The sequence below is a fragment of the Saimiri boliviensis genome, chromosome 5, assembly GCF_048565385.1.
Source record: "Saimiri boliviensis isolate mSaiBol1 chromosome 5, mSaiBol1.pri, whole genome shotgun sequence".
In the NCBI taxonomy this organism is placed as follows: Eukaryota; Metazoa; Chordata; class Mammalia; order Primates; family Cebidae; genus Saimiri; species Saimiri boliviensis.
The window spans coordinates 16,857,696-16,929,784 of record NC_133453.1 but is presented as its reverse complement, the minus strand read 5'-3'; the positions used below and the strand labels follow the sequence as shown (position 1 = coordinate 16,929,784).

The window sequence follows — 72,089 nt, the reverse complement described above, 5'->3', positions numbered from 1 at the left end:
ATAGTAATATAAACACTGTTAATGCTTAAGAGAATTTGCCTATTTAATAATCTTCTCAGAAAATATGGATTACCAAAAGAGGCTGCAGAAAAGACAAGACTTCTAAACAAATTATGATAGAGAACATAGCGGAAATTGCAAGAGAAGAGAGAGAATGAGGAAGAAAAATAATTCCATCAACATTTTAAGGAAAAGATTCTAATGTTTTATAAATTGTTTCAGAGCACAGAGTAAGAAAAAAGCAGTCCTTTTTTAAAGTTGAAGTTACATATAATACCAAAACATGATATAGAGAGTCAATGCAAAGGGAAATTACAGTGCAATTTCAATTCTAAATATCAATGTCATGAAATATTAGTTGGACAATTCTGTCAGCACTTTAAAGCAATAACACATGATGCCCTGGTGGTATTCATATTAGGAATAGAAGTTTCACTGTTAGGAAATTTAATATAATTTACCGCTCTAATAAATTATAAAAAAATTAATATGATCATATGTATTATTTTTGAAAGGCACTTGGTAAAATTCAACATCTGTCCCTTAAAAACAGAATAGATACATATCTTTATGTTATGATTTTATGTACTTTATAAATATCTACAGGACACACACACATATATTTATATATAATTATGTTCAGTTCGTTATAAAAGTGGGTGTTAAATATGTGGGTTTTTTTCCCAATGCCATCATGAGGAGGAGAAAGCCTTTTTCTCAAGACAGGCCATTCCAAATATTTCATAGCCAAAAATACAGAGATTATTCCAGAAACGAGCACACAACACAAATAAAACCAAGTGAGTTCTCTCAGCTAGAATTGGGAGTTATGCTCGGAAAGTGGCTTTGTATGCTGTGGAGTGTCAATCTTTAGTATGACTTTGGATTTGTGATTGCAAAGCCTGACCGACCCATTAGAGGCATAGAGAATGGGTGAAATTTGCTTACAGAATTATTCAAGTTCTGGTCTTATCAAATAGGAGGGATATGAAAAGAATTCAGAATTAGAATTAACAAGTTAATTGTTGGTTGAATTGAACCCAACCAAGTGTTGAGATCAAATCTGATTTCAGAATCAGATAATGTGTAATTTTAAGAGGGCTTTAAGACTGCTCCATTTGAGAGGCATGGACTTGAAGCCCCTCTTGGCTTAGTGGCCATGAAAAACGATTCTATTGTCCCAGTGAATATACTGGTGTGAGAAATACTCTCCCATTATGTTACTCCTGATCTGATGTCCTAACCAAGACTTCTGATTGTATGCAGCCTCATTAAGCATAGAAATAAAAACAATCTGTGCACATTGAGTAGTATAAACACTGTTAATGCTTAAGATAATTTGCTTACTTAACAGATTAGACTAGTCATTCCAATGTAAAAGGGCACATAAGTAATTAATTTAGGCTTGAAACTAAGATGAAAGGAATAAGAGAAATTGACTATGGTCATAAAAAGTATAAAAACTTTTAAGAGAGTTAAGATTCCCCATATGTACAGCTTTAATGCATCTGATTTATCAGACTAAGATTTTAGAAGGTTTGTACATTAATCAGGCATTTAAAGTACTTCAAAGAAAATAAAATACATTACATTTATTAACACAGTTTAAATGTTTAAGGGAACTTTATTAAGTTATAAAAGCACCCTTAAAAGTGATTGTTGAAACTTGCTAGAGTTATAAATGCATGACAGGATTTATAACTTAGTTTTCAAAGCTTAAGGAAGAATTGGGTTTCCAAATTTATAATTTATTAAAGTTACAAATTTTAGTAAAGCCAAATTTTACTTTTGTATACACAGATTAGAACCTGAATAATCTCATTTAAGCACAAATTCCTCCCTCAATAACCCTAAAACACTCACTTTTACATGGAAATCACAAGCACCCAGAACCCCTTTGCAGGCGGAGCTCAGGACCATCTTTAGAGCTATAGAGAGAAGCCTGCCTAGTAGCATGACCAATGCAGAAAGCAAAACCACGAGATAAAGAGATGGCCTCTTTTAATCTCCGTAGCCCACCACACCTGGAATCTGACCTACCCTGAACTTTTGTGAGCCAATACAGTTCTCCCTATGTCTAAATACTCTGAGTTGTGATTTTCTCACTTGCAAATTAAAGCATTCTAATTGAACATCTTCCTCTTTGTGATCTTCTCCCCCAGCATTTAAATTATGGGTGATGTTAGGGCAACAGATTGCCTCAATTTACTTAGACATAAATTGTTCATAAGTCCATTTGTAAATGACTAGAAAGGAATCAGGTAAGTTATAGCACTTTTTGTCTATCAATGGAACTCCTGCAAATCAGAGAAGAAAAACAAGACACTCAATAGGAAAATGGACAAGGAATATTAAAATGCAATTCACAGAAGAAAACTGAGCCTTCTCTAGGGTCAGAGGAATGTAAGTTAAAACAATCCTGAGATTCTATTTTCACCCATCAGATTGCAAAAAACTTAGAATTTTGATAAAATTATTTCTTGACAAAGATGTGAAAAAAGCAAGAATTACCCACTGTTAGTGGGACCAGAGTTTATGTGTTCATTTGGAGAACAGACTGGCAAGATTTTGTGAAATTAAGCACACCAATATCCTCACATGCAGCTTTTTTTTTTTTTTTTTTTTTTTTAGATGAGTCTTGCTCTTTTGCCTAGGCTAGAGTGCAGCGGCATGATCTCAGTTCATTACAACCTCTGCTTCCCGGGTTCAAGCAATTCTCCCGCCTCAGCCTCCTAAGTAGCTGGGACCACAGACACCTGCCACCATGCCTAGCTAATTTTTGTATTTTTAGTAGAGACAGGGTTTCACCATCTTGGCCAGGCTGATCTCAAACTGCCGACCTCGTTATCCACCCGCCTCAACCTCCCAAAGTGCTGGGATTACAGGCATGAGCCACCGTGCCGGCCACATGCACCTTGTCTACTCCTGAGTCTACAGGTCGGAAAAGTTATCTCACAGATGCCCAAGGTACCAGGTTCTAGTGGAATAAATACAGCATTAGGGTTTCCAGGAGTCAGAGACAATAACAATGCCCATCAAAATAAAACAGTTAAGTGAAATGTTCACTGCATATGCCCTAGAACGCTGTACAGGAGGAAGGAGAGAGGAAGGAGAGAACTAGCTGCACATACAGCAACATGAATGGTCTCAAAACCGTATCACTGAAAAAACAAAAAATGCTCACACCTATAATCCCAGCACTTTGGGAGGCCAAGGTGGGTGGATTACCTGAGGCCAATTCAAGACCAGCCTGGCCAACATGGTAAAATCCCATCTCTACTAAAAATACAAAAATTAGTCGGGTGTGGTGGTGGGTGACTGTAATCCCAGATACTCAGGAGGCTGAGGCAGGAGAATTGCTGGAACCCAGGAGGTGAAGGTTACAGTGAGCCAAGATCATGCCACTGCACTCCAACCTGGGCGACAGAGCAAGACTCTGTCTCAAAAAAAAAAAAAAAAAAAAGTAACAGAATGGATCTAGGGCACAGTACCATTTCAGTACTTTTTTTTTTTTTTTTTTTAAGCAAAAGCAATACTGTATATTTTTCATTGGACACACATCTAAAGAAACTTGCTGAAAGTCGCTTGGAAGGGCACATAGTAAATATACAAGAGACGAGAAGGGGGATGAGACTGGGAACCAGGAGTGAAAAGGGAGGAAAATAAAATGAAAATAAAAGAGAGGCTGCAGCATAAAATGATGGTGATGAAGTGCCATGAAATTAGGAGCACAATCAGCTCAGTTCGATGCCGCTAAACAGTCTTCAGGATCATACCATGGAATAGAAAGAAAGAAAAAAAAACAAGAGAAATAACTTAAATTTCCCCCAGAGGAAATCCGGGCATATAAGCTCAATGAAACCGCCTGCAGCCACTGCAATTTACCATAGATGCTAACTGTGTAGTGAAGTGGAAGCTGATGAAATAACAGTCTATGGCCATAGCAGAGGGAAAGTAGAACACAGAATCACAAGGAAACCATGGTTGCAACTACATCACAGGGATAAAAACGCACAAGAACACAGGGAAACAGAAGCACATGTAAGGAAGGGGAATCACAAGCAAAATTTTCTTCAACAAAAAAATCAAGTCAGGCACAGTGCTTTATACTTATCCCAGCACTTTGGGAGGCCAAGATAAGAGGATTGCTTGAGCCAGGAGTTTCAGAACAGTTTGGACAACATAATCAGAACCCATCTGTACAAAAAATAAATACATAAAGACACCAGCCTCGACCTCAAGGACTCAAGCGAGCCTCTCGTCTCAGCATCCTCAGTAGCTGGGATGCTGAGCTACTTGGGATGCTACCTGAGAGCTACTTGGAATGCTATTGCAAGAGGCTCCCTTGAGTCCTAGAGGTCGAGACTGCAGTGAACCAGGGACAGAGCAAGACCCTGTCTCAGAAAATTAATAATCATAAAATACTTTTGAAAATAAGGAATTAACAGAATATATGAATTGATACAAGAATCACATCACGATTGCCATTCTTAGCAGCCAAATATTGGCTATGGATTCCTTGTTTGTTTTTAAAATTAGAGCAGCTGGGCTCTACCACATGCCCCCAAAGTAACCCCTTCAAAACCCAGATGCTGAAAAAGACCTCAGAAGAGATGTGAGGAAATTTGACAAAATGTTTATGTCTGTTCTAGGTAGGCGTCATTACGTGAGTCTGTGATATTATTTTTGTAGGCTTTTGCATATTTGAAATATTTCATCATTAAAAGGAAATCTAAATTAGTGAGATAAGATGCAAAATGGGGCTGGGAGCGGAGGATCACGCCTGTAATCCCAGCACTTTGAGAGGCCGAGGTAGGTGGATTACTTGAGGTCAGGAGTTTGAGACCAGCCCAGCCAACGTGGTGAAACCCTGTTTCTATCCAAAAAAAGTACAAAAATTCACCAGGTGTGGTGGCGTGTGCCTATAGTTCCAGCTACTTGGGAGGCTGAGATGGGGGGATCACTTGAGCCCACAAGGTGGAGGTTGCAGTGAGCAGAGATCACGCCACTGCACTCCAGCCTGGGTGACAGAGTAAGACTCGGTCTCAAAAAAAAAAAAAAAAAAAAGATGCAAAATGGCCACCTCAGAACTTGGCCTGGAGGAGGCCTATGGAACACTCTGGTCCTGTCCCATCTCCTCCAGAGCTCCCCCAAGGAGACCTCAGAGCAGGCACCATCCCTCACCTGCCACCAGCTCCGTGGTCATTGTTTCTTACCTGTTGCCAGACTTGCCCACTGTCATTGCTAAAATGCTCAAGCTTTTGTTGGGACCACTGGTCATTTTCATCCTTCTCAGTAGATGGTGGAGCAGATCGTCTCCTTCTGGAGATGAAACTCTGGACGTAGGAACAGAGGAGAAGGAGCAGCAGCAGCATCCACCCAGGATCTCAGGCCATGGCTGTCTCGGCTGGAACAGTGCCCGCTGGTGCTGCTATTTCTACTGCAATCACCACCGCCCTGATGCAGGGTCTCTCAGGCTTTCTTGGTCCCTGGGCTTCTTTATGTCAGAAGTTTAAGATGTACCTGATCACCATTCTGTGGGGATGTTGTTGTGAAATAAAAATGCCTAAATGTGCAAAAGGGGGAGATCTGGAACTCTGCTGTCATCAAGGGCCAGATATGCCTATTAGTGGCCTCTGACCGATTCTTCCAGGTGGACGCCCTGGGCTGACCGATGATTCCCCAGGGCTGTGAGAGTCCAGGGGGAGGGCAGGAGGGAGGTGCTGAGAAACTATTACCAGCTTCGGACCAATTGGCTTGACTTTTTTCCTAACCTAGGAACAAGCCTGCCTCACGTTTTGTTGTCTGCTGGTAGATAATCCAAGACCCCAAACCTAAGATGACAAGATCACAGTAGATGCAATCTTAGTAGTTTAGTATCCATGTGAAGTTTTCCCTATTAGTAATATTTTGTTTATTTTAATTTCCAGTGGTTGGAAATGTTCTCTGTGGATAAGGTCTACAAAATATGTAGCCTAACTTTTTAATGCATAATCCTCTCATTCATTAAAAAAAATATATATGAGCAAAGTCAAAATAGGAGATAGCACCAATCATCTTTGACAAACACAGGGAAATGTGTGATGATCACCTATGAAGGAATGCTTAAAGAGGTCAAGAGTTCCTAGGAATTAATCTAACAGATGTCCTGGTACTTTGGGTATTTGCCCCCAAATCTGCTAGATTCCCTCCATCTGAGAAGAAGCATAGCCTAGGGACACAGACAGCGATCCCTTCCTTGCTTTGAAAGGTTTGAGGGTGTTGTTCACCAACTTTAGGTTAGTGCAGATTTTTTTAAATTTAGTGCAAATTCTTGTAAATATATGTAAGGCAACAAAACAAGAAAACGAAAGAACAGATCAAAACCAAGTGGCAGAAACGAATCCATATTTAAATAAAGTATTGCATAATCAACTCTCTGAAGGAAAATACTTCCATTTCTCATCACAAGGTGGCGATAGTACCCCACTCATTTAATACAGACGCACCCAAGGCCCTGGGAATTTGTGAATAGTTATTAAAACAGTGAGAGTGTATATTGCAGATGTGTGACACCTTTTCCCTGTGCAGGTCTTTAATGAAATGGAATTAATTGGATAAATATTTACTGAATGCTACTCTACAGGAAGCCTGAGAATTCTTGATATTGATATAGACCTTGCAGGTTTATCTTGACACATACTTTAATCTTCTAGAACAAGATGGACTCTTGAGTGGGTCCCTGGCATGGTCTCAGACTATATTGGCTTGGATATAGCTCCAATAAGACATGGTCTTGGAATTTTACCAGATGCAGGTAGTCTAAAATTGGCTTCCTTATGACAAATTACAAGTAGTAGGGACTCTCTAAGTCCAGTTGCAGTGGCCTGGGTGCCAGCCTCATTCTTCCCATCTTCATTCCCATGATGACAGAATTGCAAGTGACCTGGTTTAAAGTAGACCTCCCACATCACCTGCACGCATCTGGTCCCTACTCTGACGCCTCAGAAGGGATATCCTCTCTGACTTGCAAGGGGCCGTGACACCTGGAGACTTTTGGCTGCCGAAACTGGCAAAACCCACCTACTGCAGAAACCAAGCCCCCTTCCATTTTTCTTCAAAAAACACATTTTTATTTAAAACAATTAATTTGAGTCCATTTGAACAAATGGAGAACAAACATCAGAAGGTAGTATCATTAAGAGTATACATTTTTTTAGCTCAATGAAATTTTGTGTGTACGTATTATTCATTCATTAAAAACCTACTCTTTGATTCTTCTCTCCATGCGAATGAATACATATTTCACTCTGCACACACCTTCTCACCAAGCTCGTCCTCTCTATGATGCTCTCTATGTTCTTTTAATGACACCATGTGACCTCCATTAAAAATCTGTTTCCTGGCCAGTCACACTGGCTCACAACTATAATCCCAGCACTTTGGGAGGCCAAGGTGAACAGACAGCCTGAGGTCAGGAGTTCGAGACCAGCCTGGCCAACATGGTGAAACCCTGTCTTTACTAAAATTATAAAACATCAGCCGGGTGTCGTGGCACACACCTGTAGTCTCAGCTACTCAGGAGACTGAGGCAGGAGAATTGATTGAACCTGGGAGGCAGAGGTTGCAGTGAGCCAAGATCACGCCATTGCACTTCAGCCTGGGTGACAGAGACAGACTCCATCTCAAAAAAAAAAAAAAAAAAAAAAAAAAAAAAAAAAAAAACTGTTTCCTTTTGGTTCTTGGGAGACAGACTGTTTAGGCTGGTACTCCTAATTTAGAAATTTACCAGCAGAATGCTGCTGGGCAAGTTAAAACAGCACAGCTCCAAAGGTCATGTAGGATGAACTGAGTTCACAGGTGCATAGTACGTGGCTCAAGGCCAGGCACAAACACGTGCTCTGGCATGTTAGCCATTTCTCTTCTGAGTGGCCTATACATCGGGCAGCAGTTTCCCCGCTCTTATAAAGTGTGTCTGTTTATTCTGATGCTTTGACATATGGGACCTTGCTGACTCTAGAGAGACTGTCTGAATCAGACTAGCCAATTTCTAGAGATAGCAAAGGACTCACCCGCAAATGCACCTTTCAGATGCAAAGCAGCCACCCCAGAGCCCACACCCAGCCACCCCCTTCAGCATCTCTCATAGAGCCCTAAGGCTCAGGTCACTACTTCCCTGCCCTAAGGACCCCAGGGCCAAGTACCAGACAACCAGGTACAGTCTTTCCACACCAGAGCTCACTGGAATTTTTCAAACTAGCCAATCCTAAGCCTGCTTAGCCGGCCTTGCCTGTTTCTTCCCAGGGAAACCAGGCTAAAGGCTTTCGCCCACCAGTCCCCTCCCTCCTTCTGCCTCCTAATTTGCCCTGGTGCTCCCCAATGTGGCCCTGAACGGTGTGGCACGCCCCTTTCTGCAGGAACTGTCAGCAACAACTATCTTTATTCCAAAAGCAGTCTGTCTGGTCGTTGTCTCCTGACCTGTTGGCCCCACCATAATTGAATAATGATAAAATCTACATTTTAACACATCATTTTAACAAGGCTAAGGACAATTTTGAAATATTGATATTTTCAAAATGAGTAGAATGAATTTATACCCATAGATATGATTGCCGACTATAATGCATAGAATTGTTATTTAACATCTATTATGAAGTAACACTCTACTGTGTAGTTTAGAGAATATAAGAATTTTAAAAATAATCTTTAGTCTTCGTCACCCCTCATCACTCCGTAATCAGGTACACATGCAATAAAACGTGGATTAGAGGAGAAATGGTGATCATTGCCGTTACAGAGATTCAAGGAAATATGAGAGGGCAGGAAAGGGAGGAATTAGGAAGAGATTTCCATTGTGGATAGACTCCAACATTTTTATTTCCTCTCATGTGTTCTACATTTCTTTATTCAGTGTTAATTTGGAGATTTATAAAGACTTAAAAATCACTTTTTTTTAAAACTAGTACATTCTTGATTAATTCAAGTAAATCATTGCCACCTGACAAGCTTTTCGCCTCCAAGAGAACAAATCATGAGTCTTTACTGCACACAATTTCTTCTAAGAGTGAAATGAAGCACCAGAACTTGTTATGGTTGGAGAGCTCAATTATATACGTGGGCAACTTACATTTTGTTGCCAACTTACTTGGCCTAGTGACAATCTAGTAGGTTGCATGTTTGCTTGGCATAAAGTTTAACTAGGAATGAAAATTAGCAGAAGTATTTAGAAAATTTTTTAGCCTTCTATTGCATAGTTTGACTGCTTCGGTGGATTATGATTTTTCCACTTAAAGATAATTTTTATGATCAATAAAGTATTACACAAACAAAAATTCACTTAACACTAACATCAGTTAGGCTTCAGCATGTCCCTGTGATGTACAGGACCCATCTTACATAAAAATGACTCCAGTGATTTTTAACAAAGGATTTCTAGGTAATCCCACTAAGACTGGGATTTGTATGGTTCATACGCAATGACAGTTGTCTCTTGCCTTTTCTCAGTTACTGTCTTCACCTCTTTCTGATAAAAATAGCCTTGATAAGGCCATTGCTTTCCGCCACTGACCCTTTCCCAGCACGTCTGTGCAAACGCTCTCGTGGCCTCTCGTTAGCCTAGATGGCATCCTTGTGGAAATTAGAAAAACAAAATCTTTCTTTGCAACGCTCAACTGCCCCCTCTGAAAAATTATCTTTACCAACGTGAATCCTAAAATGCTAACACAATGGAGGTATTTCGTCAAGTGTGCACACATCCAACGTGTACAACAATATGATAGGGCCCTAGCTGCGTGTGCAAAGGAGAAATGTACCTTCCTGTGTATCCCAGTGAACACTGGATGTCTGTATCCATGGCTCTTTGACAAAATGTTAGTATTTCAGAATGAATAATATAGGACAAAGTGTACAGTTTTCATTAATTGATATTCTAGGTTATTCCAATCATAACCCCACTTCCCATCACTTGCATTCTGATCCTCTTAGCTCTGAATTAGAGCTAACGGATACAGTTTATGCTGGCAGAATGGAAATATCCCTAGACCCCAGTCCCTGATGGTGACCTGGGATTGATGTACAGAATTGTGAATTTTATTTTATGTCCCTTTCCCTCATCCTTCTGACTGTGGATATATCTTTATTAAGAAAAGGACAAGGGGTCAGGTGTAGTGGTTCTCGCCTTTAATCCAGAACTTTTGGTAGCCAAGGTGGGTGGACTGCTTGAGTCCAGGAGTTTGAGACCAGCCTGGTCAACATGGCAAAACCGCATCTCTCCTAATACAAAAATTAGCCAGGTGTGGTGGTGCACACCTGTAGCCCGGCTACTTAGGGGATTTAGGTAGGAGGATCAGTTGAGCCCAGAGGCTGCACCATTTCACTTCATCTAGGTCATAAAGTGAGATTGTGCCTCAAAAATGAAAGGAGGGAAGGAAGGAAGGAAGAAAGGAAGGAAGGAAGGAAGGAGGGAAGGAAGGAGGGAAGGAAGGAAGGAGGGAAGGAAGGAAGGAAGGAAGGAGGGAAGGAAGGAGAGAGGGAAGGAAGGAAGGAAGGAGAGAGAGAGAAAGAGAGAAAAGCAAACAGAGAAAGAAAGGAGAGGAAGAGGAGGAGAAGGAGAAGAAGCAAAAGGAGGGGGAGGAGAAAAGTGGAGGATGAAGAGGAGGAGGAAGAGAAGGAGGAGGGAGGAAGGGAGGGAGGGAAGAAAGACATGGAAAGATAACAAAGTAAAGTAGACCATCTACATCTACATTTTTTGGAGTGAAAAACAATGCTTAGAACATTTCTGTGGGTGTCAGTGGAAGTTAATTATCACCAAATCAGTCTAATAAGGTAAACAGTAATGTATATTACTACAGAAAGTCAAACAAGGTTTACGCGGGATTATTCTTCAATACTACCTTGTCATAGTCCATTTTGTGTGGCTGTAACAGAATACCTGAGACTAGGTCATGTATAAAGAAAAGAGTTTATTAGCCGGACGCGGTGGCTCACGCTTGTAATCCCAGCACTTTGGGAGGCCGAGGCGGGTGGATCACGAGGACAAGAGATCAAGACAGTTCTGGTCAACATGGTGAAACCCCGTCTCTACTAAAAATACAAAAATTAGCTGGGGGTGGTGGCGCGTGCCTGTAATCCCAGCTACTCAGGAGGCTGAGGCAGGAGAATTGCCTGAGCCCAGGAGGCGGAGGTTGCGGTGATCCGAGATCGCGCCATTGCACTCCAGCCTGGGTAACAAGAGCGAAACTCCGTCTCAAAAAAAAAAAAAAAAGAAAAGAAAAAAGAAAAGAAAAGAGGTTTATTTAACTTGTGGTTCTGCAGCCTGGGAAGTTCAATAATGGAAGACAGCTCTTGGTGGCTTCTGGTGAGGGTCTCGTGCTATGTCACAAGAAGGTGGAGAAATGAAAGGGGACCTGGGTACATGCAAATAGGGAAAAACACGAGAAGCAAACTCGTTTTATGATAACTCACTCTTGAAGGAACTAATGTACTCCCTGGAGAACGAACCCAGTTTCACGAGAAAGACATTCATCCATCTTAATGACCCAACTCCCACTTAAAGTCACCACCTACCTTCAGATTGACACCAGGCCTTCACATGAGTTTTGCTGGGAACAAACCATATTCAAACGATGGCATTCGACATGGTAGGTGCAAATATGTATATTTGTTAATATCTTCTGAGGAGTCAAGATAATAAGGTTTGAAATGATGTATTAAATTAGTATTTGCATTCTCTTAAAAAGTGGATTTTCAGATCTTTTATACTAGTGAATGGCTTATTTACAACATGTGTTTATCATGCCACGCCCTCACCAAGTACACACACACACACACACACACACACAGGCTTCTCCACAAACACTATGCACTATTTAATTGGGTGGGAGTCCAGGGTGTCAACATGTGGGTATGCCCATGAACGGATGTTCACCCTGGGAACATCATCTCCATGTGTTTCTGAGAAAAGATTCAAGAATTATGTTGTATGAGTTTCCCACGGCTGCTATACAAATTTAGCAACTTAAAACAACAGCAATTTATCCTCTTACACTTCTGGAGGCCAGAATCCAACAAGGATCTGAAAGAGCTAAAATCAGGATGCTGGCCAGCCTAGCGCCTCCTAGAGGCTCTAGGGAAGAATGCGTTTCCTTGGCTTTTCTACCTTCTAGAAGCTGCCTGCGTTCCTCCGTTCATGCTACCATCCTCACATCCCAGCACCCTCTTCCTCTTCAGTAGTCAGATCTCCCTCTGCCTCCCTCTATAAACTCATTTACACTATAGGATAATCCGGAATAATCTCCCCATCTCCATATCTTTAACTTGATCACACGTGCACAATCCCTTCTGCCATGTAAAGTCACATTCACAGATCTGGGGATTAGGAACTACGTGGTCTGTGGTGCTCAGCTGGCCACACACGGCAACATCAGAAAGAGTCAGGAATCAATGAGTCAGACAGCCTGGGCTCCACTTACTAGTTGTGCATGATTGACACTCTTTTTGCTTCAGTTTCCTCATTTAACCAATGAGGAATATTATAATAATAGTATCTCCCTTGTAGGGTTGTAAGAATTAAATGAGTTAACAAGCATAAAAATCTGAATTGTACACTTTAAAAAAATCTTGGTTCCTCAGACATGCCGAATGTCCATCATGATTATTAATATTCTACCAAAGAATTGCACGCCCCAAAGACAGATGCAGACACACACAACCCAGACTTTGTCTTTGCCTTTTTCTTACCTTGATTCCAGGCCCACAGTCAATGGGCGCCAACTCTCCGTGTATTCCAAGCCCTGTGCTTAAGATGCCCAGAACCCTCCACTTCTCCCTGTGGCAACCCCTCGCTGAGTGCCAGGGACCTCGGTTCAGTTCCTGTCACACTAAACAAAAGATCCTACTGCCACAGCCATTGGTAGCTGAGAGTGAGATCTTGGACCAATTCCTTTCTCCCCGTCTCGCTCCTGTGATGTGATTTCTCTGCCATCAGGCTCAAGCCCTCCTTCTCCCCATCCCCTGTATGTCAAAACCAGCATCCACAGACACAGACTTCTTCTTTCCTTCAGAGTCTCTCATGGAACAAACTTGTGCCACACAGTCACTCCCAAGTCATCCATCCAACAGGAGATGACGTCACTGGATCTTTGTGCAAGTGGGACTCAGGAATACAAACAGAAACTGTAGCACTAATAGTTGAAGAGCAATGCCTTTGCCTTTGTGTGAAAACTGAGGCTCTAGCACTTCTTTCTGAATCCATTTAAAACATGATCATCCTCACCTCCTCCTGGGTACCCTCCTTTTCATGCCACTTGGGGCAAGAAGACTGGTCACAGCCTCATACGACAGCTGAGAGGATAGAGGATGTAAGTTTATTTCATCATATACCTTTCCATTTTCATCCACTTCTGTAGGCTTTCTGCAAAAGTAACCCTACAACACTTTACACAGGCACAAGAACTTAGAATCTTAATGTAAGCACGATTTAGAGATGGTCTGCAGCATAACTGAATAGTGCCCTACCATATTAAATTCAAGTGCTGATAAAGAGTGCGCTTTTTAGACTTAATCAAAACTGCCCAGGACACTGAATACTTTTGACTCTTTCTTAAATATTGCTCACAGCAAAAGGGGAATATTTGCCTTACGACGCTGACTTCGGCTGCCTCACTGGACTATCTCTTCTTTATACGCAAACTGTAAATATTCACAAAGTCAAATTATGCATTAAATTCAGACTCACCCAGACTTTCATGGGCGTGACTGAAAGCAAACTCTGGCCCACGTCGGTGTGGTCAAAACAGATGAGTAACTATCGAAGGAGGTGATATGCTCACTAATTATGTATCTCGTGGATCTGATCCCAATCTGGCTTTCGTTCGCTAGGTTTTCATTCCTGCGGCAGGCTTTTTTAGGGCAACATTTACAAAAAGAGGCTTATGTTTTTACACTTTTGCACTCGGGGAACATTTCTGTGGCGTCTACAGGGCCTTTTAAAGCTTGCTCATTTAGCATAGCAATGTGCGATGTAATTGAAACCCAGTACTCTGGAGTATGCCAACTACTTTCTTCAAACATGGGAGAACTGTTCTCTTAAAGAAAGCTCCAAGAATCCATTTAAATCCCTATGGTGGCAAACCATATTATGTCATATTAAGCCAATATGGCCTCAGTGCCCAGCACTGTGTGGCTGCTTGGTAGCACATACTCAAGATGGACCTGATGGGAGGCTGGTTCGAAACCCTCAACATACACGGGGTACACACACGCAAACCCTCAAAGCGGTGGGGTATCGGTGCTGTTGTTTAATTGTCTCTGTGGCTGTGAAGCATCTCACTAGAAATTACTCCATTAATACTTCTTCCCAGTAGGTGTTTCAGACTGATGAGAGAGCGGCTTAGGAGGTAGAACATGATAATTATGATTTTTTTAAAGACTAGATGGAAGGCAGTCAAAAACAAGTTTTAGTCTCTTACTTTTCAATCCCTTTACCATCTGTATGAAGGCATATTAGAATCACTTTACCATCCATATGAAGGCTTCTTTTCATGCCTCAATGGTTCTGGACCAATTTAAGAAAATTAAAAAATTGGCAAAGTGATTACTTGAAAAAGAAGAGTTAGAGTGAAAAACTACTTAAAGGCTCTGGCCACACATGGTTCAATGATTTGTAGCTTACCCTGTAATCTGATATAAGAAAAATACTGGGAGGAGTGGGGAAAAGATGAAATTATTTACAGTGGGAATTCAAATAAAGCCAAAGCTATGCAATGTGTGGGCTGTATTTCTACTTGTCTTTATCTATTATTAATAACCAAGTCAGCATGTAGCATAATGCTTGGCACATAATTTTATTGCTCTGAATGATGAGGCAGAAATGATTACCTAGAATTATGAAAAACAGGCCTCAGGGAGTGCATATTAAAACCAGGGATCTCTTCTCTCTCTCTCTCTCTCTCTCTCTCTCTCTCTCTCTCTATATATATATATATATATATATATATATATATATATATATATATACATACATGGGCCAGGCATGGTGGCTCACGCCTGTAATCCCAGCACTTTGGGAGGCCGAGGCAGGTGGATCGCAGGGTCAAGAGATGGAGACCATGGTGAAACCCTGTCTCTACTTAAAAAAAAAGTACAAAAATTAGCTGGGCGTGGTGGTGTGTACCTGTGGTCCCAGCTACTGGGGAGGCTGAGGCAGGAGAATTGCTTGAACCCAGGAGGTGGAGGTTGCAGTGAGCTGAGATTGCACCACTGCACTCCAGCCTGGCGCCTGGCAACAGAGCAAGACTCTGTCTCGAAGAAAAAAAAAAAAAGCAGCACTAAATTTATGGATAAAGTGCTAAGGGGCCACAGTTCAAAGAAATCCAGTCTTCCATTCTTCCTTTCACTGGTTCAGGCACTGTTTTATGGAGAAGACAGACTAATCCTAGCTCTGATGGAGTGAAAGGGAAGGGAGATGGGTGGGAAGAGAGAGAAAGGGAGCAAGCAATAGAGTGGGCAAAGAGAGGGTGACGTGTAAAACAAACAACTAAACCAGAAAAGATTATGTAAGTGCTCTGTTGTAAGTTGAGTGTGACCCCCACCAAAAAGTTATGTCCATGCCCTAACCCCCAGAACCTGTGAATGTGATCTTATTTGGAAAAGAGTTTTTGCAGAAGTTATCAAATTAAGGATCTTGAGATGAGCTCATTCAGGATTATCCGAGTGAGCCCTAAACCCAATGTCAAGTGTCCTTATAAGAAACACAGAGAAAACACAAAGAAGAAAAGGTGACGTGAAGGCAGGGGCAGAGATGAAAGCCAGGAAAGGCCTGGAACCTCCAGAAGGTGGACGAGATGGGGGAGTCTCTCCTTGGGTCCCCAGAAGGCAAGTGGGCCTGACAGCACTTTAATTTTGGACTTCTGGCTGTTTTAAGCCAGAAGGTTTATGGTCATTTGCTACAACAGCCCTAGAAAACTATACAGGCTGGAAAGGAAACAAAACAGACAGAGGGTCGCTGTAGGCTGGAGGATCTCACAAGGTCAAAAGGCATTGAAAGATGAGCAAAGCCCACATCCAAGAACCCTGATATGGATCGGCTGTGTCCCCACCCAAATCTCGTCTCAAATTGTAATCCCTACAATCTCCACGTGTGGAAGAAGGGACCCAGTGTGAGGTGATTGAATCATGAGCATGGGTTCCTCTATGCTGTTCTCCTGACAGCGACTGAGTTCTCACAAGAGCTGATGGTTTCAGAAGGGTCTAGCATTTCCCTGGCTTGCACTTCTCTCTCCTGCCACCGTATAAAAAGGGTCCTTGCTTCCCCCTTCACCTTCTGCCATGATTGTAAGTTTCCTGAGGCCTCCCCAGCCTCGTGGAACTGTGAGTCAATTAAACTTCCCTTGTTTATACATTACCTAGTCTCGCATATTTCTTTACTGTAGTGTGAAAATGGACTAATACACAGCCCCCCACGGGGGACATGCAAAGGGCATTCCTATCATATTGCCAGCTACAGTTGTGGCTTCTGTTGGCTCCTCTCAATTCTGCCCCTTTCCTGTGCGAGGTCCTTCCCTGTTGCTCCGTGGGGCTGGCTCTCTCCGTCCAGTCCCCCCATTCCTCATTCCAACAAATGGACCCAGAGCCATGGCCCCACCAATCAGAGAGCCCTGCTACACAAACCACTCAATTGGCCCAGGCACGAGCGTGTGACTCAGGCCAAGACAATCAGAGTTCTCCCTGGGGATTTTTCTCCTGAATCTCTGTGAAAAGACAATGTCTTCCCACTCCAGGGCAGAGCTGGTAGGGGTGTGGCTCTGGGGCTGTGATTCCCTGACAACAGTCTTTTCAGCTACATGACCAGTAACTTTCCTTCTCTCCCTTTTTGTTTAAGTAAATCCATTCTCAGTCACTCTTGCTTATAAATGAAAGGGCACTATACTCATTTGAAGCTCTGTCCTGGTGACCTAGGCTGGACCACATGTGGCCCACAGGATTTGTTTTTTGTAGCCTGGACAAAAGTTAACAGGAGGACCTACTTCTCCAAAGGGACCCTGCCTCCCTCTTTATGTCCCCTCCTGCTTCCTTCTTAGCCTGCCAAAGACAAACCCAAGCCCCTTACTGTCAAAGCCATGGGAGAGGAGAGAGAAGCAAACCAAATGGAAGAGTGAAAGAACCAAAGCCGACAGCACGTCCAAGAGACACGGAACCCCCAAACAAACAATTTTCAGATCCTTATCTCCCTGAAACTTTAATTTCTTAACATTGTGCCCCAATTTTGTACTTGGCCTGAAACCAATCCGTGTTGCACCTGGATCAGCCTCCATTATTTGCTGTAACAGCAGAACTGATTCTGGCTGACTCAGGCTGAAAATGCATCTATCAGAAGGCTGGTGAACTGGGCTCAGAAAACACCCGAGAACCGTGGCAGAAACACAAGCAAAATCAGGCCACAGAATCAGATGGGTCCAAAGGCTCCAGTGCCCCCACGCTCGAAGACTGGACATCGCTTCTCCCTTTGACCAGAGCAATGCTGACCACGTCCCCTCCCCGCCCAAAAGAAATCTGCCCCATTCCTGCATGTGAGCATCAAAACTCCAGGTGAGAACAGCTGACCGGCCAAGTCTAAGTTGTGAGCCCAAGTCAGGAGAGATGGGGATGGAACATCTTTCGGATGAGCTCTGCCTCCCACCAAGACTCCTATGAGGGAACTTTCTAAGCGTAAGTTAACTTTTAAATATCTAACTGTGTCTTCTCTTGGGGTGAAGGCGGGGGGGGGGGGGTGGGGGGGTGCTGGTGAGTCCACCACAGTAATGTAGATAGTGTTACAACAGTGCCCTCTAGTGACACACTTTTGATAGGGTGAAAAGCTAGGTAAATAGATACACATCCCATAAAAAATTCTGCTGAAATTCATTCCTGCTTAATTCTGTGAATTAAATCATTACACAAAGCAAGAGAAGATTCCCAAATGCAACTGCAATCCCATGAGAGGGCCATAAAAGGAACCATGACTTTTAATGGGTGTTAGCTTGAATCAACCAGTCAGTGCCTGCAGGAACTCAAACAGCCCTTATCATGAGAGTGACAACATCATTTCTGCTATGACCCTCGAGCGTCTCTTGACTGAATAAAAAAAAACTTGCTCCTTAGAAGCCCCCCACATCCCCAGCTCTCCTCACTTGAGCTGCACCCAGGGCTTCTGCAGTGAGCCTGGCTGGTGGAGGCCCGTGAAGCCTGAGCAAGCTCTGGGGTCTGGTTCACAGGACATGCCTGTGGGATGAACAGAGGAGGCCAAACCTTGGCAGTGAGCTTCAGCTAGAGCACAACAGCACAAACCATTAAAGAAACGTGCTATGATGCTTGTACTAATAAGAACACAATGAGGAAGAAGCCACTGCTGCCGTAATAGCTCTGCAGCCAACAGGCAAACTAGAAAAAATACACACCTGAGAAATGGAGGAAAAGCAGAGCGGGCTCTCTGGAGTGGGCGCAGAACTTGGGATACAAACATGAATGATACAGTTCATGTCTGCTGTGGTCTGAATGTTTTTATGCCACCCCCACTCCCCTTCGAATTCATATATTGAAGCCTAGCCCCAAATACGATGACATTTGGAGGTGGAACCTTTGAGAGGTGATTGAGTCATGAGTGTGGGGTCCTCATAATGGAAGTAGTGCCTTTAATAGAAGCGGCACCAGGAACCTGGCTCTCTGTCTCCCTCTACCACGTGAAGACACAGTGAGAAAGTGGCCATCTGCAGGCCAAGAAGAAAATCCCCACCAGAACTGGACCGTACTGGCAGCCTGATCGCAGATGTCCAGCCTCCAGAACCGTAAGAAATAAATTGCTTCCCAGTCTATGGTTTTTTGTGACAGCAGCCTGATATGGTTTGGCTATGTCCCCATGCAAATCTCACCTTGAATTGTAGCTGCTACAATTCCCATGTGTTGCGGGAGGGTCCTGGTGGAAAATAATTGAATCATGGGGGCGGATCGTCCCCCTGCTGTTCCTGTGATATTGAAAAAGTGTCATGAGATCTGGTGATTTTATAAAGGGCAGTTCCCCTACACGAGCTCTCTTGCCTGCCACCATGTAAGACGTGTTTTTGCTCCTCACTCACCTTCTGTTATGATTGTGAGGACTTCTCAGTCACGTGGAACTCTAAGTCCATTAAACATCTTTTCTTTATAAATTACTCAGTCTGGGATATGTCAAACTCACTAAGACTATCTCCTACTTTCTGGCTTCCAGGGAATGGAAGCCTCTTCCACATTCCTGTCCCTTGCTGTGCATTTGTTGAACAAACCATCTGTAAAAGCAGCTACTCGGGTCCTGGCACTGGGCTAGGGCTGGGGTGCCAGGGCTGCTTTAACAAGGTGTCATCTGGTCAAGACCCTGCAGGAGGGATTTTAACCTGAAACTCCATGACAACAAGGAGTCTACCAGGCAGGTCTGGGCAGGAAGCTCCAGGCAGATGGGACAAGTGGGGCATGCTTGGGGAGTAGAAAGGAAGCCAGGGTGGCACCAGTTGTGTGTGTGTACGATGTGAAGGCAGTGTGGACTGTGTGAAGTTCAGGTCAGCGTTCTTGCACCCCTCTTTTTAACAGATTGGAAGCCAGGCTGCTAGGCTGGTGGTCAGAGACACAGGCTCTAGCCTCACAGCCTGGCTTCCAATACGAACTGTGATCACTCCTTGTGCGGTCCAGGATTAGGCTCCAGACCTCTCTGTCCCAATTTTCTCAACTGCAAAGTCCAGATCATCATAGCACCTACCCACAGGATTTTTGTGAAGACCAAAATGTTCACGAGAGTGCCTCACATGTAGGAAGTGCCAGACAGCTCCGTCATCAATATCAACTCTAATTCAGTATTACTGTCTCTCCCTAGAATTACTGTCATCAACATAAGCAGATGCTTTTCAAAAGAAAACATACACGCAGCCAACGATCATATGCAAAAAAAAAAAAAAAAAAAAAAAAGTTCAGCATCTCTGATCATTAGGGAAATGCAGCTCAGAACCACAATGAGATACTATCCCACACCAGTTGGAATGGCTCTCATTAAAAAGTTAAAAAATAACAGATGCTAGTAAGGTGGTGGAGAAAAAAGAATGCTTATACACTGTTAGTGGGAGCGTAAATCAGTTCAACCACTGTGAAAGACAGTGTGGAAAGTCCTCAAAGACCTAAAGAAAGAAATACCATTTGACTCAGCAATCCCATTACCGTATATACACTCAAAAGAATATAAACTGTTCTGTTACAAAAACACACACGTAGGTTCATTGCAGCACTATTCACAATAGCAAAGACATGGACCCAACCTAAATGTCCATCAATGATAGACTGAATAAAGAAAATGTGATACGTATACACCATGGAATACTGCGCAGCCATAAAAAACAGATCCCGTCCTTTGTAATGACATGCATGGAGCCGAAGGTCATTATCCTTAGCAAATTTACACAGTAAGAGAAAACCAAATACTGCATGTTCTCACTTGTAAGTGAGATCTAAATGATGAGAACACATGGACACATAGAGGGAACAACACACACTGGGGCATTTCAGAGGGTGAAGTGTGGGAGGAGGGAGAGGATCAGAAAAAATAACTCATGGATACTAGGCTTAATACCTGGGTGACGACATAATTGTAAAACCAACCCCCATGACACAAGTTTACCTGTATAACAAACCTGCCCATGTACCCCTGAACTTAAAATAAAAGTTAAAAAAAAGAAAGGAACTCAGTTAAGAGCAGTTCTTTTGCTTGACGTAAGTGGCATTTTGGACATAAGGAAGAAATTTTACATACGACAAAATTATTTTGAGCTATGATCAATGAAACTATGATAATATTCAGAAGTGAATGTCTGAAAACAAATAAAAAATAATAGTGTTTAAAAAAGAAATAGACAATGACTATTTCTTTTATTAAAATTTGAATATGTAATCATATCAATTAAAGGTAAAAAAATAAGTAATAAAGCAGAAAAGGAAAAAAATAGAATTATTGTTCTCAAAAGCCTCACCTCAGACATTTCTCTGGCAGAACTGGGATTTGTGAAAACAATACATTCCTTCTTCCACTAAGAGTCTTGGGTCTCCAAAAGCCCAGCTAGGATCCCTGGAATAACAAGACTTTTTAAATAATTATATTAGAAAATAAATTTTGATGAAACGAAGTTTTCAGTAACATACATCCTAATTATGCGGCCTGGGGGCTATAAGTACATTTTTTTCCTCTCTTACTTGCTACAGTGGATTTTAAACATCGCAAATTGGGAGAAATGCTTAAGAAACATCTCAAACCTCAGGTAAGGGTTTAGTAGACGTGATAGAAGGGAGCTGTGGATGCAGAGACCGGTTTGTTTCTAAGTGATGTGGGTTTCATTGACCCAGAGCAGAATCCTGAAAATGAACCGGCAACTGGGGAGAATTTCCTCAGAGAGCTCGTCTTTCTCAGTCTCTGAGCTTAGCCAAGAAGGCCCATTTAGAAGTTTCTGCTGCATCTCAGCCCCTTGAGGGAATCCTGTGAGATGCAGCAATGAAAAAGAAGTAGTTTAAAACAGAGCAAAGAATAAAGAAAGGATCCAATTGATGCACAAAAAGAAGGGAGAAATAGAAGGAGGGAAGGGAAAAGAAATAAAATGGGAAGGGAAGGGAAGAGAAGGAACAGAGAGAAAGGAAAAGGAAAATGGCTTAGAGGAGATGCTGGCAAGTCACACAGCGGTAAGTTGCTATAGGAATTTCTGAATACATTTTGTCACATGGAAATGTAATCGAGGAGCTTTTAATCAACAGAAAACGTGGTGTGTGCTTGTAGCTCCTTTCTTCTGTTTCATGTTTCCTATCCTCTTTCTCCGTCTTTCTCTGGGAGGGAAGAAAGGAGCCTCTTCCACACATAACAGGAGTGCCAAGCAGGTTGTTGAAGGGGCCATGGAAAGACCAGGGCTGCCTCACAAACTTCCCATCAAGCATGGCGGCGGCTGAGGCTCCAGCTTCACCTGCCTTTGTAAACCAAGCTGTATCCATCTCTTCCTGTCTTCTCCCGCCCCACCCTCAAATCTCACAGCCCTTCCTCTACTTCCACTAACAAACTAATATGTTTGCAAGCTTCCAAATGTTACCGTCTCTGTTAATGTTCAGCAATGTACAAATAATACCTGTAAAAAATGTGAAATATTATTAAGGTTAAAAATAGCCAAACAACTGCAATGCAACTGATTTTTAATATGCTTGTACAGGCATACCTTGTTTTATAGTGCTTGCTTCATTGTTCTTTGCAGATATTGGGGTTTTTTTGTTTTACAAATTGAAGGTTTGTGGCAACCCTGCACTAAGGGAGTCTATCGGCACCATTTTTTCAACAGCATGGGCTCACTTCATGTCTCTGGATCACATTTCGGTAATTATCACAATAGTTCAAACTTTTTCATTAGTATCTGTTACAGTGATCTGTGATCAGTGATGTTTGATGTTACTATTGCAATTGTTTGGGGGCACCACAAATAGTGCCCATATCCATGGATGTCTTATGCGTTGTGACTGCTCCACTGAACAGCCATTCCTAGCTCTCTCCCTCTCCTCAGCCCTTCCTACTCCTTGAGACACAACAATGTTGAAATTAGGCCAATTAATAACCCTACAGTGGCTCCTAAGTGTTCAAGGGAAAGAAAGCATTGCACCTCTGTCACTTAAATTAAAAGCTAGAGGCTGGGTGCAGTGGTTCATGCCTGTAATCCCAGCACTTTGGGAGGCTGAGGTGGGCCGATCACCTGAGTTCAAGACCAGCCTGGCCAAATGGCAAAACCCTACTTCTACTTAAAAAAAAAAATACAAAACTTAGCCAGGCATGATGGTAAGCACCTATAATCCCAACTACTCAGAATGCTGAGGCAGGAGAAGTGCTTGAACCTGGGAGGTGGAGGCTGCAGTGAGCACTCCAGCCTGGGTGACAGAGCAAGAGACTCTGTCTCAAAAACAAATAAGTAAATAAATAAATAAATAAAAAGCTAGAAATGGTGCAGTTTAGTGAAGGTGGCAGGTCAAAAACTGAAATAAGCGAGGTTTCTTGCAACACACAGTTAGCCAAGTTGTTAATGCAAAAAAAAAAAAAAAAGTTCTTAAAATAAAAAATGTGACTCCAGTGAACACATGAATGATAAGAAAGCAAGAGAGCCATATTGCTATATGGAGAAAGTTTGAGTGGTCTGAGTAAAAGATCAAACCAGCCACAACATCACCTTAAGCCAAAGCCTAATCCAGAACAAGGCCATAACACTTCATTATGGCCTCCATAATTCTGTGAAAGCTGAGAGAGGTGAGGAAGCTGCAGAAGAAAAGTCTGAAACTAACAGTGGTGTTGGCTTGTGAGTTTGAAAAAAGGAAGCTGTGTCCATAACATAAAAGTACAAGGCAAAGCGGCAAGAGCTTATATAGAATTTGCAGCAAATTGTCAATAAGATTCAGCTAAGATCATTTATACAGGCAGCCACACTAAATAAAAGATTTTCAGTGTACATGAAGTAGCCTTTCATTGGAAGAAGATACCTTCCAGGACTTATGCAGAGGAAAAGTCAATGCCTGGCTTCAAAGCTTCAAAGGACAGGTTGACTCTCTCTCTTGTTAGGGTCTAATGCAGCTGGTGACTTTAAATTGAAACCAATGCCCATATACCATTCTGCAAATCCTAGGATCCCGAAAAAGTATGCTAAATCTACACAGCCTGTGCTCTATAAATGGAACAAGAAAGCCTGGACGACAGCACATCTGTTTACAGTGTGGCTTGCTGAATATTTTAAGCCCACTGTTGAGATCCACTGCTTGGGAAAAAAAATAAAAAGATTCCTTTCAAAATATTACTGTTAGGCCAGGCGCAGTGGCTCAAGCCTGTAATCCCAGCACTTTGGGAGGCCAAGGCGGGTGGATCATGAGGTCAAGAGATCAAGACCATCCTGGTCAACATGGTGAAATCCCGTCTCTACTAAAAATACAAAAAATTAGCTGGACATGGTGGCATGTGCCTGTAATCCGAGCTACTCAGGAGGCTGAGGCAGGAGAATTGCCTGAACCTGGGAGGCAGAGGTTGCAGTGGGCTGAGATCATGCCATTGCACTCCAGCCTGGGTAACAAGAGCAAAACTCCATCTCAAAAAAAAAAAATTACTGTTAATTGACAATGCACTTGGTCACCCAAGAGCTCTGATGGAGATGTACAAAGAGATAAATGTTGTTTTCATGCTTGCTAACACAACATCCATTCTAGCCCATGGATCAAGAAGTCATTTCTTCTTTCTAGTGTTAAGATTTAAAAAATATAATTTGCAAGGCGATAGCTGCCATAGATAGTGATTCCTCTGATAGATTTGAGTGAAGTAAATTGAAAAGCTTCTGGAAGGGATTGATTATGCTAGATGCTATTAAGAACATTTGTGATACATGAAAGGAGGTCAAAATAGTAACTTTAACAGGAGTTTAGAAGAAACTGATTCCAACCCTCATGAATGACTTTGAGGGGTTCAAGATTTCAGTGAAGGAAGTAATCGCAGACTTGAAAGTAGAAATGACTCCTTGACCTGTGGGCTAGAATGGACGTTATGTTAGCAAGCATGAAAACAACATTCATCTCCTTGTACATCTCCATCAGAGCTCTTGGGTGACCAAGAGCATTGTCAATTAGCAGGAAAATAGCAAGAGAACTAGAATTAGAAGTGGAGCCTGAAGATATGACTGAATTGCTACAATGTCATAATAAGACTTGAAAATCAGGAGTTGCTTTTTGTGGATGAGCAAAGAAAGTGGTTTCTTAAGATGGAAATTACTCTGGATGAAGATGCTGTGAACATTGTTGAAATGACAACAAAGGACTTAGAATAGTCTATAAACTTAGTTAATGAAGCAACAGCAGGGTTTAAGAGGATTGACTTCAATATTGAAAGAAGTTCTATTGTGGACAGAAGGCTACAGAACAGCATCACATGCTACAGAAAAATCTTTAATAAAGGAAGAGTCCTAATTGATGTGGCAAACTTCATTGTTGTGTTATTTTGAGAAATTGCCACAACCACCCCAGTCTTCAGCAGCCAGCACACTGATCAGTCAGAAGCCATCAACATCAAGGCAAGCCCCTCCACCAGCAAAAAGATTATGATTCACTGAGGGATCAGTTGATCATCAGCATTTTTTAGCAATAAAATATTTTTTAATTAAAGTAGGTACACTGGGTTTTTTTAAACATAATGTTACTGCACACTTAATAGGCTACAGTGTATTGTAAACATAACTTTTATATGCACTAGGAAACCAAAAAATTCATGGGACTTTATTACAATATCTGCTTTATTACAGTGGTCCAGGACTGGACTCACAATGGATGGGGTTTTGTTTATAGAAAAATAAAGTACTCTGATCATCAGGAGACTTTCAGGTTTAAAAAGTGACACATTATACATTTCAGATTTAAAAAGTGACACATTATACATTTTAGGGAATAGCACATAATTTAATTAAGTCTCATTAATTTGATAAATTGGATTGAGCTAGTTCATAGTTTATCCCGGTTGTATACAATCTCTGTTGAAATTTAGGATGTATTTGATCACTTGTGATAAATAACTTTCTTCTTACCTATAGAAACATAAAGCAAACGGCACATATAGTAAAACTCAGAAAGGTGGATTTGTTTTTTATTGCCTCATTGATTTTACTAAAACTTGTTTCAAAAAAAGCCCTTTGTTCTCATGATATTTTTAAACTGTGAGTCCAAAGGACCAAAGGTATTAATAATACACTATGTTATATAATATACAAAATAATACAATAATCATAAAACCTCACACATGTATAATGCTTCATGAAATCCAAATGTTTTCATATACATCATCTTGAGTCCCCTAACAATCTTTTGTTACAGTTGATAAAGCAACAGAGGACCAAGGAGCCTGACATTCTCAAGGTCACATCAATAGTAGATTTAGAAGAGAAAACCAAAATCTGGGCCTCCCCCATCCAGTCCACTAGTATTTCTATCCCATCATGCTGTACATTGAATTCCTATGTTGAGTAATGTGATGGTTAATATTGAGGGTCAACTTGATTAGATTGAAGGATGCAAAGTATCATTCCTGGGTGTGTCTGTGAAGGTGTTGCCAAAGGAAATTAACATTTGAGTCAGTGGACTGGGAGAGGCTGACCCACCCTCAGTCTGAGCGGGCACCATCTAATCAGCGGCCAGCATGGCTAAAACAGAGCAGGCAGAAGAACGTGGAAGGACTACACTAGCAGAGTCTTCTGGTCTTCATCATTCTCCTGTGCTGGATACTTTCCACCCTGGACTCCATCAGACTCCAACTTCTTCAGCTTTTGGACTCTCGGACTTACACCAGTGTTTGCCAGGGGCTCTAGGGCCTTCAGCCACAGACTGAAAGCTGCTGTCAGCTTCCCTACTTTTGAGGTTTTGGGGACTTAGACTGGCTTCCTTGCTCCTCAGCTTGCAGACAGCCTACTGTGGGACTTCACCTTGTGATCATGTGTCAATTCTCCTTAATAAACTACCTTTCATATATATATATGATATATATCATATATGTATACTATTAATTCTCTTCCCCTAGGGAACCCTGAATAATACAAACAAGATAGAATAGATGACATTTTAAGAGTATATTATTTTACAACTCAATTTCGTAAGGTGCCTGATTCACATTTCTCATATTCTTTATGATTTGTAGGTACTTGTATTCTTATCCATGTATTATACTAAGAAAATTTAGATAACACAAAAAAAAAAGTAGAAAGGAAATTTCAAAACTTCCTCCCGTTGCGTTTATTCAAAGTTTGGTAGTTGAACTTTCTTTTTTTGTTGTTTTTGTTTTTAACTCTTATTATAGAAAGCCATACCAAAGTTAAGTTCTTCATCCCATTTTCTAAAATCACATTTTAGTCTTGGGGAGAAAGAGAAAAAATGGGAATGAGAATATACTGATATTTTAAGGACAAGAAATATCAGTTGAAAGTCTTGTCTTTGTCCATTTGAACTCTCCTCCATTTCTATCCCTTTTACCAAGCAAAGCACCCAAAATCAGCCTAGACTCACTTGTGCAAGATTCGACTTTAGGCCTGAACTCATCTCTGCCTCCATGTGGGTGTAGTAAGTCTCCAAGTCTCCAAAAGATCCAGCTGAATCAGCATTTATACTCTTACGTAACATCTATTCTGAGAGTGAAGTTCATGGAGTCGAATAACCTTCTAAATGAACTGAAACACAGGCCTCAGGTTTTTAACAAATATGTGTACAAACTAACCAAAAGATTCAGCATATGGGCAACCGAGAATTTGTCCATTGCAATTATAATTGCAATTCATAATATGCCCAGTCTCCCTCCGCAGGTTGCAAATGCTTATTACACCATTATGCAGCAAGTGTGGGCCTCAACCGTGGAAAACGTTTTTGGAAGAATGTATTTGGAATTTAATATCTTTTTAAAAGTTGGTAGAATGGGCCAGGCATGGTGGCTCAGGCCTGTAATCCCAGCACTTTGGGAGCCCAAGGCAGGCGAATCACGAGGTCAGGAGATCGAGACTATCCTGGCCAACATGGTGAAACCCTGTCTCTACTAAACATACAAAAGTTAGCCTGGAGTGGTGGTGCGTCTGTAATCCCAGCTACTCAGGAGGCTGAGGCAAGATAATCACTTGAATCCAGGAGGTGGAGGTTTCAGTGAGCCGAGATTGTGCCACTGCACTCCAGCCAGGCAACGGAGCAAAACTCTATCTTAATAAAAAAAAGAAATGAAAAAAAGAGTTGGCAGAATGAATTTATCATAGTGGTGAAACCATAAACACTTTTTGGGTTTCATGGCCACAGATAGTATATGTACCATATACACAATGTCTTACTCAAATATTCAAAAAAATATTTATTGAATGAACACATATAAATGAATAAGTGAGTGAGTTTTGTAAAATAATCTGGGAGTGAAAATGTGGCCAGAGGAACCCAAGTGCTGCTCCAGGGACCAGATCAACCCATCCAATCTTCCCTTGTGCTTAGTGGAGATCAGGAATCATCCGACCATCCACGTTCCTCTTTGGTTTGTAACAAGAACCACAGTCCTCTTTGACGTAGTGCAGGAACAAATGAGAAGCAGATGAGGAGGAAAACCCTAGAGCCTAGCATTCATTTTTAACCTGATCTCCTGGCTTCCAGTATTTTGGCTCATTAAACAGGAAAACAAAATTAAGTGTTTATAATTTTCGAAATACTTTGCATTTTCACTCATTCCAGATACAAAGAACTTTAAAGGCAAAATCACAAGAGGGTATGTGGTAAACCAGGCCTAGTTACCAAAAGAGGTCACATAAAAATTAAAAAGCACTGAAGAATAAATAGCAGTCCATATTGTCCAGGGGGATGAGCTACGCAGCCTAAGTAAAAATTAAAACCAAATTACAGGCACTAATTAGTGTTGTATAACAAACCGATTCATTTGCATACAATGCAATTATCCCGATAGGTGCTGGATTCAACACATCCAGCTGGGTTAGTGCATCTCCAGGGAACAACCCATTCGGCTTTTTCCCTGTGTTGGCTGGGTTCGCTTATGACTATGATGGCAAATAAACAATCATTCCCAGCACCTTTAGACTGAACATTAGAAATAAAAGCAATATAGATTGTGCATGGGGCACATTCAGGCCCTCTCAGATGAAAACTAACAGGCTGATTCTGGGTCAGTACTCGATTTCTAGAACATTCTATCTGAGCTTATGTTTTTGAAAACCACATTCATTTTATGCTATATAAAGAATTCTTCTTTGTCTTCTTTTTCTTCACCCTGAACATGCAGATGAAGAAGACATTTTGAAACTGTCTTCCTGGTACCAAGGTCCCTTTGGCCAGCAAGCGGCAAAGGACAGACTCTTTCCTTAAGGACACTGCTGTTTTTGGAGGTGGACACTCCTAAGGAAGAGGCTGGCAAGCAGAATGGGGGCTGGCTGGTCTGCAAATCCCTTGGAAATCCACCAACATAAGTCTGCCTGGGTTCAGAATTTATGATAGTGAACCCCGTGTCAACATTCGTCTCTGCCTCAAGCTTCTGAAAGCTGTTTTCCCGGTTGAGGACCTTCTTTCTCGCCCTGGATTCAAGGTGATGAGAAGACAGGGGCAGGTAGGCACCTGTGGCTGGGCTGCTGGCCTGGAACGACCGGCCAGGGCTTTTCCACGAAGCGCCACCACAGCTGTCTGACATGGGGCTCCCACCAGGCTCAGGAAGCTCCAGAGAATGCCCCTGGAACCTCCTGACCTGGCTCCTCTGGCTTCTGGGTTCTAAGGTCCTGTTTGTAGAAACAGAAGTCAGCCTCGAGCCCAGGGGAAGCATGCCAGCTCCTGAGGTACCACTTTTAACAGCAAGTTCTGGATTCAGCTGGACCTGTGGGGAGGAACATATGAAACATATTTTCCATTAACTAAGTGCCAAAAAGCAGACTACGCCTCATTCACCCTCTACCAAGTCATGCCCATAGCTGACATTCAGTAAATGTGAATAGAAGTGATAAGTACAATATAATTATGAGGTGTATAATCAGCACCAGCTGCAAATCTCTCTCTCTGGGACTCCCTGACTCAAGTTCTTGACAAGGGTAAGACTTGGGGAATCAAATAGCCATTGACAACACCACACTTCTGGTAGAGCAAGTTGTCCAAACAATGCAGATGTTCACAGATGTCATTCAGTGACCTCACTTGATGTTGTAAATGATGTATTTATTATCAATCATGCAAAAAAAAATTTTTAAGTCACCAAAACATGTGGTTAAGGATTGAAGTAAGAATTTAATCTTCTAAAGCTGGCGATCCTTCTTTTAGATCATGCTAATAAAAATACGTATCTTGGGCCATTCTAAGACATGTGACCACTCCAGCCAGGTTCATAATTTGGCAGCAATATTCTTTAAATTCTTGAAGCACCATTTATTTAGATTAGAAGCCTGCTATTGTGTGAGGGGCACTCTTATATGGAAGTTTAAGTGTTTTAATCCTTAATAATTCCACTCCGGTTCCAAACTTACAGACTGTGGGAAATAGAAAAGTTCCTCTTTCAAGTTTCCTTTCTTGTTAAAGAATAAATTTGCTAATAACTCTTTGTTAAGCCCTATCCTATGTAGCTGTTAAACATGCCATGCTTACAGGCACGTAGTATATTCTATTTCCTTGTACTTTAATCAAGATATCTGTGCTGGACATGCTCATAGGCACGTCCCAGCTCTCCACTGCTTTTACCCGTTTAGAAAAGTTTTAAGTTGTTAGCCAATCGGGTTTTAGTTAAGATTGTGAGGTCTGGCTCCAGCCAACAGAGATCAGACACAGTAGTAAGGACAACCCCAAATGGATAAGGGATAAATATGTTTGCTCTTCCTTTGTTCATTGTACTCTCTAGGCAAGGTGACTAGCAAGAATACCCTTCCTGCAGTCCAGGAAGTAAAACTTGCTTGCTAAAAGATCCTTTGTCTGAGTGCTGATTTTTCTTTGCAGCACCATGCATCTGTTTCCAACACAGATTCCACTCAGGAAAACCCTCACCCTGCACTTGACTGTGCTCTTCCTCCATAGAATGGAGTTCACCGACCCTCCTTTAAGACTTGGACCCTTGGGAGCCTTCCTATCCCATGCACAATACTCTTCCCAAGAAGATTTCTAGAGAAAGGCAATTTCTTCCATCTTGACAATAGCCCTTGGAAAACAGTATCCAGGATCCATCCCTACCTGACCCAGCCATTAATCAAATATCAAGAAGAATGATATGGAAGAACTTGAAATAAATATTACTAACTTAAAGAAGTCTGTCTGGGCTCCTGCCTGTAATCCTAGTCCTTTGGGAAGGTGAGGTAGGAGGATTACTTGAGGCCTGGAATTCAAGACCATTGGGCAACTATCAAGACCCCGTCTTTACAAAAAATTAAAACATTAGCCAGGCACGGCGTGCACGTTTGCAGTCCCAGCTATTCAGAAGGCAAAAGAGGGCGGATCCCTTGAGCCCAGGAGTTCGAGGTTAAATCGAGTTATCACTGCACTTCTGCACTCCAGTCTGAGTGACAGAGAGACTATATGATTCCAACTATATGACACTTTGGAAAAGGCAAAACTATGAAGACAGTAAAAAGATCAGTGGTTGCCAGGGGTTTGGGGGAAGGGAAGAATGAATAGGTGGAGCACGGAGGAATTTTAGGGCAGTGAAACTACCCGCATGATACTGTAATGGTGGATGCACAGCCTTATACATTTGTCCAAATCCACGGAATGTACAACACCGAGAATGAACCCTAATGTACCCTGTGGGCTTTGGGTGACGGTGATGTGTCATTGTGGGTTCATCAGTTGTAACACGTCGACCACTCTGATAACAGATGTTGACAGTAAAGGAGGCTCTCTGGGTGGGGCAGGGGGACGTGGTATATGGGAACTCTCTATTCTTTCTGCTTCATTCTGCTGTGAACTTACCACTGCTGTAAAAACTGTCTATTTAAAGGGAGAAAAAATAATGATACATATTTATCTCACAAGGCAAATAAGGGCAATGAGAAAACAGGTCTTGAAATGAGTCAGTTCTCTCTCTCTCTCTCTCTCTCTCTCACACACACACACACACACACATACACACACACGGAGAGAGAGAGAGAGAGAGAGAGAGAGAGAGAGAGAGAGAGAGAGAGAATTTGTTTGTATAGATGATGCACATGTACATTTTCTCAATTTTCTGATAGAAATGGTGAGGTGCCTATTACCAAACTGCAAAAACACACAAAGAAACAAGGACTTCCACTGATTCTTTTAGAATAGAAGTTGGCAAATATTTTCAGTGAGGAGCCAGACAGTAAATATCTGCCGCCCATATGGTCTTTATCCCAGCTACCCAGCTCTGCTGCAGAGCAGCCATCGACGACATATAAATGAAGGGCTGTGTTCAGTAAACTCTATGCATGAACACTGAAATTTGAATCTCATGTTTTTTATGTGTCATGAATTTTTTTCCAACCATATAAAAATAGAAAACTAGTTTTAGTTCCCGGGCCATAGTTGACCAACCCCTATTCTAGATCAATTATTCTCTCTCTCTGTCTCTCTCCATCTCGAGTTTTTTCCCTAAAAATTTCTTTCCTGAAAGCCCAAAATATGAAACAATCTAATTAAAGTATCCCTGGTTGAAATACAGAGGGGTAGCCCCTGCCAAATGAACCCCCTCTCTGGCTCCCCCGGGCTTTACAGAACCAGCTTGAAAACCACTATTCTAGAATATCTAAATTCTACCCTGGGGCCAAGCCTGTTCACTAGAGAGCTACACACACCTGAAACCCCCCTCCCAGATGTGCTTTCACTGAGCCACAGCTGAATGTGGTGCCCTAGACTGTGTTGAAGAGAGCTTCTGCCAACCTCAGAAACTCTCTCTAGGGTCGACACTGTTGAGGGGATGCCCGCTGCACCTCAGGACGGGCCCTTGTGCAAACCCATAGGAGAAATTTCTGTTCCCAAACTTTGAGGCACAAGGGAATGTCCTGGGATCATTTAAAAACAACGATGCCTGCTCCCACCCCACAACCTTCTGATTGCATCAGGTTAGAGTACACCTGGCTATCAGGGTTAACAAATCTCCCCAGGTAATTCTAATGTGTAACAAAGTTTGGGAACTACTGCCATGGACCCAAAAAAGCAAGACTTCGAGTAGTCAGTTACCTTGTGGTGGCTGTGAGTCTGTCTCTTATCACACACAGCCGACCTCCTCCTCCACATTTCTGATCAATCCTTTGCCTAATTTCATTTTACTCTCTCTCTCTACATTTCCCTTTGCTCCAATTCCACTCTCTCTTTCTCCCTCCCTCCCTCCCTCTCTTTCTTCCTTCTCTCCTTCCTTCCTCCTGCCCTTCCTTTTCTTTCTTTCTTTTTCATGTTTGCTTTCAGCAAAAACCTCTTATTATAAAAGTAGTAATTTATCACTATAAAAAGAATGTCATTGTACAAGTGTGTAAAATAAAAAGTAAAGCCTTCTCTCCACCCTCAATTCAAATCACCCCCAAATTCTCACTTTCCAATGAAAACTATTTGCTTATCCTCTCAAAATTAGGAGGAAAAATTACTATCTCCCAAATGTCATCTGGAGTTTCCCTTCCCCTGGAGAACAAACTCCCTCAGTCCTTCAAAGGGCCAACTGCCATCACTGCCTCTTGAAGAACCATTTGACACTGTGCCCTTGTATCAGAATGTACCCTTTTATTTGACCCAATGATGCCTTTTTCTTCTAGAAATGGAAACTAGCATGGATATTCTCATACTCAGAAAGGGTTCAGTGTTGATATTAGATTTTCCAATCTGGAGAAAGAAATCAATAACTTTGACTGAGCTTCTATTTCATTCTCTAGCAACTGTGAACAGAGAGAGAAGCCTGAGTCGTCTTTCCCTTTCAGATCACAATGAAATTGGTCATGAAGTCCCAACCAGTGCCAAGACATCTCAGGGCAGCCAGGAAGTGCTCTTCTGGGTCAACCCAGATAACCCCTCCACTCCCCTGTCACCCAGTCCCACAGCCCCTCCACAGGACCTTCTCCACCTGCAAATGTCCCATCTTTGAAAGATTCTATTGAAGCCGGGCATTCTGAGACCATTAGCTCCAGCATGCAATTCCCCATCACATCTGCTTTGCAACATCAACACTCCCATCCCCCAGCTTCTCCCTGTCAGCCCCTCCCATCCTCACTGCCTTTTGGAGCCCATTTGAGTCCAAAGATCATCACTTCAACCATTTCTTCACCAATACCTCCAACTCCCCTCACTATTCCCATTCTGTCACAGCCTCCCACAAAATCTCCCCACCTTTCATTCATCTACCTGCCAACATTTTCTGAACATGTGCCCAGAATGCCACAGCATGTGTCTGTGAAATGGGTGTCCCATGATGGCATGGTTTCCAGCCTCTCCCAGGCTACCTGCCAGTCCTCCTGTTTCCTTACTCACTTCTCTCCATTCACCCAGCAGCTGTTCAAACCTTTGACACTGTCCTGAAACCATCGCCTCCCACCCCATCAGGTGGTCTCACTATCTAGATTACCAAGGAAGCAGACCCTGCCACCAGTTAGCAACACTCTCATTGCTGCCGTGAAATTTACCTGACCGGTCCCTGTGCCAAGAATCCCATCACCTCCTGCCTTCTTGGTGACCCCGACCTATCAATTACTCATTTCCTCCCACTTTCTTATCTTGGATGTTTAATCTCTCCCCCTCTCTTTCTCTTTCTCTTTTTCTTTCTCTTTCTGTCTGCCTATTCCTTTCCAACAGCAATTAAACTTGTTTTAAGTCTCCTGTCTTGAAAAACACATTCTTTCCACCCTCTCTTTCCTTCCAGGTTTCTCTCTCCTCCCCTTCACAGTCAAACCTCTTTATAAAATTTGTGTGCAGTCATGTTTTTCTACAAACCTCCCCTTATTTTCTCTACCCACACCACTGACTTTCCCTTTCTTGCCAAAGTCATCTACAGTCAGCCCACTTGTCATTCATTTTCTCATTGAGCTCTTGGTAGAATCTGATCTTGAAGTCTATACCCTTTATCCTGAAGTCGTCTGCTTCAGCTTCTTTGCCAACACAGTCCTCTGGATTTCCTCCTACCTTTCCCTCCACCCCTTCTCTGCTTCCATTAAAGAAGCCTCTCCCCTTGTTGGTTCACTTAATGGTGTCATTCTTCAGAGCTGGCCTGGGTCCTCTTTTCTTCTCACTCCACCTGCCCCAGGGCAATCACCTGGGCATCTAGGCCTTCAGTTATCATCTAAATGATGAAGGCTCCCAAAAGTGTAACTACAACTCAGAACTGTCCCTGAAGCTTCTTCTGTCTCTTAAGCTTCATACCTACCTATGCAATGACCTCCCAGCCACCAATCCCTCAAACACAACATGCCCCAAATCATCTGCACCATGAACTGATCCCCCTCCTCACACCAAGTACGTTCTGCTTTCTCTTTTCCCTGTCTTAGAAGGTGGTATCATTAGCTTCCACATGACCCAAGCAAGAGTATCAGTCACCCTTCTCCATACCCCAGGTACAGCCAGCCACCCGTCCCCAAGGACACTTCCTCCTACAGATCACTGACCTTCCACTCTCTCTGCTCCCACCATCACTCACCCTACAAAAGGCCGTCATCATCACCTCTTGTCTGAATTACAGTAATAGCAATCCAATAGAAATCCCCACAGATGCTCTCACCTCCCAGGAATCCGTTCTCAGCTCCCCTACCAGAGGATTGGACCATGTCATCATCCTGCCCCAATGACGCCCTACTCTTCTTAAGATAAAATAAATCTAAGGCCTTGAATGTGGCCTGCCTCATCCTTTACTGTCTGCCTCTTCTTACACAAGGCTGGCAATTCACGACTTCCTCCATTTCAGCTTCCACCTGCTGAAATCGAGCGTGATTTGCTCTTTCCTGTTCCAGGGTTTATATATATTATTTCTTCAGTGTGGGATATGCCTCCTCTAGCCCTTTATCCTGAAAATTCCTCTCACTGTTAACTCCAAGCTTGCACAGCATTGAGAAGGAAGGCTTCTCAGTATCACTAAATCTGATTTCGGTGTCACTAAATACCGACTCTGCCACTTACTAGCAGTAGGACTTCAGGCCACTTGCTTAATATTTCTGTGCCTCCGTTTTTTTATACGGAAAAGAAGATATTAAGTGCCAACATCATAGAGTTGTTGTGAAGATGAAATGACAGTCGTGCCATGCATGCATTTGTTATTATCATCACCATTCATACGACTACTAGCTCTCATAGCGCGGTCTAAACTTCCCGTATCTGAGTACTTGCCACACCATTTGGTATCGGCTATGACTCCTTTGTATTTTCCCATAGACTCTGCAGTCTGGAAGAGCAGATTGTATACACCTTCTTTGTTATCACATGTCCAATGCCTAGCACAGTGCCTACCATTCAATAAGTCATCACTAAATACCTGTTATATAAATAAATAAAGCTTAACACTTAACAAAATATGAATTTTTGCACCTAGAAATGAATGAGAATGTAGCATCGATAAACTAAGCCCCCAATTATTTTATATTAGGTGGATATAAAGTCTTGGCTAGACATTTGTGCAATCTTCTTAAGAGAGGGGAATGTCCACTTTTTTTAGAGAAGTCTGAGGTCCTTAACACATATGGCAAAAGTGACTGTAGCATTATTAACATACAAACGCAGCTGTTTGGCACTGGAATGAAGAATTTCCAGGAGAAACATAGTGCTGAGTGATTGAGATGAATCCCTTCAGGGAGAATTAAGCTCTTGCCAAAAAACAAATCAAAATGCATTTGTAGGAATTCTGATCAATTAGAGATCATCTTTCTAAGAAATATTTGTAAAATGTTACAGATCGATAGGTCCTTCAAGTTCAAGGGATATCAGCAGTTATGTGACTAACAGGAAGATTTTCACTCATTTATGACTCGAAACTTTTGAAAAACAAGAGAAAATATATCAATGAAAAATGATTAAGCTGTTGAGGGGCAGACTGATATCGAAGGGAAAATAATATTGTTTTTCTCTATAAGTGATTCCAAGAAGACAGCAAAAGAGGATTTCTCCAACACTGGGGAAGAAAATGACTGCATGGAAACAATTTAGGTAGCTAATAAGAAACCCCTAAACAGTGTCAGACTCACTTAAGAGTTGAAACCAGACTTTTGCAATTAACTGATCCTTTGAAAGGTACTTATTTTCATTAATTGGCCAAGACCACCAATGGCAACGTACTCTCCTATAATACAGGACCCACCTAAACAATGCCTCTTTCACAGCAGCATAAAGTATCCGGTAAGAGTGTAGAAGTGGGAGTGTGTATTGGGGCGGGGGCATGCTGGGGGTAGGAAAGGAGAATGGGAGGAAAATGAGAGAAACTAAGGAGGCTCTGTAGAGTGTATACAGCTGAGAGACTCAGAAATGAGAACATGGGGCCCTCAAGAAATGCTAGAGAAGAAAATTAATTACTTACTTGGAGAGACACTATGTTCTTTTATTTTAAATGGCTAATAAAGAAAATAGGAATGAACACAGCTAAATATCTGCTGATAAAACAAAATGAAACACACACTTGCTTATGCCAAACTAGTTTTTGTATATACCTTCTTTAAAGAGATAAACTTATTTCCTGAAAACAAATAGTCAATCAACAAGTATTTCAGAAGCAGCTGTCTGCCAAGTACTCTACTGGAGATAAACATGTACAATGAAATACTGAAAAGAGAAGGAGAGTCATAAAGTCTTACGTTATAAAATACAAGAACGGGAAAACATATAATCAGTTACGTGTTACAAAGATTTAGGTGTGAAATGCTCTACTTAGGAATGGGAATTAATGTGCCTTTAAGCTCATGGGAAGTTTCAAAGAGGAAATGGAATTTGACCAGAGCCTTAAAATTGGATAATTGATGATTAAATGAAAGGCTCCTTGGATAAAGAGTAGCTCAGGCGATGCATGGATACAGATATACATACCATGGAATAATATTCAGCCATAAAAAGAAATGAAATTGTACTACATGTTACAGCATTGATTAACCTTGAAAAACACATGTTAAGTGAAAGAAGCCCAAAGGCAAAAAGACAAATATTGTATGATTTCATTTATGTGAGGTATCAAGAAGCGGCAAACCCGTAGAGACAGAAAGTAGAATCAAGGTTGCCAAGGGCAGGGAATAATGGTGAGTTTAACAGGTGCAGAATTTCTGTTTGGGATGACAAGAAAGTTCTGGAAATTGATAGTAGTGATGGTTGCACAACACTGTGAATGTGCTTAATGTTACTGAATCGTACCATCAAAAAATAGTTAAGATGACAAATGTATTTGTTCTGTGTATTTCACCACAGTTTTTTAAAAGAAATAAGGCTTCCTAAATTTTTTTTAAAAGATGAAAATGGTATTTTTTTGTCTCACATATTTTACCACAATACACAAAATATAGAAACCAAAAGTGTGGGTGTGAGCCCAGAGCTCCAGAGGGAAGAGGAGGGTAGGAAGGCTGGGATGGTGAAGAAGTGAGGCCGCAAAGGGAGATTTTTTTTTTTTTTTTGAGACGGAGTCTCACTCTGCTGCCCAGGCTGAAATGCTGTGGCATGATCTCAGCTCACTGCAGCCTCCACTTCCCAGGTTCAAGCAATTCTCTGCCTCAGCTTCCCGTGTAGCTGGGATTACAGGCACATGCCACCACACCCAGCTAATTTTCATATTTTTAGTAGAGAGAGGGTTTCACCATGTTGGCCAGGCTGGTCTTGAACTGCTGGCCTCAAGAGATCCGCCTGCCTCAGCCTCCCAAAGTGCTGGGATTACAGGCGTGAGTCACCACAACCAGCCTGCAAAGGGAGATTCTAGTAGGAGTCTGACAGGAAGGTCTTTAAGGCAGGGGCGTTTTAACTTGATTTTCTAACCTTTCGTTATTCAACTGAGAAGGAACAAAAATTTAGTAGTCATTTAAAAATGTATTTTGATAGCACTGTACAGGATGAGACAGAACGCCTGGAGCCAGGGCGAAGAGTTAATGCTGTAATAATAATGTGAGTTTGAAGTTGTGTGGGCTTAAAGCAGGAAGGCAGGAAGCAGAAATGATTCCCAAGGAAAATTAGAACAGCTGGGGACTGATTGGATGTGGGGGTTCTGAGAAAAAAGGAGGCTTTAAAAACAACTGATGTTTCAAAACCTGGGCAAATGGGAGAAGAATGAACGGAGCTGGAGAAGTCGGGGGCGGGCAGAGGAGGGCCGCGGACGATGACTTGGTTTTTCTTGGATTGAATTTGGGATGGAGATGAGACATTATGTTTAAATGGTCTTACAGGGAGGAGAAAAGAGGCTAACACCTCAAGAGACGGAGGAAATTCAAGTACAGGATTAAGCTGAACCGAAGTGATAACCAAACCCGCAAGGTGATTTTTATTTCGTAACCTCAGTGAAGAAACCTTTGGTGCAGGGCAGTGGTCCTCATTTGTGGTGATTTTTTGTCTCCCAAGGGACATTTGGCAATGTCTAGAAACATGTTTGGTTGTCACAGCCAGGGGGTGAGTGGGCCAGTGTTACTAACACCCACCTTATAGAGATCAAGGCTGCCACTAACCAGCCTGCAAGATACAGGACACCCCCCACAACAAACAATTCTCTTATCCAAAATGTCAACAGTGCCAAGGTTGAGAAAACAGGACTTAGAGAGAAGAAAAAACAGTTGAGTCTTTGAGAAAAAAAAAAAGAACACAGAAAAGGAATAGTCCGAAACAATGCATCCCTTACTTAAAAGAACTGGGGGCCAAGCACGGTGGCTCATGCCTATAATCCCAGCACTTTGGGAGGCCGAGGCAGGAGGATCACGAGGTCAGGAGTTCGAGACTAGCCTGGCCAGTATGGGGAAACCCTGTCTCTACCAAACATACAAAAATTAGCTGGGCGTGGTGATGCATGCCTGTAGTCCCAGCTACTTGGGAGGCTGAGGCAGGAGAATCGCTTGAACCTAGGAGGCAGAGGTTGCAGTGAGCTGAGATCACACCATTGCACTCCAGTGCAGGCTAACTTTTGTATTTTTAGTAGAGCCTGGGCAACAGAGCAAGACTCCGTCTCAAAAAAAAAAAAAAAGAACTGGTTGGGGGGCAGTGGCAGTGGCTCACACCTGTAATCCCAGCACTTTGGAAACCCTAGGCAGGTGGATCACTAGGTCAAGAGTTCAAGACCAGCCTGGCCAAGATCATGAAACCCCATCTCTACGAAAAATACAAAAATTAGCTGGGCGTGGTGGTGGGCGCCTGTAGTCCCAGCTAATCGGGAGGCTAAGGCAGAGAATTGCTTGAACCCAGGAGGCAGGGGTGGCAGTGAGCTGAGATTGCACCACTGCACTCCAGCCTGGGCTACAGAGTGAGACGCCGTCTAGGAAAAAACGAAAAAGAACTGGGTGATGGCAGCCCACAGAGGAGAGGATTTCAAGAAGGCAGGAGTGGCCCACATGCACCGATGCTGCTGATGTCTTGTCCTCAAGCACTGCCGGCCCTCCAGAGAGCAGATTCATCAACTGCTGGCGGAAGACTCAGGGTGCACAATGGCAGGGGGAGAAGCACCGCCAGTTTGTAGCTGAAGGCAGCGAAAACAGACAGCTCGACTGAGAAGCCAGGCAGAGAAAGAAGGCAAGATCCCAGAGCCATCGAGCCAAGGAAACTCTGCTTGTTTGAGTTTGAAGGAGATGACCACGGCCTCTGGTAACCGAGAAGAGAGACTGGAAATGCCGAGAGCTCATCGAGCAAGTGAACAAGGAGGGCAAGGTCCACAGAGAGGAGAAGCCGCGCAGGAAGGAATCCCGGCAGCGGGCCTGGACACGCAGCTCGGATGTTTACCAATTCAATCAATTTGAGAAAAGACACTTTCAATACTTGTCAGCAAACTTATTTTTAATTAGAAACTGGAAAAGAACCTCTAGTTAAAAAGAAACACTTGCAATCTTAAAGAATTCTGGCTGGGCGCGGTGGCTCAAGCCTGTAATCCCAGCACTTTGGGAGGCCGAGGCGGGTGGATCACGAGGTCAAGAAATCGAGACCATCCTGGTCAACATGGTGAAACCCCGTCTCTGCTAAAAATACAAAAAAATTAGCTGGGCATGGTGGTGCGTGCCTATAATCCCAGCTACTCAGGAGGCTGAGGCAGGAGAATTGCCTGAACCCAGGAGGCGGAGGTTGCAGTGAGCCGAGATCGCCCCATTGCACTCCAGCCTGGGTAACAAGAGCGAAACTCCGTCTCAAAAAAAAAAAAAAAAAAAAAAAAAGAATTCTGTTTGCAACCTTATCCAGTAGATTATACTGTATTATTAAAATCTTGCTAAGCTGTGGAACGGAAAGTGGATCAGAGAAACTGTCATTAAACGTGGCAAGAGGAAAAAGTGTCAAGTTTCACTACAGCGATATAAATAAAAGAAGTAGATTATCTAAAACAGGCTGAATTATCTTGCTTTGAAAGATCAATTATATGTGCTATATTCTTTAAAATTGTAATGGAAAACAAAAACACTATATATTAACAAATCTTTTTAAAGAAAACAAAAATTGTGTAAGTGTTAAAAGCTTGAACTTTCAAGACAGAGAGACCTGAGTTTGAAACCTGACTTTATCCCTTGCTTCCTGGGTGACTATAGGCAAGTTGTTTAAACTTTCTAAACCTCGGTTTCCTGTCTTTAAAGTGGAGATATTTATAACAAAATGACACAACACAGTGGCTGGCACACAGGTGTTCATTAAATGTCATGTATAATATCATGTTATTAGATTAACTATCTGCTGTCCTTAAGTAGATTATGAAAAGCTATACACAGACACTTAAAAGATTGATAACTGTGTTAAATATTTTTGAAACTTTTTTTAGCAATCTGACTTTCAGAGTTAGTAATGTCTCAGTATAGAGAGGTGATATGTATTGTGCTCCTAAAATAAAATATTAAAATCTCTTCAACTCTGTACCATATTCAATACAATTAATGCTAAATATCTTTTGATTGAACTGAGTTCTACCCTTAAGAGATGAGGATGTGAGCGTGGCGCGGTGGCTCACATGCCTGTTATCTCAGTACTTTGAGGCCAAGGCAAAAAGATTGCTTGAGGCCAGGAGTTCAAGATCAGCCCGGCAACATTGCAAGACCCCCATCTCTACAAAACATAAAAAATTAGCCGGGCATGGTAACGCATGCCTGTAGTTCCAGCTACTCAGGAGGCTGAGATGAGAAGATCACTAGAACCCAGGAGTTTAAAGCTGCAGTGAGCTATGATCATGCCACTAATCCTCCAACCTGGGTGACAGGATCAGACCCTGTCAAAAAGAGAGAGAAGGGAAGGGGAAGGAAGGAGAGGGGAGGGAAGAGGAGGGGAGGGGAGGGAGAGGAGATGGGCTGGGCATGATGGCTCATGCCCATAGTCCCAGCACTTCAGGATGCTGAGACTGGCAGATCACTTGAGTTCAGGTGTTTGAGGCCAGCCAGGGCAACATGGTAAAATCTGATCTCTACAAAAAATACAAAAATTAGCTGGGCATGGTGGTGTACCCCTGCAGTCCTAGCTACTCAAGAGACTGAGGCAGGAGGATAGCCTGAGCCCAGAAATGGAGGCTACAGTGAGCCAAGATTGCACCACTGCCCTTCAGCCTGGGTGACAGACCAAGACTCTGTTTCAAAAAAAAAAAAAAAGATGAGATAAGAGAAAAAGTTTTGTCACCAATGAGGCTATACACAGTATAGTTACAGAAGCTTCAAGATGCAAGAGACCTTAGAAATGACTTAGGTCAGGGAAGTCCAATACAATAGTCACCAACCACATAAGGCTATTTAAATTATTACAATACAATAAAATTAAGAATTCTGTTCATCAATCTTACCAGCCGTATTTCTAATGCTCAGTAGACACGTGTGACGAATGGCCACCATACTGAACAGCACAGATATAGAATATTTTCATCATCACAGAGTCCTAGAGGACAGTGCATTAGTCTAGAGAGGGTCTCAGTTGAGAAATGGGTGTCAATTGAGTATGTGTGAAACCAAATCTTTTTTAAAATCACATGACTTTCTCCCACATGGCTACGTCTTGGAGAGTAGTGTGGCTTCTAGCTCGGGTGCTGATTGTAGGAGATCCAGAGGGGAGGCCCCAGGACTGCAAGAAGGCTACACAGGCATGAGTTCCAGCTTGTCCATACGACTAAGTCGGGAAAAGCCTCCAGAATGGATGGCCAGCAACCAACATGTGCTGTTGAGCCTGCACATACCAGATTGTGCCAATGTTGTACTCTTGTGCTGTTACTGAACTGTCCTGCCCAGGTCGAAGGAATAGGACACCGGCCAGGCGCATCGGCTCACGCCTGTAATCCCAGCACTTTGGAAGGCTCAGGCCGGCGGATCATGAGATCAAGAGATCGAGACCATCCTGGCCAACATGGTGAAACCCCATCTCTACTAAAAGTACGAAACTTAGCTGGGCATGGTGGCGTGTGCCTGTAGTCCCAGGTACTTGGGAAGCTGAGGCAGGAGAATCGCTTGAACCTGGGAGGGGGAGGTTGCAGTGAGCCGAGATCATGCCACTGCACTCCAACCTGGCAACAAGTCGAGACTCTGTCAAAAAAAAGAAAGAGAGAGAGAGAAGGAAGGAAGGAGAGAGAGAGAGAGAGGAAGAAAGAAAGAAAGAGAAAGAGAGAAAGAAAGAAAAAGAAAAAGAAAGGAAGAGAGGAAGGAAAAAGGAAGGAAGGAAGGAAGGAAGAAAGAGAGAGAAAGAAATTACAGCTTGGTCTCCGTAGTGTTTGGGGGCGGTGCCATAAGCCTGGAGTGGTGGCAGCAGCAGTTACTGGTGGAGGACACAGGGCCTGCAGCAGGTGTAGATCTCTCCAGGGGCAATGGCAACACGCAGGCAACTGGGGCCCAGTGAGGAGACCGGGACAGAACCTTAAGGACCTGCTCTAGCACACCTGAGAAGCCACATCTTACAGACTGCAAGCCATCAAGCGACATTGACTTGACGCCACGATCTTCTCGTCCTCCTGGCTTTCCGGCTGCTTCTTCTCAGAGTCTCTCACTGGTTCTCCTTCCCTCTCCTCCTGAAGTGCAGGCATTTTCCATTTACCTCTTTACCTCTTCTCTCTCTACACTCTTTTGTTTCTTTGGTAATGTCAATCCTTCCCAGGGCTTCAGCCACCAACTCCACCTATGCCCCTAGCCCAGGCCCCTCCTGAGTTCCAGCCCTCAGAGACCACCTGGCCATGGAATCTCTTCACCTGAATGACCCGCAATCACTTCAAGCCCAATGTGTCCAGACTCATCATCACCTTCCTCTTCTTCACCCTCTGTGTCTAATTATTGCCAAATTCAGCCAAGTCTACCCTTGAAATTTTACCTCCTATTTCCATTATGAGTTCCCTATTTCAAAACTGCACCAGCTTTGACTGGAAAATTGAAGTAGTCAGTCAAGCCCCCATCCAACCTCTGCCCCTTCTCTAAACACCATAATAAATAGATTTCTTCAAACCCCATTTTGTGTCCTCCTGCACCCATTTTCAGTGGACCCCAAATTGTCTAAACTCCTTTGAACTCTCCAGCTCCACACTAGGCTACAGCCCATTCGGTCATCCCCCAAGTCACACTTCCTCCATGTTACTTTCCCAGACATTCTCGGTCAATTTCACTTTCTCCTTCCCTGCACACAAGGTGGTGACTGCAGCTTTACAATGCATTTCCTGCAGGTTGTCTGGTGCTGTGGGCACTTGCAGGAGGGTCCAGCTCTTCATTAGACCTCCAGGGCAGTGTGATCCCGCACAGAGCACCTGTGCAATGCCTAACAAGGGCATGGCTGTCCCATCCCCCATGGGGCCATGAAATGTCGGCTTTGCTGGAGCATTTCAAGTGGCTTTGAGGGAGGTTTTATCGTTGAATTTATAAAGTTGGCTCTCTGTACATCAAACAGAATGAGAAGATCACCAATTCTAACTCAGTGACCTAGAATTCAGAGTCTGCCAGAGCCCGACACCAAAGTCATGGACTCTACCCTTGGACTGCCTGTGCCAGTGGGGGCCAGGAAATTAATGCATCAGTAGGGAAATCAGGGAAGAGAAGCTGTAATGTAAAAAAAAAAAATTTTAATCTATAAAAAATACAAAAAATGCAACTTTGGCCACCGGGCTCAGCTGTGGAAAGCTGAAAGCCAGCAGTAGCTGGCTAGAGATACTGCATGTGGTTGATTTGACAAAATAGCTTCTTTGACTGATGGCACAGTTTAAGTTGCAGGAGGTTTTAAAAAAGAGGGGGTTATCACCCATGCTACCTTCCTCCAGAACACACTGACACTGTCACTACCACCAGTGGCAAAAGCAAAGGGACTGTCTGAACAAAGAAAAGAAAGGTTGAATCCATTATAATTTTGCACCAAGAATTGAGACAGCAGAATTAAAACTGCCAAAGGAAAAACAGTTGTCTAGTCCGGAGCAGGAACTCAGTGAAGTTCTGTGGAATGAATACACATGGACTTAACTTCTTATGTATTCATACATTCATTTACTGAGCATCTATTCGATACCCTCATATTGCGCTCATCAAAAACATACGTTCTAGAGTCTGAGAGGCATCAGGCGGTCTGCAGTGGCAAGAGGTCATGTGGAAAAAGCCTTGCTCACTCAGTGCTCTGGCAGAGACAGGTGACAGCCTCTCACATGCACAGGTGACGATTGCACCACTGTTACACGGTCTCCTGCAGCTTTTACTTTACCAAGCTCCCCCACGTACATTCTCCCATTTGACCATCATAATACGAATAATCCATGTCAGTTCGATTCATAGGACCCATCAGTGACTGCTCCTTACAGCAAGGGTAGAATAGAAGCTACTTAGCTAGAGTTCATTCATACAAGAATGTATTTGTTTACCATGTGCCAGACACGGACCTCAGGTTCTGGGTTCACAGGCATGACCCCAAAAGGTCCCCGCCCTCTCAGTGCTTACAGTCCAGGGGCTGGCCGTGTTCCCGCTGATCCAGCCTCAGACCACCTGCTCATCCCCTTGCCCTGACTCCCCTTCCCTTCACTCCAGCCACATGACACCTCAGGAAGTTTGCTGAATCTGGCCTGCTAAGCAGCACCACATCAACACCGTCACCCATGGTCACCTGTTTGAGACACCCTTACTCCCTTCTCTAACTGGCTAATTCATCCTGGGCCATCCAGTTCCAGCAGATCTGGGCATTGCTCCTTGGGAAAGCTTTCTCGCCACCTCCCCACTCCCCACCCGGGCCTAGCTCCCCTCACTCTCAGGTCTCCTGCGCATACACCTCTATCCTGGTCATGTGGAAGGATGGTCTGCAGAGAGGTTCGTTTGTGGTTATGGTTCCTCCTTTAATAGGTATTATTTTCTTACTTTTGCTGGACATCAGCTATTTGGGGCCACTCTTTATTTGTCTCCCCCCACCTTGATCTTCTCTGGAGACCCACAACCTTCCCTAAGAGTCCCACAGAACACCACGCAGCATCTAGGCGTGGAAGCCAGAGCCTTTGCCTCAGGGCTAAACTGATCCATATACTCTCACGCTTCTGTGTGTAATAAATGATTTAGAGAAGAGAATCTGATCCAAGTTGGTCCAAATGAAGTCCAGACATTTTGTTGGGCCATGGTGGGGCAAGGTACTTGGAGCCCACTTGAAGGATGGAGCCCTCAGAGCTGCTAGCAACCAGCTGGCGACCCCAGGGGATGCCTGCCTGAGGACTGGGCCAAGACAGCAGCAGCAGAGCTGGAATCTGGATCCTGAGCACACAGTGTTCAGGACTACTCACATATAGAAGCCAAACTTGCCACCCAGCCCCTCTCCCCAGGACCCAAGGAAGTTGAGGCTGGAGTCTCACTCTGTCGCCAAGCTGGAGTGCAGTGGCACAATCAATTTCAGCTCATTGTAACCTCCACTTCCTGGGTTCAAGTGATTCTCCTGCCTCAGCCTCCCGAGGAGCTGGGACTACAGGTGCACACTACCATGATCAGCTAATTTTTGTATTTTCAGTAGACAGAGGGGGTTGCCACGTTGGCCAGGCTGGTCTTGAGCTCCTGGTTTCAAGTGATCCCCCCACCTCAGTCTCCCAAAGTCCTGGGATTATAGGCCTGAGCCACCACACCCAGAAATTTTCTACCCTGAAAAATTCACTCCACTTAAAGAGTGAAAAGCTACCTGGGCGATACAGTGCATTGTCTTTGGATTATGGCTGACCCTTGGCACACTTTCCTTGGGCACTTTTATTATATGACACCAGAAGCAGAATTTTCCAGAAAGCAATCTCCCACTCCGTTTGCAAAAGCTTAGACTCATTGACTGAACAAGAGGAGACCAAAGTGTGATTTGGAGTGAGGAAGCAGAAGTCCCTGACGTTTGAGGTCAGGATGAAGGGGATGTCCAAGGAGGCTAGCAAGAGTGAGAGGCATCCAGGCATGGTAGCTCACGCCTATAATCCCAGCACTTTGGGAGATTGAAGCAGGTGGATCACTTGAGATCAGATGTTTGAAACCAGCCTGGGCAACAGTGAAACTCTGTCTCTACTGAAAATACAAAAATTAGCTGGGCATGGTGCCAGGCTTCTGTAGGTCCCAGCCACTCAGGAGGCTGACGCACAAGAATTGCCTGAACCCAGGAGGCAAAGGTTGCAGTGAGCTGAGATCATGCCATTGCACTCCAGCCTGGGCAACAGAGCAATACTCCCTCTTAAAAACAAAAGAGTGAGGGGCTGATGCCCCACTCACACCAAAGAGGTGGTCAGGCTCCTGAGACAATCCAGAGAGGAAGACGGCTCTCTTCATACAACTTATGGAGTTTCTCTTTTTTCAAAAAACCCTTTTACACTCCCCAAATGTGACTCAACTTTCCAAAGTAACTAAGTTGCTTAAGCTGTGGTTCCAAAGCAAAAATGTCAGTCAGCCTTGAAGATAGGAATGATTTAAATCATGTCCCTTCCTGCACACACACATTAAATTTTTGTTTGACAATGAGGTTGATTTTAAGTACTAGAGAGTCACTAAGATGGAAAGAAATTTTAGATGCCTTGGAAATTAGGGGGTTTCATAATAGGCAACTGACAGAAAGGTGCCTATCAACCTTATGTGAACAAGAAGGTAAATAATCTAGAAAATATTTAATATAGAATCAATATGATTCATATTTTATTAACAAAGATGTCAAAATGATGACAATAAAATTAACTAAATGGAAAGATATCTCATCTCGTAGTCTCTTATTACTTCATCCAGAGAGTCCTTAAGGAGTTTCTGACCATTTCCTTTTTTTTTTAGACAGAGTTTTGCTCTTGTTTCCCATGCTGGAGTGCAATAGTGTGATCTTGGCTCACTGCCACCTACACCTTCTGGGTTCAAGCAATTCCCCTACATCAGCCTCCCGAGTAGCTGGGATTACAGGCACATGCTGGCACATCCAGCTAATTTTTTCTATTTTTAGTGGAGCTGGGGTTTCACCATGTTGGCCAGGCTGGTCTTGAACTTCTGATCTCAGGTGACCCACCCACCTCGACCTCTTAAAGGGCTGGGATTACAGGCGTGAGCCACCACATCTGGCCTCTGACCATTTCTTAAGGACAGAAGCCACAGGATATTTTGCCGTGAATATCACATTCATCCCTCTGCCCACACATTTACACACATCCGCTGGACTGCAGTGGCTGACCACATGAACTTTGAAGGTTGATAGACACTTCCTATCTTGGGCAAATAACCAACCCCCTGTACAGCTCAGTTCTCTTATCTCCAAAATGGGAAAAACAGTAACTTCATAGGTTGTTATAAGGGTTTATTAAATAAAATTATCAATTTATAATCTTTAGTATAGGGCATAATATGAACAATAGCTACAATTGAGTTCTGGGCACTGTCTTAATTATGTACTTTGTAAGTGTCAGGTCATTTACTGTAAATAAATACGAGAGGCCGAGCGTGGTGACTCAAGCCTGTAATCCCAGCACTTTGGGAGGCCGAGGCGGGTGGATCACGAGGTCAAGAGATCAAGACCATCCTGGTCAACATGGTGAAACCCCGTCTCTACTAAAAATACCAAAAATTAGCTGGGCATGGTGGCGCGTGCCTGTAATCCCAGCTACTCAGGAGGTTGAGGCAGGAGAATTGCCTGAACCCAGGAGGCGGAGGTTGCGGTGAGCCGAGATCGCATTGCACTCCAGCCTGGGTAACAAGAGCGAAACTCCAAAAATAAATAAATAAATAAATAAAATACGAGAGAGGAAGATGCTAATTCTGCCTTGACTTTATTGTGCTAATGAAGAAACTGAGGCCCTCGGTCATACAGCTGCTAAGTGGTCAGGCTCATATACCGTGAAAGGCAACGCATGACAGCTGTCACGATTAAATACACACATGCTGCATTAGGTTTTCAAGGATGGTTACAAAGGAAGGCTTGAATTTTAAATTTTTTTTTTTTCAGAAAGGTTTCTATCTAATTTGGTGCATGGTAAAATTTCACAGTGATGCAAGATGCTTAAAAATTAAGTCAATAGCACTGGAAACTTAACATCCCTAAACAAGCTCAGTCAACATAGCGAGACCCCATCTATAGAAATAAAATAAATGAGCCGGACATGGCCTCACGTGCCTGTAGTCCCAGCTAGTCAGGAGGCTAAGACAGGTGGAGACCTCAGAGAGCTGTGACGACACCACTGTACTCCAGTCTGGGCAACAGAGGACGACTCCCATCTCTTAAAAATTAAAAAATGTACAATCAAGAGAAGGGAATTAAAAAATTAAAATTAAAAAATTAAAAAATAAAACCATCTCTAAACATAAGTATGACTTCAACTTCCTTAGGTCAGATGGGAAGAATTTATGACATTTCTGAGCTCAAAGGGTAAACAAAGGATATGGGTATGGTTGATTGGCATTTAAACGGCAAGCCTGAGAAAGGAGGCTGGTTCTTTATAAAGATTCGGATCTTTATAGTCGAATCTTGTCTGATTCTACTATAAAGTACTTGTGCCAGTTCCCGGAATCTGAACTTTCTTATCTGTCAGATGAGATTTTATGAGATCAGTGACTCCCCACCCTATTACAGGTTATAATCATCCAAGTAGCTGTAAAAAAGTTACCTAGGTCTGGATGCTCCCAGAGATTCTGATCAAACTGGCCTGGGGTGGGAATTTCTGAAAGCCCCTGAAAAATGCTAATGTGCAACCAACTCTGAGAAGCACTGACTTAGGCCCTTTCTGATGTAAAATGACACAGCTCCATGAGCCACTACAAGATCACAAAGACGAAACAGAAATACCTGAAGCAGAATCTTGTTGCCATCGTAGTCCTGAGTCTGCCACCTGGTGCTGCTGATGGGAATGCATGGGTTGGGTAGCAGAGGCACTAACTGGCCAATCTCTCGAACCTTAAACTGCAGCACCGAAGACTCTTTGGGGTCCACTGACATTCCTGGGGGCAGCTGCTTCAGGGAGAGCTGCAGAGCAAAGCTGTTGGTGGCATAGAGAATGAAGAAACAAAAATTGCTCTTTTGCAAGGTGGCTTCTCTCTGCAGGATCATCTCATAGAGTCTGATGGCATCCTCATAGTTATCAAAGCTGCAATAGAGCGTCACCCTCAGGATCTCAGAGCCACTGTGCACCTGCCTCACCCCCCAGATGGGCATCTGGCTGTCCAGGCTGTAGAACTCCTGATTGGCAAGAAGGTAGGGACACAGCCTTCCCCGAGTGTCCTGGGTGGGGTAGTACTGCCATGGCGAATGTTGGAGAGAGTCCAGGATGCGGAACAGCCGATCCTCTCCCAGGCTTTTGGGCAGAAAGAGCAACACGGACATCCCTGGGAACCGGGACCGCTTGGAGTGGGACTTTTCACAGTATTTCACAGGACTGGCCCGTTCAGACACTTGAAAGAGCCGGACCTCTGGGCAAATGCAATCCAGGAGCTGATCCAGAGTCCTCTGCAGAAGTGAACCGTGCCCAGAGTTGGCAAGAAGATGGACAGTCAAGGCCAGAGGTCCCTGTGTCTCATCCATGGAGGAACTGCCTGGCGATGACAAAGATAGCGTGCGTAGAAGGCCCACTGTTTAAGCTTCTAAAATGAATGAAGGAGCAGCCCAGCCTTCAGCCCACCCGAAAACCTTCAGCTGCTGCGGCTACTTCTGAGCAGAGCTCTTAACCAGACTGACATGTGCTCCTGGCCACCCACGGACTTGCCGTAAGAGCAGCTCACACAAGCTCCACACGGCAGCAGTGGGGTCACAGCATCCAGCTTGTGCATAAAGTAACCGCTTGTGTTTGGCTTTTCAGGCGTTCCCCAGGGTTTCAGTGTGACCTAAAAACCTATAATCCTGAGAAACACCCAAGTGGGCGGCTCTTACAGACAGTGAGTAAAGGAAATGACCCGGCAAAAAGGAACAGGGGTTGGCTCTGTTAGGCTGATAGCAATCTGTTTAGTTGAAAAGACGGACATTTTATCAGCACAACAGGCTCTCATTTCCTACTTAGGGTTTACAGTAGCCTGTGCGGCCAGTCTGAACACAATGACCTCTTGAAAGCAATCCTCAAAACTTGACCCCTTGCCAAGGTTTTTTTCCTTTGTCTCTTTATTTCATTGTGTTTCTGAACATTTTATGCTAGGGCATGGAGAGAAGGTATTTTATCCCAATAATTTTGACTTCACTGAAAATTATTTGCTCTACTAAAAATTCTGAGTGTACTAAAAAGACATTGAGAAAATAAGTCTTCCTTTATTCATACAAAATTTATTTATTTTTATTTTTATTTTGAGACAGAGTTTTGCTCTTGTTGCCCAGGATGGAGTGAAATGGCGTGATCTTGGCTCATCACAGCCTCTGGTTCCCAGGTTCAAGCAATTCTCCTGCCTCAGCCTCCCGAGCAGCTAGGATTATAGGCGTGCACTATCACCAGGTAATTTTGTATTTTTAGTAGAGACGAGGTTTCCCCATGTTGGTCAGGCTGGTCTTGAACTCCTGACCTCAGGTGATCTGCCCGCCTCGGCCTCCCAAAGTGCTGGGATTACAGGCATGAGCTAGTCATGCAAATTTTTTAGAAAGAGTGAGAGCTGCAATGAACATTCGTGTGCATGTGTCCTTATAGTAGAACTATTTATAATCCTTTGGATATATACCCAGTAATGGGATTGCTGGGTCAAATGGAATTTCTATTTCTAGGTCCTTGAGGAATCGCCACACTGTCTTCCACAATGGTTCAACTAATTTACACTCCCACCAACAGTGTAAAAGTGTTCCTAATTCTCCACATCCTCTCCAGCATCTGCTGTCTCCAGATTTTTTAATGATCGCCATTCTAACTGGCGTGAGATGATATCTCAGTGTAGTTTTGATTTTCATTTCTCTGATGACCAGTGATGATGAGCATTTTTTCATATGTTTGTTGGCCTCATGTATGTCTTCTTTTGTAAAGTGTCTGTTCATATCCTTTGCCCACTTTTGAATGGGCTTGTTTGTTTTTTTCTTGTAAATCTGTTTTAGTTCTTTGTAAATTCTGGATATCAGCCCTTTGACAGATGGGTAAACTGCAAAAATTTTTTCCCATTCTGTTGGTTGCTGATTCACTCTAATGACTGTTTCTTTTGCTGTGCAGAAGCTGTGGAGTTTGATTAGGCCCATTGATGATAGACTGGACAGGGAAAATGTGGCACATATACACCATGGAATATTATGCAGCCATCAAAAATGATGAGTTCGTGTCCTTTGTAAGGACATGGATGAACCTGGAAACCATCATTCTCAGCAAACTGACACAAGAGCAGAAAATCAAACACCACATGTTCTCAGTCATAGGGGGTGTTGAACAATGAGAACACATGAGCACAGGGAGGGGAGCACTACACACTGGGGCCTGTTGAGGGGAAATAGGGGAAGGACAGCGGGGGGTGGGGAGTTGGGGAGAGATAGCATGGTAAGAAATGCCAGATATAGGTGATGGGGAGGAAGGCAGCAAATCACACTGCCATGTGTGTACCTATGCAACAAACTTGCATGTTCTTCACATGTACCCCCAAACCTAAAATGCAATTTAAAAAAGACAAACAAAAGAGTGAGAGCTTTCCAACAATTGCTCGTGTAATTATAATAAATAAGAATTATAATTTTTCGTGTCTATTGAGGATCTACTATGTACCAGTCATAAACTGTTCTAATTCTTTTTTTTTTTTTTGAGACGGAATTTCGCTCTTGTTACCCAGGCTGGAGTGCAATGGCGCGATCTTGGCTCACCACAACCTCCGCCTCCTGGGTTCAGGCAATTCTCCTGCCTCAGCCTCCTGAGTAGCTGGGATTACAGGCACGTGCCGCCATGCCCAGCTAACTTTTTGTATTTTTAGTAGAGACGGGGTTTCACCATGTTGACCAGGTTGGTCTCGATCTCTTGACCTCGTGATCCACCCGCCTCGGCCTCCCAAAGTGCTGGGATTACAGGCTTGAGCCACCACACCCGGCCTTGTTCTAATTCTTAATGTAAACTTTTTTTTGGAGAAGGAATCTCACTCTATCGCCTAGGCTGGAGTGCAGTGGCATGATCTTGGCTCACTGCAACCTCCAACTCCCAGGTTCAAGAGATCCTCCTTCCTCAGCCTCCCCAGTAACTGGGACTACAGATGCGTCATCACGACTGGCTAATTTTTGGTATTTTTAGTAAAGACCGGGTTTCACCATGTTGGCCGGCCTGGTCTCAAACTCCTGACCTCAGGTCATCTGCCCCCCTTGGTCTCCCAAAGTGCTATGATTACAGGCATGAGCCACCACACCCAGCCATATTAGTCCATATTCATATCACTATGAAGACATACCTAACACTGGGTAATTTATAAAGAAAAAAAGGTTTAATGGACTCACAGTTCCACATGGCTGGGAAAACAAGCATGAGTCACTGAGCCTAGCCCTTAATGTAAATTAATTTAATCTTGCAATAAACCTATGAAGAAGAGATTACTAGCCCCAAATTACTGATGAATAAACTAGAGCATAGAAAGGCTAAGTAACTTGCCCAAGATCTCACAGCTAAGAAGTAGCTGAGGGAAGGTTTGAACACAGAAATTTGCTGCACTGCCTCTCTGGGGCCTTGAAATCCCAGCCTGGGTTTTCTTCCTTCTTGTAAGGAAAAGATACAAAAACAAGTTCTGGTTAAGGACCTAGATTTGGAGACTCTTGAGCTGTTGACTCTTGAATGGAATAATCTTCAATGAAAATGCTCTCAAGCTCTAAACAACATTCACCCTAATGTGCTTTAAATATTGATTTAAAAATTGGTTTTGGCCAGGCACGGTGGCTTACACCTCTAATCCCAGCACCTTGGGAGGCCAAGCTAGGCAGATCACCTGAGGTCAGGAGTTCGAGAACAGCCTGGCCAACATGGCAAAACGCCATCTCTACTAAAAACACAAAAATTAGCTGGGCTTGGTGGCAGGCACCTATAGTCCCAGCTTTACTCAGGAGGCTGAGGCACAAGAATCACTCGAACCCAGGAGGTAAAGGTTGCAGATCGCACTACTGCACTCTAGCCTGGGCAGTAGAGCGAGACTCCATCTCAGAAAATAAAAAATATAAATAAATAAAAATAAAAATATTTTTTTAAAACATCATTTGCTCTCCTGATAGCTGTGCTCCTCAGCAGATATTAACAAGCACTTTCTCTAAACATAATTCTTCTTAAAAAAAAACAATTGGACCAGGTGAAGTGGCTCACAACTGTCACTTCAACACTTTGGGAGGCCAAAACACAAAACAAAACCATCACTTGAGCCCAGGAGTTTCAGGCTGCACTGAGCTAAGTTCATGCCACTGCACTCCAGCCTGATCAACAGAGCAAGACCCTATCTCAAAAAAAAAAAAAAAAATTCTTTAAAAAGGGCTGTAAAAAAATTAAAAGAGGCAATTTATGAGTCCTTCTAATGAAACACAGTGTGACAATTTTTTCTGTTAAAAAACACTTTGGTGATGAAAAATATAACAGCCTTTATATATTTGGATTCCTTTAATAGTATAATAACCTAATTTAAAGTAAAATATTATTATCCAAGAAAATGCATTATTTCTATTCAGATTCACTATCTAAGTCTAACCTCCAATTCTAATCATTTGTGTTTCATAATTCCTATACCTTTTGCATGGGAAAAATATATAAATACAATTCATAACAGATGAATTGCATTTTCGTTACTGTGAACAACTCAGTAATTAAATTCATCTTGTTTCAACTTTTCAAAAAATCATTAGAGTTTTTTGTTTTTTTTTTTTGTTTTTTGTTGTTGTTGTTGTTGCTTTGCATTACAGCTCTCAAGCTTTTTTTAGGAAAACTCAACAGAATCCTCGTCATGCTTTGGCACTGGAAGCAGGTAACCTTCTCATCTCTCACTGTGAGTGCTCTCCCTTCCCCAGGACTTCCATTCACACAGCTGATTGTACTTTAAACAAAACTATAGTTCTTGAAACAGCCTTTGAAATTCTGGAAATAACTCTAAAGATTTGAGAAGAAAAATTGTTCCCCCAAGACCACGATATTAACTCACAACATATTGTACAAGGCAAGTGTTAAAGCTCTTCTATAGGAAAAGATTGGGTTTCTCGATAGCGTTTTAATCTTCCATCTAATGCTAAAAACATACTGTTTTCCTCATGAGGTTGTCACTTCTTTCAGGATTGAAAAGATTTCATTAATCTGTTGGCAGCCAAAGTACCAACCAATCCAGGGGCAGGAGGCCAGGGAAGAGGGGGACCAGCCTCATTTCCAATTGGCTGTGTCCACGATTCTTTCTCCAGGAACAACGTGAAATACTGACCTTCCCCAGACCGCCTCCACCTTTGGTCACCACCTTCCACCCACCACCAATGCCAGATTCTCAGCTGTGCACCACAACATTGTTTTAGCTTGGTCCTTCTGTTGAAGGCACAGATCAAAATACTCAGGGAAATCATGAGCTTTGACTCTCAGCACGTGGATGACTGTGACTCAGTTCTCTACCTTATTTTTCTTAGATTCAGCAAAGATGCCCAGGTTTCTGCAATCACCAGCTCCTGGACGGCAGCTGGTTGGTCCACGCCTCACAGCAAACGGAGAAGCTGGTGATGAGTCGTGCAAGCAAACCTAGGAAATCTGAGGCTCTGTTGGAACTTGTGGAAATCCTCAGGGATTTGTCCTTTCTGCAAGTCTATAAAATACAATGGGATGCATTATAATCTCCAGATTCCCAGCCTCAACTCAGGAGAACTCTGAGAAGAGTTTCTTTCCATCTTTAATTTATAAAATATGTTTATCTCACATGTTGAGAGCCAGGCATTGCACCAGGAGCAGAAGATAGAATCACCACCATCCTCCACTTTGGAGGGGCACCCTAAATGATGGGTCAGTGCCATAATAATGGGCACTGCAGGATGCATGGAGACCCCCATGGGGAGACACTGACATAGATGAGGGTCCAGGACTGTCACTCACTGGTGCAACTGCAAGCAGTTCAAGGTGGCTGCAGCGGCAGTTCAACGAAGGGGAGGGTGGAGGACAGCCAGGGGCCTGATCAGGAAGGGCCTCGCATGCCACTTGATTCTGATCTGACCATAACTACCTTAAGAGTCGGCATGAAAAGAGAAGTGATGCACCGAGGAAGCCACGGACCCAACAAGCTATGCAAAGTCAAAGGACAGATTTGTTGGCTGGTTGGATGCAGGCAAAAAACCGCAGTGGTCAGTCCTGGAGGCATTTCAGGGTGCTACTTGCCGATGTTTGGGTGAGGCTGTCAGTCACCAAATAAGGAATACTGGGCGGGGCGCGATGCCTCACACTTGTAATCCCAGCACTTTGGGAGGCTGAGGCAGATCACCTGAGGTCAGAAGTTCGAGACCAGACTGATTAAGATGGAGAAACCCCATCTCTACTAAAAATACAAAATTAGCTGGGTGTGGTGGCGCGTGCCTGTGACCCCAGCTACGCGGGAGGCTGAGGCAAGAGAATTGCTTGAACTCGGGAGGCGGAGTTTGCAGTGAGCCAAGATCGCGCCATTGCACTCTAGCCCGGGCAATAGGAGCAAAACTCCATTTCAAAAAAAAAAAAAAAATACTGGAAAGGGGGGCGGTTGGGAGTGAGGATGAGGAGTGCAGGGTGGCTGTGTTGTGCGTGGATGCCCGTGGGGTGGCCAGAGTGGAGATGTCCAGTGGCCTTTTCAATACAGCTTCGAGGGGAGCAGTACATCAGAGAATATAAATTGGGGACCTGCTGGTCTTCAGGCAGCCATAGGAAAGGATGTGACTACCCAGAAAGAAAAGGACAGAAGGACGATGAGGATGGGATTCCAGGAGTACCCAGTTTAAGAGACAGGCAATGTTTAAGTGGCACCCAGGGCAAAATGGAGAGTGGAGTGTATTACTAGGACTTCAGAACGAGGCCTCAGTTGGGCCGACAGCATCACTTAGTGCTTCAGGATAGCATTTGTGACTCACTTACCTTCTCAACTGGAAAAACTCACAAAAGCAGCTGTCACCCAGTGAACCTCAGAGCCATTCAAGCCTCTGTTTTCCTTGTTCCCAAACAACCTTAACTCTGGTTCTTGATGTGATACTCACTTGCTAACCAGGGGCGAGGCATTCTAGAAACTGGGGCACTAATTGGAGAAACAGTGTGGAGAAGGGACGATATTGTGCTTATTTTTTTTTAATTCTGACTGCAGCCTATAACCCTGAACCTACAGCACAGGCACTAAATGGATCTGTCATGATTGAAGGAATCTTGGCATCTCCTAAGGGATCAGAATCCCAGAGAGACTGAGGGACTTTCCCAACACCCCACAACTGGTTATTGGCGGAGCCTGGATTTCTGGGTTTTAAACCATGCTCCCTCCCCACTCCTAAGGGGACGATACCATTTAGCTATTCAGGTAAGAGCCATTTAGGCTCAGGACACATAAAAAGAAAACCTAGATCCATGGAGTAGTGATTATTCTGAGCCCTAACATTATTCCTGTCCTATGCTCTACATGCCTCTTGTATTCATATATATTTTTTTTTAGATGGAGTCTTGTTTTGTTGCCCAGGTTAGACAGCAGTGGCAGGATCCTGGCTCACTGCAACCTCCACCTCCCGGGTTCAAGAGATTCTCCTGCCTCAGCCTCCTGAGTAGATAGCATTACAGGGGCCTACTACCACGCCCAGTTAATTTTTTGTATTTTTAGTAGAGATGGGGTTTAACTATGTTGGCCAGGCTGGTCTCAAACTCCTGACCTTGTGATCCGCCCACTTAAGTCTCCCAAAGTGCTGGGATTACAGGCATGAGCCACTGCGCCTGGCCTTTGTTTTAGTTTTGAGAGTCTCACTATTGTCACCCAGGCGGGAGTGCAGTGATGCGATCCCGACTCACTGCAACCTCCACCTCCTGGGTTCCAGCAATTCTCCTGCCTCAGACTCCTGAGTAGCTGGCATTACAAGCACATGCCACCATGCCCAGCTAATGTTTGTACTTTTAGTAGAGATGAGGCTTCACCATGTTGGCCAGGCTGGTCTCAAACTCCCAACCTCAGGTGATCCACCCACCTTGGCCTCCCAAAGTGCTAGGATTACAGGCGTGAGCCACCATGCTGGCCATATTAGTCCATTTTTATACTGCTATAAAGACTTACCTAAGACTGGGTAACTGATAAAGAAAAAGAGGTTTCATGGACTCACAATTCCACATGGCTGGGGAGGCCTCAGAATTATGGTGGAAGGCAAAGGAGCAGCAAAGATACATCTTACGTGGTGGCAGGCAAGAGAGTGCAGGAGAACTGCCCTTTATGAAAACATCAGATCTCATGAGACTCATTCACTATCAAGAGAACAAGCACTGGAAAAACCCAACCCCATGATTCAATTACCTCCCACCGGGTATCTCCCATAGTATGTGGGGATTATGGGAGCTACAATTCAAGATGAGACTTGGGTGGAGACACAGCTAAATCATATCACTTCTGGTTAATATGTGCTTCCCTACATCGGGCACTCCTAAGCCAGTGCCATCCCTGTGCTCTGCTCTTCCTGCACAACACACACACACACCAGAGGCCCTTGAGTCAGGGCTCCTGGCTCCTCCTGGGAGTTTTGGCAGAAACAGCACCAGGCAAACAATGGAGGGCTGTGCACTCTCACTGGCTCCGGGCTCCTCCTAGGGCAGAGATGGGGAAAGAGGAAATCACCACGGTAAGTGCCTTTTTTTTATGCTGCTGTGGCTCTTAACTGAAAGCTTCTCTCCTAGTTTCCCAGAGGACACCTCCTGCCCAGCCCCAAACAATGCTATCAGGTTCATCTTAAATTGCCATCTGTTTCCCTGTTTTCCAGGACAATGCAGCCCATTTGCAGCCTGTGAGCTGAGACCTTGTGTTTTCACAGGTGCACACAAAGAAGGCGTGTTTCCTCTTTGCTCTTTGTTGTGGTCTTCTGCTGTGACTTCGTTTCTGTGGCCAGTTATAGTTCTCGGCTAAGGCAGAGAAATCAGGTGGAACACGCTGTGAGTCAGAGGGCTGGCCGTTCCACCAGGTTCTACTGCTCACCCAGTGAGGACCTGAGATTCTCGGTTTTGGTTTCATGATTTGTTGAAGATAACAAGTAGCGATGGTGATGATAATTAACTTGACTTTCTCAACAGAGAGGACCAAAGGAGCTAAATACCCCAAGCTCTCAAGTGCTCTACTAGTGTAGAGATCTCAACATGAAAGATTTTACATTTCATAGTATTTTCACTCCTCAAATAAAATCCAGTAAGTGCCATAGCGAATAGAGAAAGTAGTGTACGTTATTTGAATAAAATACTATACAGCTGTAAAAACAGTAACAAAACTGACCGGGTGCAGTGGCTCATGCCTATAATCCCAGCACTTTGGGAGGCCAAAGCTGGCGGATCACCTGAGGTCAGGAGTTTGAGACCAGCCTGGCCAACATGGTAAAACTGTCTCTACTAAAAATAGAAAAATTAGCTGGGTGAGGTGGCAGGCACCTGTAATTCCAGCTACTCGGGAGGCTGAGGCAGGAGAATTGCTTGAACCTGGGAGACAGAGGTTGCAGCAAGTCGAGATCATACTACTGCACTCCAGTCTGGGTGACAGAGCGAGACTCTTGTCTGAAAAACAGCAACAATGACAACAAAATTACTAAAGAGCGTGGGCACGGTGGCTCATGCCTTTGATCCCAGCAAGTTGGGAGGCCAAATAGGGAGGATTGCTTGAGCCCAAGAACTCAAGAACAGCCTCAGCAACATGATGAGACCCTGTCTCTGCAAAAAAAAGAAAAAGAAAAAAATTTTTTAATTTAAATTAGCTAGGCGTGGTGGAACACACCTGTGATCCTAGCTGCTTGGGAGACTGAGGTGGGAGGATCACTTGAGCCCAGGAGATTGAAGCTGCAGGGAGCCATGATTGCACCACTGCACTTCGATCGGGGCAACAGAATGAGAATCCATCTCAAGAAAGGAAGAAAGAGAAAAGAAGAGAAAGAGAGAGCAAGAAAGAAAGGAAAAGAAAGAGAAAAATAAAGAGAGAGAGGAAGCAGGGAGGGAGGGAAGGAAGGAAGGAAGGAAGGAAGGAAGGAAGGAAGGAAGGAAAAGAAAGAAAGGACAAACTTTGGAGATGTAGGAGAATAAAAAATGACTCCCCTCCATCCTTATAGGTTCTTTGGCCAGGCTAAAAATTAAATTGACATGAGACAGATTAGCAGAAGAAAAACCGTATTTAATTATGTACATGTACATGGAAGTCCCTCAAAGAATGGTATGAAACTTCCAGATAATTAAAGCTTCTATAGCGTTGTGAGCTACAGAAAGGAACAGAAGCTTGGCAAATCTGGGCAGTGGTGAAGAGACAAGTTATGGAAGGTGAGAGGAGGAAGTGTCTGGTGAGTAAAGGTTGCCTTGCTATGCACTATGGTTAACAGTAACTTATTGTATATTTCAAAATGGCTGGAAGAGAATATTTGGAATGTCCTCAATACAATGAAATGATCAATGTTTAAGGTGATGGCTATCCCAATGACCCGTATTTGATCATTACACATTTTATACATGTACAAAATATCAGGTGGAGCCCGTACATACATACAATTATCATGCATCCATTTTGAAAATTGGTTATTAATTAAAAGTCTCCCAGGTAATAAAAGTTGTCTCAAGGCAGCCCTCTTCCTGATACAGAGGCTTTTACCTAGATAGATTTCCTTAATAGATGTAAATTTCTTCTATAGGACAGCTTTTCAGAGCTACTCCTGTGTCTGCAGTTTCTCAGAATAACCAGCTCAAAATATGCCAAAGAAGTATATTTTGGGGTGGCACATTCTGGTCTCCTAAGTCATATTTTGGAGTGATGTGTTCTCAGCTTCAACAGAACTAGATTTGGCAACAGCTAACAAGGTTGAAGATTTGCATACCCTGTGCCTCAGCACTTGGCCTCCCAGGTATAATCTCTGGAGAAATTCTCCGACTATGCACAAAAGAAGACAAGATTCAAGACTGTTTGTAGCCGCATTGATTGAAATTGAAAAAAATAAAAAACAACAACAGGGGGGCAGAGGTGAGGCGAGAGGACTCTAAAGGCGTAGTAAGCCAGACGCAGTGGCTCCCGTCTGTAATCCCAGCACTTCGAGAGATCAGGGAAAGTGACTCACCTGAGCCCAGGAGTTTGAGACCAGCCTGGACAACATGGCAAAAAAAAACCCTGTCTCTACAAAAATGTACAAAAAATTAGCCGGACGTGGTGGTACATGCCTGTAGTCCCAGCTACCCAGGAGGCTGAGGTGGGAGAATCACCTGAGCCCAGGCGATCATACAACTGCACTCAACCCTGGGGCACAGAGTGAGATCCTGTCTCAAAAAAAAATTCAAATTAAAATTAAAAAATAAGTGCACACCAGTAGAAGAATAGATAATCAATTATATTCTTACAGGAACATATTTATGTTAAGGAAAATAAATGATACCCATTTTAGTCTGAATGAAACTTGCAAAACATAATGTTGAGTAAAATAAGCGAGTTGCAGGAAGTGCATACGGAATTATACCATTGATAGAAAATTTGAAAATATGCAAAAACTCTCCAATGGTTATAGATATAAGCCTCAGTAATCAAAGAATAAAGAAAATCCTGGGGATGAGAAACACCAAAGTTAAGTTGCTGGTTGCCTCAGGTGTGTGTAGGGGAGTAAGATAACTGCATTGATAATACTATTGATTAAGCTGGGTGGGAAGTCCAGTACTCATTGTATAATCTTTTAGACATCTCTGTTATGTACAGATCTAGAAAGATGGCTCCATTACAGTATTAAATAAAACAAAAGCACATATAGCATATGATTCTATTTTCCTATAAGAACTATATATGTGCATATGTATATGTGTGTATGATTGGTAAACATGTAAAAAGAAGCCTGGAAGGATATAAGCCAAAGATGCAGTCTAGTATAACCACAGTGAATATCTCTGGGAGATAAAATTGAAGGGTCTAAGAGAAGTTTCATTTCTTCCTTCCTATATTTCTGTATTATTATTACAGATAAGCTTATCACAGATAAATTACACATCTAATACACACCATGAATTAGATGTGCGATTAAATAATAAATCATACATGAACGAATTCGAATAACACATGAACTGTGGCCTTTGAATCCTAATTGTAATGTTTATTAACACCTACCATGTAGTTCAGGAACTGGGCTAGATGCAACAGATGTCATGATTAACAGAAATCGATCCAGCACCGGTTCTCACGGTGCTTATATTCTGGTGAGAAAGTCAGACATTAATCAAAAACTTCGACGATGAAATGTAACACAGTACCTGTACTAAATGCTAGACAAGTGGTACATAGGGTTTGACCTATTCATGGAGGTCAGAGACCATCTTAGCAGAAGAAGCTTGCACTGTGATCTTTGAAGAGCAGCAGGAGTTAACTGAGAGAAGTCGCTGGAATCAGCTGATGCAAAGGCCCTGTGGCAGGTGGGAGCATAGTGGAATGAAGGGCTGGTTTATGTTCAAAGACAGGAATTTCTGCAAGAACAAGTTTGGCTAGGGTGTTGGCAAGAAGGCTTTTGATGGAGGAGCCTCTGGAAAAATGCCACATGATTCAGAATGCTCCCAGTAACCCAGAGAAGCAGCAAATCCAGTTAATTACTGGACAGATGATAAAAACAGTTGCTAATACTTACTGAACACTTAACTTTGTGCCAGGTATTATTTTAAACACTGATACATATTAACTAATTTAATCCTCACCACCACCTTATGAGGTAAGTACTATCATTATGCCCATTTTACAGATGAAAAAACTGAGAAACAAGTGGAAAAAATGAGAGAATAGAAGTTCTCATCATATGACATCTAGATACGTAATGCCAAAAGAATCTGTAATTATCATAGGAGAAAAAAAGAATATATATTAAAAAGTATATCCTCTTTATAAATTTTACAAAAACATTGGGATTCACTGAACTGGAAAAAATAGCTGTGTGCTCCTGGAGGGCTAAGATCACATTTATACAACCAACTGCTGGCACAAGGCCTGGCACCAAGCAGGTACTTCACAAATGTGTGTAACAGTAAGGTAGGAGCTGAATACATATGGCGAATTTTCTGCTTGATGCATTACACGCTCTCTAGTCCCTTGATAGAAAAACGTTAGTGCTTCATCCACAATTTGAGTCCTAAGTCAACCATCATTAATCAACAACAGCAGTCCTCCCTCCTGAGAAGTTTAAGAAATGATCCCTCCCGAAACAACCAAAACAAAATAAGGAAAACAAAAATCCTTCCAAGGGCTTGCAAGAGAAATTATAAATGTTGTTATAAATGTTCACTTTGCTTTTAGACAAGCGCCTTTCCAACTTAAGGACTTGCATTTATGAAGTGACACATCTATACATTGGTAAGGATGACGCCAACTGACTTTAAACCATAAACGATTTTTAAATGTTTAAGGTGTACCTTTAAAAATAAACTAGAAAGGGGCTAATACCACACCTGACATTTTGCAAAAGATGAAGCTCCGTCAAAAAGTCTGGCTTTAATTACCATGTGGATTACAAATAGAGATGGACAGTCTCATGGCAAGAAACAAGGCTTCTGATGCCAACCTGTAAATCATTAAAGCCTGTTCCACGTAGAGCTGACTAGTCAATCCGACCGAAACCAGCGTGCCTGGACTGGCCTGTTGGCCCTGCTGAGCCTGAGGCTTTGCTGTGCTCCGTCAGCTGCTCTTCTTCTACTCCTAATGGGCCTCCTTTCCCACTTTATATTTATATCCCAGCTGCTTGAAAGGCCACGGCTGTGCCAACCAGACAGCAAAAATAGAAGAGGAGGAAATAACCATACCCATTAATAACCAATCCATTTTTAAAACCTGAAGCAGGAATTTGGGTCGATTCAGCTTCATGAAAGAATTTTTATAAGACACAAACTGAGACTGTGGTTTCTATGGCTGCCTGGTACAAATATCTTGTGGCTGAATTTTCCTCCAAAAGTGAATCATTTTGAAAAGCTTTCTAAAGTTATCTGTGGTATCTATTCTGTGGGATAATACGTGAGAAAAATGGGGGCAGCTCTTGAATTACACATAGTCTAAATATAAACAATAATATTGCTCAAATACACGAAATTAAAAGCTGAGTTTGAACAGTGGGAAGAGAACCGATCTGGAGGAGAGGGGGGACCTGAGCTGGAATCCTCACTGTGTTACGCGCAAGGCCAAGTGGCTTTGCTTTTTCCCGAAACAGGCCAGCCAGCTCATGGCGATTAGTGAGCTAATGAGCTTGCCTGTCCCTGGCACGGGGTCTGTGCCTGATCACGCCTTCCTTTCTTTTGCGTAGGCAATGCGTGTACTGAATTTCAGTGATTTCATTCGGTACTACCTTATGCGCTTGCTCCGTATTTTTAATTCAACCAGTTCTAAGCAACATTATGAGAACATGCATTTTAACATAAATGCATTTGGGTTTACTGTTCTTAAGTAGAAAGCTGAGTAGTTTCTATATAAAGGAAATCTAAAGCCTATAGGATAGAAATTATCTGTTCAGCAAAGTCCTACTTGAAGATTAAGAACTGGGAACTTTTCGGGGGGTAGGAGGGATAGAGTCTCCCTCTGTCACCCAGGCTGGAGTGCAGTGGTCCGAGCTCGGCTCACTACAGCCTCTGCCTCCTGGGTTCAAGCAATTCTCCTGCCTCAGCCTTCCCAGTAGCTTGGATTACAGGTATTCAATACCATGCCCAGCTAATTTTTGCATTTTGAGTAGAGATGGTGTTTCACTATGTTGGCCAGGCTGGTCTTGAACTCCTGGCCTCAGATGATTCACCCACCTCAGCCTCCCAAAGTGCTGGGATTACAGGTGTGAGCCATGGCGCCCGGCCAAGAAGAGGGACTTCTTGACTCATGGCTCCTTAACCATTACAGAGGCTCCCTACATACAGAGAGGCAAGAGCTCCTCTGAAGAGGCTACTAATGGGAGGAGGGAAGAGACAAAATGAAAAAACTGTGGTTGCTATTAATGTATTAAGTCATCAAGCTCAACAGCTATATGGGACCTTAGCAATCTAGTCCAGAGCCAGGCGCTGTGGCACTAGCACTTTGGGAGGCCAAGGCAGGCAGATCACTTAAGCTCAAGAGTTGGAGACCATCCTGGGCAACATGGTGAAAGCCTGTCTCTAAAAATCGCAAAAATCAGCCAGCATGGTGTTGCGCAACTGTAATCCCAGCTACTCAGGAGGCTGAGGTGGGAAGATCACTTGAATGGGAGGTGAAGGCTGCAGTGAGCTGAGACAGCGCCACTGCACTCCAGCCTGGGCAAGAGAGTGAGACCCCGTCTCAAAAAAACAAAAACAAATCTCTCCACCTCCCGCAAAAATCAAAAATAGCACAACAAACAAAAAAAGAAGTCTAGTCCAATTTCCTGACCTTTTAGATTAAGAGTATAAGACTAAGAAAAACAGACTAAAATTAAACCAAAATATGTTTAATATGGTTTTCACTGTAACTAGAAAGCAGTCTAATGGAAGCACTTTAGTCCAGAGATGTAAAAAAAAATAAAAATAAAAAACTTAACCCACACTAGTTAACCAGTGGGCATCATCTTCTAAATATTCCATGTAGGAGTCATGTACACAGAGAGAAAGGCAGGGTCCCACTCTGTTTCCCAGGTCCAGTGCAGTGACGCAATCATAACTCACTGCAGCTTTGATTTCCTGGATTCCAGTGATGCTCTCACCTCACAGGCAGGTACTACCATATTCAGCTTTTTTTCTTTTCGTTGTTAATTTTTAGTTTTTGTAGAAACAGGATCTTGCTATGTTGCCCAGACTGGTCTCAAACTCCTGAACTCAGGCTATCCTCCCACCTCAGCCTCCCGGATTGCAGCATTACAGGCAGGAGCCACCATGCCTGGCCACATTTTTTAAACAGCAATTTTCTTTCGTTACAAATGAAGAACCACTTCCCCACATCCCCGGTGCATGCACCCTGTAAAATTTAAAGTTACTGGAGAGAATACTAGTACTAATTTACCTTTCTATCATGGGGGCTTTGTTTTCCATGTGACAATAGGATAGAGAAGCAGACCAGATAAAACCCACGGAAAGGTCAATTCAGGAAACATCTTTCCACTTAATACACTCTTCTTACCAGGGAGATCACTCACAGAGCTGGGAGGGAATGGCATACCTAAAAGCAAGCAGGGTGTAAAGATTTCTGGCTGTCTGAAAAGCGAGCTGAGAATAAATAACAGGTGGAAATCACGGTGGGAATTCAAAGGAACTGGCTACCAAATCAGTGAAAAGCAGCCATTGACTCTGATTTAGGAAACTAATCAAAGGGACTCTGCCATAGAACTACTACAGGGACTGTACTCAAGTCAAAGTCAGGGGATTTATTTATTTTATTTTGAGACAGTGCCCCCCTCTGTCACCAAGGCTGGTGTGCAGTGGTGTGATTTCAGCTCACTGTAAACTCTACCTCCAAGGTTCAAGAAACTCTCCTGCCTCAGCCTCCCAAGTAGCTGAGACTACAGGCAGGCACCACCACACCTGGCTAATTTTTGTATTTTTAGTAAAGATAGGTTTTCACCATGTCAGTCGGGCTGGTCTCAAACTCCTGACCTCAGGTGATCTGCCCACCTCGGCTTTCCAAAGTGCTGGAATCACAGGTGTGAGCCACTCTGCCCAGCCAGGGTTTTTATTTTGTTTTACGTTTTCTCTGGTCTTGGGCTTGGGTTTCCATAAACCCTAGATTAAAATTACCAGTTATGTAATAAAATCCCAACTTTTATTGAGATAGCCAGACTAGTTTGCCCATTGTTGCCTTCATGCTTAACAATTCATAAAATGAGGCTAAACGTTACAGAATAGCTAGGCAGTTTTCCTTGCTAGGCCAATGATGTGGAGAGAGGGGGAAGGGCCTTGTCTAGATTAAAACAGATTTAGGCCGGGCACAGTGGCTCACGCCTGTAATCCCAGCACTTTGGGAGGCCGAGACGGGTGGATCACAAGGTCAAGAGATCGAGACCATCCTGATCAACATGGTGAAACCCCGTCTTTACTAAAAATACAAAACATTAGCTGGGTATGGTGGTGCGTGCCTGTAATCCCAGCTACTCAGGAGACTGAGGCAGGAGAATTGCCTGAACCCAGGAAGCAGAGGTTGTGGTGAGCCGAGATCGCGCCATTGCACTCCAGCCTGGGTAACAAGAGTGAAACTCCGTCTCAAAAAAAAAAAAAACAGACTTACAAGATATAACAAAACAGGATGTGTGGACCTTAACTGGATCTGGTTCAAATAAGCCAACCGTAAATGACATTTAGGGACCATTGGAGAAACTTGAAAAAAAGATGAGTGTTAAATGCTATCGAGGAATTACTACTGATTTTGTTAGATGTGATAGAGGATTGTAGTTGGGTAGGAAAACTTTTCAGTGATGCATAGTCAGTACTTATGGCAGAAATACCATGATATCTATGATAACTTTAAGAAAAAATAGATTACATAAATTAGCTAATTAGATTCTACTATGCTCATTAGCCATCCACAGCAGACAGAGCTTGAGATTTCATTAAGGAAAAGAACGCCCATTACTGGACGTCCCTTGAATTGGTTTACCATGTCCATTTACTCTTATAGTAAATGATAAAACTTTCTAGTATCATGGAAGCTGTATTTCTTAAAAGAAATGAAATACTTTACATTTGTGTATTAGGATCATTTGAAAGTAGAGATTACTAATTTCATGAATGTATATTTTTATAGCATTGTTTTTAATTTTTAAAAATGTCTCCAATGACACTTGCTTTTAGCTGTGTGATGGTTTCAAGCAATAAAGCAGTCATAGTAACTACGATGAGAGAAAGGATAGAGGAGAAAAAGCTGCAGTTAGGTCCTCCAAGTAAATTAGACAATATACTTTTCAAAGGGTTAAAGGCATGATCAGCAAATCCTTTCTTAGCTTCCTTTTCTCCACTCACAGGTTATGCCAGCTATGGATTCTCCTCTGGGTGGGCTGGAAGGTGCAGAGATGCTCAGATGTGGTTTTGAAAGGGCAGGCATCATTTTCCTAATCTCGTCAGTACATAGTTTCTGACTGCTTGCGACGTGGTGAGAGCCATGCCCAAAGCAAGCCACTGATTATATTGGACAGGAAGCGTCTTTGCAACTGGTACCGCCAGGGCTTCCTGCAGGCACTCAACACCTTGCACGTCCTCCTCTGTGAGCACAGACTGTGTCTTCTTTGTGTTCACCTAAAGAGCTTTGACAGCTGCTACCTGGCATTTGCAGAGTAAAGCCAGGGTTAATTTATGAGGCGTATTTTCAACTCTGTGTTAACTAAAAAGAAAGTCATGGTATTCAAAAATGGTCGTGATGACAGCTCACCACCAGGAGGAGAGCCATAGGGGAAGGTAGGTTTGGGCTGCATCATTTTCTCCCCTTGACCACGCTCCTCTCATGACAAATAGCCTCAAGTTTGGAGAAAGCTGATGAAGGTTGGGAGAATTACCCACTTGGCATGGATGGAATTGTTTTTCTGGGCTTCAGGGAATGATGCCCTCATTAGCACCACATTCTTGTCAAAAGAACTAACACCACTGCTCTCCACTCTACCATCTATATTAATTTTATCCCTGATTTTACAGAGAGATACTCAGAAAACTTCTTTAAAAGATTTCTATAAATAACCTAATCATAATATCAACAAACATGCTTTTAAAAAAATCTTAGAAACAATAGTCCATCTGCCTCGTAATTAGTTAACACCCAAGCATGCCTTCAAAGGAAAGCATGTCACAAGTGCTGGGATATTCCTATCTCTGTGATCAATGCAGTCTCCTGAACAACAGGAAATACAGTGTTAAAGGAATTTAACTCTACTGGAACTGCAGCTTTGAAGACAGGAATATTTATGCCAGGCTTTGTTGTTCAGGAGTTACTATGACTTGTCCCCAGCTGCCACATAGGCTCTTAAGAGGGGTAAGAAGAAACTTCCAACCTACAGGGATATATTAGATTCCATGATCTGCAGAATATACAATCTATACTGAAGCTTTCTGTTTATAAACACACACACACACACACACACACACACACACACACACACACACATACACCATTGGTGTTTGTTTGTTTGCTTGCTTGCTAGTTTTTTTGAGATAGGGTCTCACTCTGTCACCCAGGCTGGAGTACAGTGGCACAATCATGGCTCACTGCAGCCTTGACCTCTCAGGCTCAAGTGATCCTCCTGCCTCAGCCTCCCAAGAACTGGGACCATAAGTGCACCACCACACCAGGCTAATTTTTTTTAATCTTGTGTGGAGAAGGGGTCCCACTGTGTTACCCAAGCTGGTCTGGAACTCCTGGCTCAAGTGCTCTTCCCACCTCAGCTTCCCAAAGTGCTGGGGTTATAGGCATGAGCCACCATGCCTGGCCCTGACATTATTTACTTGTTATTCATGATTAATGCACTGTATTTCACCACAGTGAAACCTGTGAAAAATTCCTCCCTGTGTTCAGTCAACATAATTTTGAAATTAAGTACTTTAAAACACAGATGGAAGAGCCAAAAATACTTATTTGACTCAATAGGTATCATCTACCTCATTAAGAATAAAAATGACTACTTTTCCAGAAAACCTGTCAGCCAATTGTAATTTCAGTTGTTCATTTGCTTTCAGATTGAAAAATACAAATTTTCAATGTCAATTATATCTTGCATAGATGCTTACCCAGTGGCCTAAATCTGACAGTATGTGCAGTCGTGAATGTGGAATTCACTAACCTTGAAATCCTGTTTTCAGGCTCAACACACTAGATTTTCTAGGCCTTTTGACACTATTTCCTTTCATCTCTTTTAATCATACCTTAAATTCCTCTGGCACCATGGGACCAGCCAAAATACAGGTATCTATTCAAAAATTGTAACTTTGTGCTGACGCAAAAGAATACTCTGGAAATTTAAATTAACACACCACCTCCACTTGTCTCTCCAACTTAAAGCACAGGAAACCAGAACCAAATACTAACACTTCTCTCCAGAAAAAATAAGGAAATAAATATGCAGGAAGCTTAGGATAATAGTGTCACATTGTGAATTTGTAAAAGTAGAAAAAAAAATGCCTACACTTCAAATAGGATAATAACAAATTAGAATGTATCCATACACTAGGAGAATAGTGAAATAAACTATGGCATTATCTTTTTTTGTGTTTAGGGAGGGTGTGGGGAAGAGATTCTCACTCTGTCATCCAGGCTGGAGTGCAGTGGGACAATCTCTTCTCGTTGTAACGTCCACCTCCTGGGTTCAAGGGATTCTCCTGCCTCAGCCTCCTGAGTAGCTGGGATCACAGGCACCTGCCACCACCCCCAGCTAATTTTTTTTTTTAGTAGAGACAAGATTTGCTGGTCTCTAACTCCTGACCTCAAGTGATCTGCCCGCCTTGGCCTCCCAAAGTGCTGGGATTATAGGTGTGAGCCAGCACACCCGGCCAAAATTATCATTTTAAAAGCTGCTTTCTAATACTACCCACTGATATAAAACTGCTTATATTAATGTTAAATTTTAAAAGTGGCTCAAGCCTATAATCCCAGCACTTTGGGAGGCCGAGGCGGGTGGATCACGAGGTCAAGAGATCGAGACCATCCTGGTCAACATGGTGAAACCCCGTCTCTACTAAAAATACCAAAAATTAGCTGCACATGGTGGCGCGTGCCTGTAATCCCAGCTACTCAGGAGGCTGAGGCAGAAGAATTGCCTGAACCCAGGGGGCGGAGGTTGCGGTGAGCTGAGATCGCATTGCACTCCAGCCTGGGTAATAAGAGCGAAACTCTGTCTCAAAAAAAAAAAAAAAAAAAAAAAAAAAAAATATATATATATATATATATATATATATATTTAAAAGTAAGGATATAATATTTCATACATAGTTTATTTCTAATCTTGGTAAAGAAATATTTATAGGAGCCTGACACAGTGTCTCACACCTGTAATCCCAGTACTTTGGAAAGCCAAGGTGGGCAGATCACCTGAGGTTGGGAGTTCAAGACCAGCCTGACCAACATGAAAAAAACCCCATCTCTACTAAAAACACAAAATTAGCCAGGCGTGGTGGCGCAAGCTTGTAGTCCCAGCTGCTCAGGAGGCTGAGGCAAGAGAATTGCTTGAACCAGGGAAGTGGAAGTTGTGAGCCAAAATTGTGTCATTGCACGCCAGCCTAGGCAACAAGAGTGAAATGCCAACTCAAAAAATATATATATTTATATACATATTTATAGGAAGAACAGTAAGAAAAACAAACATGAATCTCTGAATAATGGAATAACTATGATGTTTTTAATTTTTATCTTTTTGTATTTTCCTAATTATCTGAAATGCACATTTAGAACTTTTATAAAAATAAACCATAAATTTTTTTGAAAAGCTAAGCTGGGCATGGTAGTGTGCACCTGTAGTCCCAGCTATTCAGGAGGCTGAAGCAGGAGGATCACTTCGCCTATGAGTTTGAATCCAGCCTGGGCAAGAAGTGAGACCCCATTTCTACAAAAAATTTTAAAAATAGAATAATAAAGTATCCTAAGTGCAGTACCTCCCTCCTTTATCCTGCATAAAAATGTCAGATAAAATGAGTCCAAATGAATTCAAAGTTTATTGGTGAAAACAAAATGTTCAGATTTTACAGTAGTTCTGCGTTGGTTGCATAATAAATTGCAAAATTTCAAAGCAAATAAAACATAAAATAGAACTGTAGTTATCCATGAAATACATTAACATTTCAAAGGCAGAATCTTAACTGTACATGTGCATACACACACACACACACACACACACATACACACACCAGCAACATCTTACCAAACACAATACCCTATGTTAATTTGAATTTTAACAAGCGCTTGCATGAAACTTTTCAAAAGCTCCTTTCAAAACTGATATCCCCGTTTTCTGAGACCCTAAAGCATATTTATTTTTCTTTCTTTCTTTTATTAACAGCTATGTAATGAACACTGATTACAGGCTAAGTGAACTAGTGAACAAGGATACATTAACAAATAAAGCAGATATAATCTCTGCATTTTCTCTCA

At 42.9% G+C, this 72,089-nt stretch overlaps 1 protein-coding gene across 1 annotated transcript; it reads right to left on the bottom strand.

The window, feature by feature from the left end:
- Positions 1-27,350: 27,350 nt before the first annotated feature.
- FAM124B (family with sequence similarity 124 member B) lies at positions 27,351-50,777 on the bottom strand. Its single transcript, XM_003925472.3, has 2 exons — positions 49,804-50,777; positions 27,351-29,398 (listed from the first exon to the last, which is right to left on the bottom strand). Exons 1-2 carry the CDS (start codon positions 50,533-50,535, stop codon positions 28,766-28,768), a joined length of 1,365 nt encoding a protein of 454 aa, XP_003925521.2. The 5' UTR covers positions 50,536-50,777; the 3' UTR covers positions 27,351-28,765.
- Positions 50,778-72,089: the final 21,312 nt, after the last annotated feature.

Coding starts and splice junctions, on each gene's coding strand:
- FAM124B (XM_003925472.3), bottom strand. CDS start 50,535: ATGGATGAGACACAGGGACCTCTGGCCTTGACTGTCCATCTTCTTGCC. Junction 29,399..49,803: donor GCAACAAGATTCTGCTTCAG/GTATTTCTGTTT, acceptor TCCTCCCCACAG/GTCCAGCTGAATCCAGAACT.